This window comes from Urocitellus parryii, chromosome 1, assembly GCF_045843805.1.
Source record: "Urocitellus parryii isolate mUroPar1 chromosome 1, mUroPar1.hap1, whole genome shotgun sequence".
Taxonomy (NCBI): Eukaryota; Metazoa; Chordata; class Mammalia; order Rodentia; family Sciuridae; genus Urocitellus; species Urocitellus parryii.
Window position 1 is genome coordinate 132,779,658 of NC_135531.1, and position 72,089 is coordinate 132,851,746.

Sequence of the window (72,089 nt, forward strand, 5' to 3'; positions counted from 1 at the left end):
AAGGGGAACTTGAAATTGTGTACTAATATAGAAGGAGTACCTTTAGTAGTAAGGCCCATAGCCTTCATTGGATCTCAGGTGGTCCCATGATGCCCATAAAGGTTGATCACCCTTGGTTGCTCCTCCTTCTCTTGCTTCATGCTCTCCATGTAATCACTGACTTATATATTCTGTTTTCAGCATTGAGAAAATACCAGAAACATACAGGTAACAATGCCAGAGGGAACTGGTCACAGTACAGTCTCAAGTGGGTATAGCAGGTGTCAGATATGCAGCCCACCCAATCTGCTGATGATTAATCTGTGATGCTGCAATGCATGTTAAAGTGCAGCTTTCCCCAGGTGAACTTCAAACAGAGGTGTAGGAGGGGAGAGGGCAGGAATTGGGACATAGGATTTGAAGTTTTCAGGCAAAGAAAAGAATTGAGAATTTATGTAATTGGTGAATAGACAGGATTCCAGGCAGCAGGGGAAAGAATTGAGTTAGAGCCAGGAAATGGTGAGGGGAGAACTGAATAGTGGATTCATTTGAGATTTCACAAAGATAAGACATTTATAGGGAAGGGCAAGAATAGAATTGTGGTAATATTGGGGGCTGCACTGGAGAGGAAGAAATTGCTGGATGGGCAATGGCCAATAGGGATTCTGGTTCTGGGTCCTCACCTGTACCTACTCTGAACCAATCTACAGAGAGAGGAGTCTTCTTCCCACTAACTTATATTTCTTTGCTCAACCATACCACAGTGGAGGTGACTCTGGACCCAGATACAGCTCATCCACAGCTCTATATGTCTGATCAGAAAAACATAACATATAAGAAAGCTTTCCAAAATGTGCCCTACACAGAGAAGAGATCTAAGAGAAAGTTTCTAAGGGTTTCCATTCAGGGAAACATTATTTGGAAGTAGATGTGGAATACAATGACAATTGCTTCTTGGGAGTGTGTCAGGATAACGCACCTAGGTGGCAAAAATACTTACTTATAACTCCCAGAAGGGGATACTGGGACTTAAAAAGGAGGAAGATAATACATTTTTCATATTAAATCCCCATAAAAGAATAATCTTCCCCTGTACACCCCTTACAAGAGTTGGTATCTTCCTAGACTATGAGGGTGGAGAAAGGTAGCTGACTAGTGACAGATATGGAGCTACTTAGACTGCAGACAATAAATTTGGATACACAACAGGGTGCAGCTTCCCATAGACATACTTCTCAGGTTTATGAAGAAATAAAGCAGGGGCTGATGCAGCCACGGTAACAGTCAAAGGCAGAGTTACAGATAATTTAGGGCACTAGTGACTGGGTGGTGGGGAAAGAAAGAGAAGTTATACAGAAACTGATATATGGGAGGAAGCTGAATAATGGGGTTACAAAAAGTCTCACTAAGTAAAATACTGGGCATGTATAGAGAGACATGGGGTGAAATTCAGGAGTCACCAACTCACTGCTAGGGCTTGCCAAGCATTGAAAAGTCACAGAGGCTTCACTGTGAAGGAGGAAAGGGCAGGAGGTGTGTGCTCACGCACACAAACAGTTAAGTTTTGCTGTGCTTAGCAAAACAAGGAGTTCTGTGAGAAAGTATAAACTCTTTGAACTATGTCCTTATTGCTTAAAAATATAAGAGAAAAGAATGTTCTGCCAAGTGTGAAATTTATATATATATGTGTGTGTGTTTGCCTGGGAATAACTAACCACAAGTTAATTGATAAGAAATACGGAGCACTGTGACCATAAACAAAGTTTTCCCGTGAATGTTTATCCATGCTTGTAAGGATTAAGCTGCCGAAAGGAGTTTTTTCTTCTCCCTTGTTTTAATTAACAATGCTGTATAAAAGAAGGAGAGAAAAAAAGCAAAGACGGTGCTCATTTCTACTGGATGTGTGTGTGTGTGCGTGTGTGTCTTTCTTTAAGCATCTCTGCTGTAACGGGAATTACACATTGTCAGCGGGTTCTGACAAGGAGGGGCAATGTCCAATAAAGGGAGTCTGGCTCTGACACCTCCCCTGAACCCACCCTGACCTAATCTGCAGTGAAAGCAAGTGAGCTCTGGGACTAGCTCAGGTCACCTCCCCACTAACAGGTGTTCTTTCTATCTCTTCCCTGTATCACAGTGGAGGTGACTCTAGACCCAGACACAGCTCACCCACAGCTCTTTCAGATCACATTTCTGATCTGAAAGCTGTAGCATATAAAAAAATGTCCCAGGAAGGAGGTGCCCTTCACAGAGAAGAGATTTAGGAGGAAATGTGTGGTAGCTTCTCAGTGTTTTCAGACAGGGAAGTGCTACTGGGAAGTTGATGTAGGACACAATGAAAATTGGTTCATGGGGATGTGTCAGGATAATGAATCCAGGAAGGCAAAGGACTTAAATTTGTCTGCCCCAAATGGATACTGGATCCTTGGACAGTGTAAATATGAGCATTTTACATTAAACCCCCCACAGAATCAGTCTTTCGTATGCCCCTTACAATAGTGGGTATCTTCCTAGACTATGAGAGTGGGACCATCTCCTTTTTCAATGTAAATAATCAGTCCTTCATTTATACCATGGCAACTCAGTTTAAAGGTTTATTGAGGCCATTTATCATGCGTAAGCCATAAGAATGAAAATGTGACTCCCATAATCATTAATCCAGTTTCTCAGAGGTCAGAAGAGAAGCCTCTTTTCAAAGGATCCCCACATCCCCAAAAACAGACCAAGAACCTCCCCACAGATGACCACACTCTTCTTCCCCATGAATAATCCTCAGAGGCAATCACACCTCACACCCTCCTTTAGGCTACTAAGGTTCCTCTTTGGATTCCAGAACCTCCCAGCAGATAGCAATGATGGCTTCTTGATGATGAGAAATTGATCTGTCTTCATGGGAATCGTAGGTCATAGCTACTTTGAGGTGGGGAGGGAATAAGTCTAACATTGAATTTAGTTTGTCACAACTCCATCAAATAAAGTTTGATGAGTCACATCCTCTCTAGCTCCTTATCAAATTGTCAGTAACAGTGACCCACCTCTGTTGTCATAAGGAAGATTAAAGAGACAGTGAATGCGAATCACACTTTCATCTTTTTGATGGTACAGTATTTGCTGATGATCTTTTTTATACCAGCATACCTCATAGGTATTGTGGTTTGCTTCTAGATCACTGCAACAAAACAAATAATTTAATAAATCAAGTCACATGAAGTCTTTTTTGCAGTAAATATAAAAGTTATGCCTATACTAAACTGTAGTCTATTTACTGTGCAATAGCATTATATCTAATGTAATACTTGAAAACATCTGGGTAATACTTGAGAAATAAGTATTTGATTGCTAAGAAATTGCTAAAAATCACTTGAACCTTTAAGAAGTCATAATCTTTTTTTTTTTTTTGCTGGTGAAGCATCATGCCTTGATGTTGATGGCTGCTGACTTATCAGGGTGGTGGCAGTAGATGGCTGTAGCATCTGTAACAATTTCTTAAAATAAGTCCACAGTGAAGTTTACCACATCAATTGATTCTTTGCTGAAGATTTCTCTATAGTATGCAACCTGTTTGATAGCATTTTACCCACAGTAGAAATTCAAAATTGAAGTCAACTCTCTCAAAACCTACCAGCTCAGTTTATGTGTTATCTTTCAAGTCCTTTCACTACTTTTTTTTTTGATGCAGAGGATTGAAGGCAGGGATATTTAACCACTGAGCCACATCCACAGCCTGTTTTATATTTTTTATTTAGAGAAAGGGTCTCACTAAGTTGCTTAGAGCCTTGCCACTTTACTAAGGCTGGCTGTGAACTCCCAGTCCTCCTGCCTCACCCTCTGAGACTCTGGGATTACAGGTGACTGCCATCATGCCTGGCTCTTTCAAATGCCAAATGTTTTCTCTGATATGAGGATGCTGATTCATAATGAGTATTGGTGGGGGGAGCATAGGAAGAATGGAGGAACTTTAGATAGGGCAAAGGGGAGGGAGGAGAAGGGAGTGGGCAGGGGGTAGGAAAGACTATGGAATTAGATGGACATCATTACATGTATGAAAACACAAATGGTGTGACTCTACTTTGTGTACAACCAGAGAAATGAAAAAATTATGTTCTATATGTGTACTATGAATTGAAATGCATTCTGCTGTCACATATAACAAATTAGAATCAATCAATAAATTTTTTAAAACAGCATGGTATTGGCACCAAAATAGACATGAAGACCAATGGTATAGGATAGAAGACACAGAGACAAACCCACACAAATACAGTTATCTCATACTAGACAAAGGCACCATAAACATACATTGGAGAAAAAATAGCCTCTTCAATAAATGGTGCTGGGAAAACTGGAAATCCAAATGTAGCAAAATGAACTTAAACCCCTATTTCTCACCCTGCACAAAACACAGCTCAAAGTAGATCAAGGACCTAGATATTAGACCAGAGACTCTGCAGCTAACTGAAGAAAATGTAGGCCCAACTCTCCATCATATCAGCTTAGAAACTGACTTTCTCAATAAGAGTCTTAAAACACAAGAAGTAAAATCAAGGATCAATAAATGGGATGATATCAAACTTAAAAATTTCTTCACAGCAAAGGAAACAATCAAGAATGTGAAGAGAGAACCTCAGAATGGGAGAAAATTTTTGACACTTGTGCCTCTAATAGAGCACTAATCTCCCAGATATACAAATAAAAATACTTAACACCAAATAAATAAATAAATAACCCAATCAATAAATGGGCAAAGGAACTGAACAGAAGAAGAAATACAAATGGCCAACAAATATATAAAAATATGCTCATCATCTCTAGCAATTTGAGAAATGCAAATTAAAACTACACTGAGATTCCATTTCACTCCAGCCCAAAAATATATATCTAGAAAAATAGAATGTTAAAGAACCACCAATGTTTCAACAAAGTTATAAAAACCTTCAATAATTCCATTTCTGTTCATTCAGTCTCATTTAATTAATGGCTTTTTGTTGGTCTAGCAGTTTTATGAATGTATCAGCTTCTCCACCAGAATTTTAGAAATCCTCCTCAGTCACATGATATGATCTCAAAGTTATTTAAAGAAGGCTATCAAAAACGTATACCCTTGTATCTAGCACAGTTCTTTTTCATGGGTCTCTAAGATAGTCCTTTTTTTTAATCACCAAAGCCAAGAAGTCTGGATTTTGGATGAATGAGAATGCTTTTAGGGAGGTAATAAAACAAAAATTGTTAGAGAATAACAAAAGACTTAAAATGACTGTGGTTAAAGGTCTGATGGAAGTGACATAAATGCAATTGACAATGAAATTTGGTTGTTTCTGTGACGACAATACTTTAAATAGTAACAGGATTTATGACTGATAACATTGTTTACTAATATTAGGCAAAAGAACACCAGGGCATTTCATGGACAGCATGTGCACTGACAAATTTCTAGAAATCTTATACGACTTTTGAAATATTTGTATGAATATAATGTAGGAAAGACTATAATGTAGGCAAGGTTTAAAAGTCTTTTTATTTGACGATAAAATTTGTTATATAATGTAAGTAATTTAGCATATCAACTGATCTCAAGTTGTTTTGTTTTTGTTTTTTTCATAATTTTGGGGGTTTTGGTTGTGCTTGGGTTGAACCCAGGGGCATTTTACCACTGAGTTACTTCCTCAGCCCTTTTCACTTTTTGTTTTGTTGACCAAGCTGGGCTTGAACTTGCCATCCTCCTGCCTCACACTTCTGAACTTAAATATGCAAGTTCACTAGGTCTGGGACTTTTAAGTGATAGTAAACAGAAGTCAAAATATACTCCAGTAAAAAAAAAAAAAAAATTAATCCTTGATTAGGTCAGTGCTCCCATACGACTTGAAAGGATATATTGCTCACTTTGTTACCTTTTTAGAAATTTTGAATAATTTTTCTTAAAATGATTTTCCCTTATCAGAGCAAACAAGTGATATTTGTTCACCAAATGAACTAGGATAGAGTGTGAATGATATAATGATACATCCTGGGGAAGGAAGCACAGGTATGAATGTCCATGGGTGCGGAGCACCATCTTTAAGAAATAGCCAAGCCAGGAACTGTGGGCATACCTATAGTCTCAGCTACTTAGAAGCCATCAGAGTTCAAGGTTATTCTGGACAACAAAGTAAAACCCTGTGAAAGAAAAAAAAGAAAAGAAAATTCTCACTTTATTTTTCCTCATTGTAACCTCTCAACCTATATGTAACTCTAAATTTGGACAGGCCTCTGACAAAACATAATCAAGCTATCAAGGTGCACTGGCCCACTTTCTTCCTCCAAATGGGTAGGATTCATGTGAGCACTGTTCTCACAGGGCATGTGTTCAGCTGGTGGCTGCTTTACAATTCTCATTCTATGTGGAGCTGAAGTTACCTTAGCATGTCAAGAGAATATTAAAAGATAAAATTACAACAAATCTAGTTTTATGAATCTGGATTGGCTTTTATTTTCATTTCTAGAATTTGGCAGTCCTCCTAACCAGAATGGGTTCGGAGGAACTCTGTAGCTGCAATGTGCAATATTTATGGACAGAAAATGGAGAGTGAGATACAGAAAATGAAATGAGGTAAAGAAACTGCTCCATGGATTACAAATTGGGTCTGCTTTGTTTGAACAGTTAGCTGCATGTGGTTGATGAAAGCTTGGCTGCTGTGACTGGCTGAGACTTAACTATTTGTTACAAAAGTTTACTCCTGCTTTAGTTTACTTATGCACTAAATTAAGTTGCAGTAGGGTAAGTGAGGGCTTGTATGTAAGCTTCCTCAGGCCAATTTTAGTTTGATTTAACAAGGGAATGTTAACTTCTTCTGTACTTCAGAGGAATTCCTCTGAAGTCGGAAAGACCAATGCTGATGTTTTGGGATAGAACTCTTAAAGGGATTGTGGTTTGGATCTTAAATGTCCCCGCAAAGCCACATGTCAGAGACTTGTTCACCAGCCTGTGGTACTATTGGAGATGGTGGAATCTTTAGGAGATGGGGCATAGGGAAAGGAAGTTAGGCCACTTGGGTATCCTGGAAGGGGATATTGGAACCCCAGTTCCTTACCCCTATCTTTTTTGTTTGCAACCATCAGGTAAGCAGCTTTGCTTCACTATGTGCTCCCCACCATTATGTTCTGCCTTGCCATAGGCCAAGAAATAATTGAACCAACTAAATATTGAAACCATAAGCCAAAATAAACTTTTCCTCTTTTTAAGTTGGTTTTCTCAGGTATTTTGTTACAGAAATGGAAATCTGACTATAAAGGATGTGAACAACTTCTGTAGCCCCTTACATCCCCAGGACCCAGCTAAAGATGAGCCCTTTCCTGTAATGGTGAGAATAATCAGTGGGCTTCTCCCTTTTTCTCGTTGGACGTGTGTACTTCACTATCTCTGTGACAAAAGCACGATGGTGGGCTCCAAGCCAACTAATAGGCACAGGAATTTCAGACAAAGGTCTTTGGAGAATGAGAAATGAAGATGGCTAATGAGGATGACTCAGGGGGTCATATTCTGCAGGGAGGTTGATTAATCCACTTTTCTGCCTCTGAACAGTGCAGAACAAAACTCATCTTCCCTTCGTGACTCTCTCTTCTTTTGTATATCAACCCACATGACTGGTTAGCATCCTTTGTGAGGAGAACTCAGTACAAGTACCCATGAAAATTTGCCAAGGACCAAGGTAACTCTGTCCCTGAACTCTGGAGACAGAATTGTAGTTGAAAAGAAAATACAGTTACACAAAAACACTTGGAGCTGGTGTGGTAGCTGAAGGAGGGGGACTACAAGTTTGAGGCCAGCCTGGTGTAAGGATGGCCTTAGGCCTTAGCCTAAGCAACTCCATTTTAAAATGAAACTGCAGTCTCACCAGAAAAGCTATAGAGCTCTCCAATATGTTAATCAGGCATATCCTGATAAAAGCAAGTCACTTTTCACAACCCTGGTAAGAGTCAGGGTGAAGTCATATGTCATTTGTCATAACCTGATACTCAGAAGAGTATCAGGGAAGAAACCACCAGACCATATATCCTCTTTAAGATGTAAGTTGTCACTAAGAAACCTGGTAGTAGCTAATAGGGACCCAAAAGGCAAGCAGAAGCTTCCAAAATTTAATATAAATATTGGAGGAAATGAAAAGACATTCAAGCCACCTGATACTGATGCACACAGGCCAGAGAACCTGCTGAGGACCTGGACTGACATCCCAACTCTTATCATCTGCCTGATCCTCTGTATTATCCTCTGCACTCTCAAACTCTGCAGCAGCCTCTTAACCCTGGTGAGAATGGCAACTTCTTACAACTGTGTCCTCAGGTAGCTGTCAGCTCCACCCCAGGAGAAGCCTCTATGGCTTCCTGACCTGGTCGCTGTGGTCTGAGTGAGTGTGCATCTGCTGGACTTAAGATCCAAGACTTAAGACTTTAAGTCTAGCACTTACAATTAGCATGCAGAGGGAATGTCTGTAATAGGTCTGTCTTGATTAAGTAGTGTTTGCAGTGTTTAGAGTTGAGTTGATTATGTCTAATGCAATGCCCAGCAGTAAGGATTGTCATTCCTTGATTAAGAACCTATAGAGAGCTGGGGATGTGGCTCAAATGGTAGTGTGCTTGCCTGGTATGTGCGGGGCACTGGGTTCGATCCTCAGCACCACATAAAAAAATAAAATAAAGATGATGTGTCCACCGAAAACTAAAAAATAAATATTAAAAAATTCTCTCTCTCACTCTTTAAAAATAATCCTATAGAGTAAAATTTTATTAAGTGATTTGAGTGAATAAAACATTGAAAAGGGCAGAAGCATGTGGACATTCTTTATCTCTCCCCTCAACTGCAGATGTCGCACTTTTGCCCATCGCGACACCTGGGCAACTTAACAAGACCCTGTCTCAAAATTTAAAAATATAAAAAGGGTCGAGAATATAGCCCAGTAGTAAGGCACTTGCCTAACATGCATGAGGCCCTAGGTTCAACCCCCAATATCACAAAACAAAAAAAAATAAACAAAAAGGCACTTGCAAATGTGTCTCAGTAGACATTAATCCATGTTTTAACCCTAAGGGAAAAAACTGAGGCGTGAGAAGGCACTCAGCATATAGAGAAGCTGAGTTTACCCACAAAGACATGGGAAAAAGGAATCTTGAGCAGAATCTTGGGGGAAGAGTGGGGATTGGCAGAGAGAACAGACAGACAAGCTGACACATGCATAGGCAGGGGAATGGACCTGATAGCCTTGTGTCCTTGGCTGGTGAAGAGATTAGGAGCCAAGAATACAAAGAGAGAAGGTTGGAAAAGCAAGGATGCAGATTGAGAGGTGAAAATAGAGGTGAGACAGATGACTGGATGGAATCTGCAGATGAGGGAAAACATTTTTATAAACTCAAGAGAGGAGTCGTTTCCTCACCCCAAGCCTGCCTTTGTGTTCAGTTTTGTTTTTTCTTTTTTCTTTTCTTCCTTCCTTCCTCCTTCCTTCCTTCCTTCCTTCCTTCCTTCCTTCCTTCCTTCCTTCCTTCCTTCCTTCCTTCCTTTCTTTTTGTGTGTGTATTTTGCTGGAACCTAGAACCTCATGCATGCTAGGCAAGTGCTCTACCACTGAGCTACATCCCTAACCCTTATAGTACTTTATCTTATATATTCCCTGGAAAAGGAGAAGAATTCATAGATCTTCTTATGATTTTGGTGTTTTTGTATTCCCTCTCCTCTGGTATCCCATGCTGTGTGTGAGAGTAGCTTTTGTGTAGGGGAAGGGGATTCTCCTACATTCCCCACCCCCAGAATTTCCTCAGACAACCCCATGGTAGAGACTGGTATATACCAGGGAGAATTGACCTAAATTACCTGATGCAGAGACTGGGTAATGGGGCAGATCTCCACTGTCCAAGGACAAATAAGGACTCTTCCCACCCCTTCCTACTTACAATTCACCAGGATTCCCTTTTGCATATAGGTCTTTCTGTTTCCTGAAGCCTTGGAATGGAGGTACTTATATGCAGCTTGTAGGATGGAAAACAGTAGGGAACTGAGATCCTGCTGGACCATGCACCCTGATACGCAGGCAGTGGTAGCTGGCAGGTGACATCTCCCCCCCATGTCTTAGCAGGACTGGCTCTGGAAGCCACAGTAGAAAACTTTGCCTCTTTCTCTCTCTGCTATTTCTGCTGTGACAATCTTACCTCTCCCTAGGAAGCATGGAATAATCCAGAGGAATGGCAATAAAATTTTTTTATTAAAGTTTCTCAATAGCCCCTTCTATAAGGGTGATTCCACTTTAGGTCCTTTGAATTTCCAAGCAATTTCTGGCTGCCCATCAAACAATGTTCTACTCTGCTGTGTGGCATCTAAGGACCTCTGAAATTTGGTCCCATCTACTTTTGTTCAACCTTGCTTTTCACCTTCAAATTTCATAAAGTTGAACCAGCAAGGTTTTTCTCCCCACACACATGAACCAGCAAGGTTTTTCTCCACACACAAACACTAGTCACCTCCTTTCACTCACAATATCTTTGCCTGCCCTCCTCCTCTTTTTCCTATTGCTTTTCAGATCTTCCTCTTTATTCAATAGCCACTTAAAGTTTAATCTGTCCCTGAGCACTCTTTTGTCTTGCCAACTGGCCTCTTTTGTGCTCTGAGCACATCATTGTGTAAGTATAAGCTCCAATTTCCAGCCTTACCAGCTTGTTGGAAAACGTGTGGTACCTTCAAGTCTGCACTTCATTGCTTACTGGTTCTTGCATAAACCTACTCACGCAGATCCCTGGCCTATGCACAGGCTTATCTCCAAACACTGAGTATTTCTGGAAGCTCCTTCCTTGTTGAGCTGCCCTGTGCCCAGCTCTATCCTGTCCTTAGAGAGGATGGTGGCTACAGCTTGGTCCTCTGCTCTTCTTTCCCACTAATAACAAAGTTGCTTAGGGCAAGATGGAGTGAAGGGAGTAGTACTTACTTCTTTTTTGAGCTTTGCTTCTAGATAAATCCTAATTCAACACGCCAGTCTATTCTAAATTGTATGTGAACAGCTCTTGCAAATTTTCCTGGTTGCAAAACTTCCAGGTTATTTCTTTACTGATTTTTTCCTGGAGAGGATGGTAGGGTGGTGTCAGTACAAGTTGAACACAAGCACAAGCACCTTCCCAACCTTTTGTGAGAAGTCTCATCGCTTTCACTGTGACTGTAAGAAGAGAGAGGCTGGCCAGGGATGCACCCTTCCTGCCTGAAACCCCAGCTCAAACTGCTAGAGATCCCATGCAACCAGTTGGAAAATTCTTTCCCTGCTCTGAGCCTCTGCAACTTGCGGTCTGTTCTACAAAGCTCTCAGATACCTTTACCCTGCTTCTAAGACCCTTGGGGGCGGGAGACATTTTCCATGGGAATTTTAATTTGCGATTTTCCTCACAGAGACAGGATATGACAGAGACTTCCTCGTTTTGTTCTATCTATCTTGATTTTTATAGTCAAGAGCAGAGCCAACAGCACATGTCCTAAGGTGGGAGGTGGGTGAATAATTCTGTCACAAATGAGCTGTCCTCCTGAACTCAGCTGCCAGCCTCTATCTGAAAAGGACTAAGACACTTCACAACAATTGTCTCACTTTGCAAAGGAACGTGAGATTGCTGGGACTTAGCCATTTTGGACGCTTTGCTGCTACCTGAAAGGTATGTGGTTGACTTTCAACACCCGTCTAAACCTCCACCTTTCAGAAATGAAGAGCAGAAAACTATGGTGGAAGGTGCTGGTGCTGGGAAGAGCATACCATGGTGGGTATCCTCTTAGCTGTGCCTGTAGGCAGGATGGGAGTTTCAAGTGTGGCTAAGGGGTGCCCAATCAGGCAGCCCTCCCCCCCCCCCCCGGAGAAGGCAGGGTTTTGATATATCCCATTTCCCCCAGAAGAAAAGGATTTGAAACCTCATTGAGGCCCCCTTATTGAGGTGATCCATTTCCCTTAAAAAGGGTGGAAATCCTTTTGTGGGTCTATGGAAATCAAACCAGTGCAGGCCACTGAGCAATTACTGGTGGCTGCTGAGGGCAAAACATCCCACTGGGTGCTTGAGGGGGAAGATGGGAGAATAGACACAGCTTAGGACATGGGGATAAGAGGAAGGCAGAATGCACACCTGTAAAACAATTTGCAAAAGCAGCAAAGCAAAACATAAGTAATCTAAAGAAAGACTCAAGTGCTAAGGGACTGCAAGTCAAGAGAACACAGGACGTTGCTTAGGAATTGGAAACTCAGGAGGAAAGAATAGGCATAGGGCTGGGCTGGGGGAAAGGAAAGAGGGAGAAGGAAAAAGAGAGAAGAAAGAGAAAGGGGGAAGGAGAGAAATGGACTTCCCCTGGGTGGAGGGTGGCAGTATTTCAGTGTGCACGAGCTCCTATTACTCTTTGTGTCCTCAGAAGGAAATGACCCACAGGTTCCCAAGAGAACAGGGGAAATGGACCCCACAAGCACGGCAGAGCTCAGTCTGAGGCCCCCTTTTTGGCCATCCTTCTTCTCACTGTGTTCTTCCAGCATGTGCAGCCTCTTATTCCTTCCCCTCATCAAAACCTCTTCACCAGAACCAGAATCTGAAATTCATTTGACTGTGCCTTGTAGTATGTGTATTTCAATAAGGACCAGAGTCTTTAAACTGGAGAGTAAGGTTAGAAAGGGCAAACTTCAGGCAGCCAAATGGGGAAGAGGTCCTACTGTTTTGGACCCCTCTGAAGTCACTGACTCTTCCCTTCAGGAAATTGCCAAACATTTCCTCCAATTAAAATCTTTCAAGGTAATGTCTTTAGTATTTAATAATAGAACTGACACCTATGCCTCCTGCCTAAGCAGATGCTGTTGACACTGTTAAGGAGGCTCTGGCTTAAGCTGTTTTATTTGGCAGTGGGATTTTTAAATTTGTATTCATTGATTTTCACTTGCTTGGTTTTGTGGCTGACACCTTGTGACCCAGTCTCTTCTTTGGAACATCTGTGAGATAGCTGATCTGAGTAAAAGTTTGGGTAGTAGTTCCTTCAGCAATCATGGTCTTGGGTTGCAGGAGTGGCTGAGGGTGACCTGACAACACAACACAATTGGTAAGGAATCTATATGGACAGAAGCACAGAGTAAGGCTCTGGAACCAGACAGCTCAGGTGAAGGAAACCTTACTACACTACTCACTACCGGTGTGTGCAGGGGCAGGTCCCTTAGCCACTCAGTTCTTATCTGTAATTTAGACTTATTAGTAATAGTAGTAATAATATTCGTGGTACAGGTGAATGCTTGATAGATAATAAGTATCAGTTTTTATTACTGTGGACTCATGCACGTGTTTGTGTGCTTATATGTGTTTACAACCGCCTCTCCTGTAGTCTCAGTGATGAGAAGCACATGGGTATATGACAACAGAGAACTGCAATCCTCTAACAATGCCACAGTTCTGGAGCACACTGCCCCAATCTCTTGCCCCATTGGGAAATGGCAGCATCCCCCTGTCTAGGGTAATTAGAGCAGGTGCTCATTCTGGGAGGCCATCCTGCTCCCAGCTCTTATTACTATCACCTCCTCATGGGAGGATGGATGTTACCACCTAATACATGTCATGACTAATTTCTCAGAATCTGGCTCATACAAATGGGTCTCTAAACATAGTCTGAGCTCCTCTTCTTTTAGAAGGCGTTAGCTGGACACTGATATGCTCCTCATGGCTCTGCCCCCATGCAGCTCTGATCTATATCTAGAGCCCCAAAGAAAAGATAGAGGCACAAAAGGGAAGAAAGGAGAATAAAGAAGATGAGGAAATGCAAAGCCATTGTGGGCTCTACTTCACTCCTCGTTTCCAGGCTTGTCACAGAGACTTTCCTGCCATCTGCTACAAAAGGCAAGAGATCAGACTGTCCTGCCAGAGCTTTGACCCCGCCTAAGGCCTCAGTTTGTGCTAATTATTGTGTAAAAAATTATTCCAATAAATACTGGCTATTAAAACAGCCTGGCCCCTTCCAGAGGGGATGCTGACGTCTCCCTTTGAGGAATCTGAGGCATAAAAATGGAGCCATGCTGACTTGTCCCCCTGCTTTTTCCTACCATGTTTGAGCTCTGGGACCACCATTACCTGGCCCACTCACTTCTCAGGCCATTGCTTCTCCCTCCCATTGTATTCCTGTCAGCCTTGAATCCTTCCCAGCTCAGTGTGTGCAGGGGCAAGTCCCTTAGCTACTCGGTTCTTATCTGAAATTTAGACTTATTAGTAATAGTAGTAATAATACTCTTTGACTGCTCTTCTGTTGCATGACCCAGTGGCCTTTAAATTCCTCCATCAACACCTTGCCTGTGGTATTGCTGACAGTGTGGCTGAGGCACTAAAGCCACAGGATGCTGGAAGCACATACCATGCCAAAAGTCTGCAGAAGGAAAACCAAATAGTGAGGAATATGAAGGCAGAAGGCAGAGGAGGGAACTGAGGAGAACTGGAGAGTGAAAACTCACTGTAGACTCTCCCCCTCTGAGGGTGAAAAGAGAGAGAGGAGTGAAAAGAGAGAGAGGCAGTCTCTGGAAGAGATGGAAGTGGTTTCTCCCTTTGTTCAAGCAAAGATTGAGGTTCATCCAGTGACAACAACTGCCTAAGATCCTACAACTAAATGAAGGAGAAATATGGAGAGGCTTGTATGAATTCAAAGATGCTCATCGGTCATCAGACTCTAAGATGCTACTATAGGCCCAAGGAGACACTAGAGTTAAAGGGGTCAGCCCTTGTCTGAGCTGGGATTGGTTCTCCTGGACTATAGGTGGAAAAAGGGATGTCTAGATGGAATGACTCCATCACTGAGGCCTCAAAGATTCTACAAACACAGGAACAGTGGCCAGTTGACCCCCTAGAAGCACCACCTGAGATCTCAGGCCTGGACAGACATTTCCCAGAATGTTACTAGAGTTGGCAGGCAGCCACCAGGAGCATACTCCATTTTGAAAAAAAAAAAAAAAGAGTAGAACTATGTTTTTTCCTCTGTTTTGTGGACCTGATGTTCCAGGACAAATAGAAGTGAAAACAAGCTTTGTCTTGTGGTGGTGAGGAAAGGAGAATAAAAAAATCAGATTCTTCAGAGATTTCCCTTTGTTTGGGGAACTCCACTAACTCCGGAGGAGGGTGGTGCTGAGCCCCCACACAATGTATGGCTCTATTCCTGGCTCTGAACAATATTAGCTCAGGAGCTGCTTCCTCTGGGATGCTCAGGCCTGTCCTCTTGAAGCTGTGTAAGGTAGAGCAAGGCCAATGATGCTGTTAACAATGTTGCTTGGTAAAAATAGAAGCAGATCTCACATCCGGTCCTGGTTTTAAAAAAGCCAGGTACTGGCACATTTGTAAGAAACTCAAGAACTATATTTGACAACAAAAATAATAATAATAATAATAATAATTATTATTATTATTATTATTATTAAGGCAACAACAGATCACAGGCCTTATGGGCCAAGTCAAGCTGCCATGTGTCACCCCTTTGTCTCTCTCCAGGTGGCCCTTACTGCTAATGGAGGATTTCCCAGTATCCTTGGATTTTTTGAAGCAAGTACCTCTGCCCAGCAATCTCTTCTTCCTCACCTACCTTCTCCTTTTCCTTCAACATGAGGAGGCAAATTCAGGTAATGCTTCTGACCTGCACCACTCTGTAGCTCATCCAACCAGGACATGAGCACCTTAGCTCTGCCTACCTCTTGTGCCAAGTACTTCCAGGGCTGAGATCTTATAAAACAGGACCAGTCATTGCCACTTGCTAAAATACAAAGAGATTCCTATCCCAGTTTTTAAAGAGCCACTTCCCCTGGGCACCATTCAGCCACTTCATGCCTCTCCACCATTTTGCCAGCCCCTAGGACCCCTCTTACACTTCCTAGGACCCTGAAGTTGGGCATGCAAAAAACAAGGCAGGAAGGTGCTAGGAAACTCTTCTTGATCTGTGTTTATGCTTAACCAGTTAGTAAATATTTTTAACTCCATCACTTGCAGAGCTTTTGAAGAACAGGGAAAATTTCTCCCAATTCTACCATTCACAAAAGAAGCAATCAGCCAGGTGCAGTGGTACACACTTGAATCCCAGTGGCTCAGGAGGCAGGAGAATCAAAAGTTCAAAGCCAGTTTCAGAAACTTAGTGAGGTCCTGTCTCATAATAAAACATTAAAAAAAGGGCTCAAGGTGTGGCTCGGTGGTTAAGCATCCTGGGTTTGATCTCTGGTGAAGAGGAAGGAGAAGGAGAAGAAGAAAGAAAGTGCAAATTAATTATGCAAATGAAATTTCCTAATATCTTTGTCTGGGAACCAGGGATATCAGAGTGACTGAGGCACAGGTCAGATCCTTAAGCAGCTCATGATCAATGGAGCAGAATGTATGTGACATAAACAACTGCAAGAAAACCATGTCCAAAGACTTTGGGGTGGCAGCTAAGCACAACTAAGAGCAATTCTCTTTCCCCAAGAAGCAAGGAGAGGCACAGAGAGGAGGTACTGTTTGTGCAGTGCCACTCAGGGTGTACATTCTCCAGGAAAATGAAGATGGAGGGTAAACTGAGGCAGGGAAGAGAACCAAACATTGAATGTTTGGTGAGATATTTGGGAGACCCTGGAGAAGAAAGCTGCCAGGTTGATGTTGGCGATTCACTCAGTAGGCAACAATAATCTCAAATTACACAAAGAAAGATGTGTCCATAATCTATGGACAAAGTGAAGGATGGAAAGGAATCCAGGGTGATTGGACTTTGGACAGAGGTTTTAACTGAACTTGGAAAGAAGGAAATATATGAGTTTGGGGGAACAGAGTGACCACATGAAGACACCATGGAGGAAGAGAATGATCAAACGAAAGATCATGATATATTAAGTTTCAACAGCAAAATTTGGATGATCTCCCCCCTGGACCTTCTTCTTCCCTCTATTCCTGAAGGTTCTGGCCTTCCCAAATTGCTTTAGATCTTCTATTCCTCTTGGGTTGAAACAGGCCAAGTGTTCTCCCAGTTTGGTGGGGGGGCTGTATTTTTTCTAATGACATCCCTATTTCCTACCTATTCCTCCCCATCCCATGCTGCCAACTTCTAACCACAATAGTGACTCTGTGATTGTCTATTTAGTTCTGTGTATAAATGGAATATTGTGGAGATGATCCCTCCCGGGGCCACCTGGTTCCCCTCCCTAATCTCTTGGTATGACCATTCATGGAAGCAGGACCAGTAAGGGATCTTCGATTAAAAAAAACAAAAGGCAACAATAGAAAGGCTTATTAATGCGCGGGGAAAAAAACACACAAAACACATGCCCCTTGACAGTAATTCCTGAGAGACTTACAAAAGGAAAACTTGAGACTTTTGATAAATATTCACTGACGACTTCTGAGAAAGTTTGTGAAATACTTAACATCAGTACAAAAAAATAACAAATTGTATCTTAAAGAGACATTAAAAAGACAAAGGAGGAAGAATTATGGCAATTGCAATTATCCCTTGTACTTCTGTGATGAGGGTCAATATTGAAATGATGAAAAAAGGAAAAAGAACTAATTATTGAAAGGTAAGTACATACTAAAATTTTGGAAAACTGCTATAATAGATTTGCGAGAGTCTATGTGGAGGACCCAAGCATGAACTTAGGGCCTATGTATGTCATTGGCCTATGTATGTTACTACCTAAAATAAATGCCATATACCAGAGAAACACTGTTAAGACAGACAACAAAACATGAGTTCAGTAATAAATATGCCGAGCTTCTGATAATACCACAACATTACAGTTCTTTAGAATTTTAGATTCATTACATTATCTGCTTATCTATGTTTGTAGATATATTTAATAATTCTAGTTAATATGATAGAAACAAATTACAATTTAAAAGTGTATGTTTTATTTCTGAAGTTGGAATTATTTGGTGGTAATAGACACATTCTTTTGAATAGGGAAGTATATATTTAAATTATTGTATTATGAAAAATTTTATGTATGATAGATTAAGTGGCATTTGTCGTTGGAGGGATACAATTTCTGAGAAGAAAAAGAGAACTATTAAAGAAGGATTCTTCAGCAGCCAGTTCATGGGGAAATTTTCTGCCAAACAATGACTAAAGAACTCATTTTAAAGGTCTTCTATTCATTATCAATTGTTTTAATGTGTTTTTCCTAAAACCAATTGCCTTGCTTTGTTAGATTCTGTCAAATTATGAGTTTTCCTATACTGTAGACTTTCTAGAGTTTGTCAATGACAGTAATAGGAAAAGACATTTTCAAAATTATTAATGAGTTACATGGAGAAATATTCATAAGTAACAGAAAATATTTGTTCCTCTTCCCCAGAGTTAATTCTGAATCCAATACTACATAGGGAATGTAGCCTTGGGATAAAGAGTCTTCTGCGACCAAAAAATTGTGTATTCATATATTTTCATATTCTATTACTCAAAAAGTTAATTTTCCATGTATTCAAGCTATATGACTCATGGCAACTATATCTCCATATGCATGTATTTAATAAACTCATATGTAAGACTTATTCTGAAAATAAAATGGGTAGTCTTTATGAAAATCCATGGATCAGGAAGCCCTCATAGGTTTTTTAAATATTTTTGTTTTTAGAAGAGCTATATGTGCATGGTATATTTTTTAATTGTAAAAGCTGACAAATGGAAATAAGTAAATAGTCCTATTATGCAGAAATTACCACCACAACAATTTGGTGTCTCTCCTTTTCAATCTTTTTTTCTGAACAGTTATGTAAATATTAATTTTTTACCCAAGATCGTAGAATAGTTTTCATATTGGTTTTGAAACTTTCTTTTTCTTAGCCTAGCATTGCATTTCACCTAATTCCCTGGCCAGATTTACATATTCCCCCAGATAACATCTATACCTGGTTGGTTCAAACCTATAAACAGTCCAGCACCACACATTGTCTCTGGTTGTCATGTTCCTTATGTGATTTAGCCTGTGCACTCATTTTTTTTCATATCAGTTACTTGTTCAATAAACCGGGTGGATTTTCTTCACAGAGGGTCTCATCTTTATCTTTTGAATAGTCTATTACAGATTTCTAAACTGCAAAGTGATATAATTATATTTGATTTGGGTCATTACTCTGGCTTGTCATCCTAGAGGAGGTCAAGGTGATAGGCCCTGGGGAATCCATACTGGCCATTGTCGGGGAAGAGGTGGATTTCCCGTGCCAATTGTCACCGCTCCTGAACGCTGAAGACATGGAGATCCACTGGTTCCAGAGCCAGCCCTCTGATGTAGTGCACCTGTACAAGGGGCGGCAGGAGCTCTTCGACCGACAGATGGCGCAGTTCCAAAACAGGACCAAACTCGTCACGACGGAGATCAGCTCTGGCAAAGTCGTCTTGCTGCTCCGCAGCGTGGTTCCATCAGACGAGGGCCTGTATGGATGCAGCTTTCTCTCCAACAACTTCTCTGGTGAAGCCATCTGGGAGCTGGAGATAGCAGGTTCGTGCTGTGGCCAAGCACCAGCAGGGACAGAGGAGAAAATGATCAATTTAGATAGGGCGGCTTTGCTCAAGTAAATATACTATCAGTGAAAATTCCTAATTTGTTGGGGGGGTTATTTAAAAAAAAAAAAAAAACAAAGGATAGGTCTATTTGCAAATGGACAAGAGAAGCAAACACTCTCTCTCTCTCTCTCTCTCTCTCTCTTGTACACACACACACATACACATACACACACAACAGTGATCCTTAACACATGAAAAGGTTATCATTTTTACTTAAAATGAGAGAAAGGCAAGTTAAAGTTATATAAAGATGTAATCTTTTAATCTTACAAGGTGACAAAAATTCAAAAGTTTGACCCCACATTCTTGGTGGAGCTTTTGGGGGGCAGGGCTTCTGCTGTTTTGTTAGTGGAATTCAAAGTCCAGGAGCTTAAGGACAGAGGAATTTGGCAATAAATAACAGGACTTCCTGTATATCTGTTCTTAGACACTGCAATCCCACCTCCAGGAGTTTAACCTAAAGATATATCACCAACACTTTCAATATGAAAAAGGCATTCATTTATGCTAATCTTTGTAGTAATTTTTATAATTGCAAAATAGTGGAAACTGCCTAAATTTCCACACATAGAAGATGAGCATGGTTCACACACAATGTAGTGATACATTCTCTGCTGCTAGAAAAAAATGAGGATCTCTATAAATGACTGTGGAGGAATTTCTTGAATGTATTAAGAGAAAAAAATCAAAATGATGAGAAAGTTGGATAATGTGTGTTTTTGTGTATAGGAAAAGAAGAAGGAGGAACATTGCAAAAGGAAACAAAGAAAGAGGTTAGGGATACAGCTCAGGAGTAGAACACTTGCCAAGCATGTGCAAGGCCCTGGGTTCAATGCTAACACTACAAGATGAGTGATGGCAGGGTGGTGTGGGGTGGTGTGATGGTGGTTCTGTTTCTACAAGAATAGGGATATATATATATATATATTGCCGCAGTCCAGCTGCAGCAAACTAACCGGGGGGTGACGAATAACTTCTGTAGATTGATGCAGCAGGAATAGGAGCCATTTATTGTAGGGCAACAGAGCTATTTATACATTTTGCACAGCTTATCTTAATTAGCATAAACTAGATACATCAATCAACCAATAAGGAATCTCCACACTTAATGGCTCACTTTTGTTACTTCTCAAACCACTCCCTCTGACATTTTGCCAGGCACCATCCAGACTTGTTTACGAACTCTAACATTTTTCTGGCAAAATACCAGGTGTTATTTTTGACTTATTTACAGACCTTAAAAATATATAATCTACAATAATAGCACATATAACACAAGCATTTGCGCTTTAGAGAATCAAGACAGAGGACAACCTATTGGAATTTGGGGTAGAAAAATTCTTTATTCTAGAAGGACTGTCCCTTGAATAACACAACTAAGGCTTTCTCCATTCCAAATGTCCTTCAAGGTATTACTGTCCCCACATGCCACTGCCAATCTAGACTATCATTTGCAATCCATGGAGGGTAGGATGATTGCTACAAAAGCCCACACACATTAAGAACAGTCTCTGCTCCTGGTGCCTTATGGAGATTGCAACAGTTGCATGAATGTCCCACACAACTACTGGGAAGGTGCCTGATCATTCTCACTCTTTCTGCCTCTCCCAGGGCTGGGCTCAGATCCACATATCTACATTGAAGGCTTTAAGGAAGGAGGCATTCAGATGAGATGCACCTCCAATGGCTGGTACCTCAAACCCAAAGTTCAGTGGAAAGATCACCAGGGACAGTGCCTGCCACTGGAGTCTGAAGTCATTACCCAAGATGTCAAGGGCTTGTTCAATCTGGAAACATCTGTGGTTGTCCAAGGTGAAGCCCATCGCAACATGTCTTGCTCCATCCAGAGCCCTCTGCTGATCCAGAAGAAAGAATTTGTGGTCCAGATAGCAGGTCAGTAGGTGCTGGCTCATCCTTCTCTTCCTAATCATCATGTTCTCTATGTCAGTTGACCCACAGGACACATTGGTACTGAGAACACAATGGTACTGAGGCCTGGCTGAGAATGCACTAGCATGTCTGTGTTCAATCCCCAGCACCAGGGTGGTGGATAGATTTTTTGTTTTATATTTTATCACAGTTTTTTTAAGATAAAGATGTTTTCAAAAAGACCTGTGAGATAAAAGCATCCTTTTTAAATAAATTCAATAGACACAAATTATTAAATTGCCATAAGAGTTTCTAAAGGATTGCTCTTCACTTTTGCACTCATCTCTTTTTTTAAGTGTTTTAAAATTTTTTTTATTGTACATGATTATAATACATTTTTAAGTACTACCAAAGCAAGTAGTTTAAAATAGGTCTTTCTTGTATCATGAATGCCAAGAAAGCAGTTTCCCCTAAGAGGTTACAAATATATTATAATCTTTTTAAAAAATTTATTTATGTAAGTATGTATATGTGTATAATGTATATTTTCCTGTTAATAATTTTGCCATCCTAGATAATACAGCATTAAAATGTTTAATTACAATTTACAGTATTTCTAGTAACAATTGTGTGCGTACACTTAATAGTAATCAATATTTGCGTTAAAGTGTCATCATTGATTCATTCATTGACTTTTTAAAAATATCTTTTTTATTTATTTTTATGTGGTGCTGAGGATCATTCATTGACTTTTTGATGAAAGTTGAATCATCTCTTGATCATCTGGCCATGGTTATATAAGTTATTAGTTATATAAGTGACATCTACAGTCACTGTGACTCTTGGCCACATCCTTCATGGGGGCAGATCTTCCTGGGGAGCCTGGGGAGCTGACAGTCAGCAAGTTACCAACTTTTTTAGCAGTTCTTCCAAAGGTATGATGACAACAGATATAAGAGGCAATTGTTTGCAACTAGGCAGAGAGACTATTTGTGAATTTGACAGAGAACCAGTTTTCAGATATAAGCATAAAACACCTTGAATTCTCAATTCCTCCAGATGAAGGGCAAGAGTAAGAAGTGGTGGAAGGTCACAGCTGTGGTCATAAAAGTTCTAAGCAGGAGCAGAAGGGACAGGTATACCAGTGCATCACTCTCAATGGCTCTCATCTCTTTTTTTTTTTTTCTTTTTTTGTACTGGGGATTGAACCCAGGGGTACTTAAACACTAAATCATATCCCCAGACTTTTTATTTTTTATTTTGTGACAGGGTCTCACTAAGTTGCTTAGGGCCTGGCTAAATTGCTGAGGCTGGTTTAAACTTGGAACCTCCTGCCTCAGCCTCCCTAGCCAGGATTACAGGACTCCACCACCATGCCCGCCCAGTGCGTCTATTTTCACTTCAATATGCAGCACTTTCTCATTCAGGTGGACAAGTTCAAGTCCAACTCCTTTCCACCTGATCCTACCGAGAGATGCCAGGGTAGCTCCTATCACACCTATTTTACACTTGACTCTAGGGTGGCCAGAATGTGTAACCGGTCAACTGAAGACCACTGTGAAGATTTTCCCGCCCACGAGGTCCTAACTACTTGTCTCTCTCAGTAGTAGCCTAAATCAAGACAATCCCTGCGGGGTGTTTTCCAGATGTATTTCTTCCCGGAACTTCCCCTTGGAAGAGTGCTTTCTTAGGAACCCTGGTGGCACTGCCGCTACTCCTGGCCCTCCTCGCGATGCTGGCGTTGTACTTCTTGCACAAGCAACAGCAGTCTCAAGGTATGAGGCAGGCCAGAGAATCACCCTCCTACAGCTGGCTTGGCCTAGGAGGAAAGTGGTGGCAGCAGCGTCCAAGGACCCACGGGCAGGAAGGGGACCCAGGGTGGCTTACAGAGGCACCATCCTATTCAGGCAGAAACAGGACCTGGAAACAGGCAGAGGAGGGCACATATTAAGTCTTCCCTTCAGAAAAGCTAAAGAAACAGACAAAGAAGGAACAAGGTAAGCTGCCCCAGAGGCGCTCTGTGTCCAACATCCCTGACCAACAGAGGGCGCTGGGTCAAAAGGCAAGGACCCCAGATAAGGGCGGGGCGGAGGGTGGAGTTAGGAGCAGGGCTGAGTTAGGTTAAGTGGGAAGGAGGTTTGTTTTTACCCTTACCTACCCCAGAGCCTGATTGCTTCTGGCCCAGAGTCCCCTCCTCGATGCGGGGGGGGGGGGGGGGGGCAAGTCTGTGCACTCTGTGGAGAATGAAGCCTCACCATTCATAGATCTGTCTTATGGAACTCATTCCTCAACTTGAAAATTTTCCCTCCTTTCGTTTCTTCTGCAGGAAAACTGACTGCACAGCTGAGTAAGTTCAGGTTGCTTCACCGACAGTGCTGGCTGCCAGGGGACATCTAGAATGGAAGGAGGAGTTCAGTGCTTTTCATCTGCCTTTGGGGAGAGATAGATGGCACCAATCTTATTCTAAATCCTTTCTTCTGCACCTCTTCTCTTCCAAACGAGCTGGAAGGACAGGTTGCCTGTGGGTGCTAAGCTGCCACTAAAGTAAATAGGATGAGGCATCAGAATCTGCAGATGGGTGGCCTTTTATAGGGCAATGCAGAGGCAAGGGTGGGGTTAAGGTTGGCAGTAGTTTAAGACTAAGGAACCTCTTCCCAGTGACATGTTTTGGGAAGGTGGTTCCATTCATCTGAAAATTGATATTTTCTGTGTTCTGCTTTCAGAGAAGCTTCAAACCGAGCTTGGTAAGTGATACCTATTGAAATTATTCCTTGCTGTCCACATTTTTGTAAGTGGTGATTGTCTCATCTCCCAACCAGAGGTATGATGCCTAGACTGGAACCCTGCTGGCTGTGTGGGTGGCAGGAGAAAGAGGAAAAAGGCAGGGAGAGGGAAAGTTGTGTACAAACTCTAATGTGAGCAGGGAAGCTGTGGTGTTCTGATATTCTAATTCCATTTCCCTCTGCTGTTTTAGACTGGAGAAGGACTGAAGGTCAGGCTGGTAAGTGAAGATCATTTCTCTCCCACAGTTTTCAATGTGTTCTCCAATTTATATCCCAATTAAACCCATCATAAGTTGAAAATACTGCAAGTAAAAAATGCACTTAATATGCTTAACCTGTCTAACTCATAGCTTAGCAACACAGCATACTGTAAAGTACCAGTAATGGCTATAGCTATCCAGCATCTGAGGAGAGTATGGTAACAGGTATTGTCACTAGCCCAGGAAAAGGTCAAAATTAAAAATTTGAAGTATGGTTTCTACTAAATGTGTATGACTTTTGCTTCATTGTAAAGTCCAAAAATTATAAGTCAAGCCACCATAAATCAGGGACTTACATCATAAGTCTACATCTCAGCATCTTGATCACTCACTCTGATTAACTTACGATGATTCATTCTGTTTTCATTCCATAATCTCATGTCACTTGTTAGAAGTTATACTCAAATTTTACTTTCATATTTATTTTTATATTGTTATAGGACCTTAATATATTGGAAACCATTGGTTCCAACCCTAGTAGCTTATGACATTACCTACACTCCTGGTGCCCACCTGTAAAGACTGCCTTGTGGGTCTAGAGTGGGCATGTTGCCATGTATTTATTTCTCTCCATACCTCCCAATTCCACCCCCCCATTAGTCAAACAGTATGTCTTTATTTTATATGTAATCTTACAAATGTTTCTTATTTATTTGTTCTAATTTATTATACATGATAGCAGAATGTATTACAGTTCATAGTACACAAATGGAGCACAATTTCTTATTTCTCTGGTTGTACACAAAGTAGAGTCACACCATTTGTGTCTTCATACATGTACCTAGGGTAATGATGTCTGTCTCATTCCACCATCTTTCCTATCCCCATGCCCCCTCCCTTCCCCCTCCCTCCCCTTTGCCCTATCCAAAGTTACAAATGTTTCTATTTTGCCATATGCATTTTAGTTATATAAGTGGCATCTATAGACTTATTCAGAAGAACTCCAAATAGCCACCCCCCTTTAAAGGTTCCATCACCTCTCAGTAGTTCCAAGCTGAGGACCAAGCCTTTAACACATGGGTTTTGGGAAACATTTCAAATCCATACTATAGTAATATGTGTTATATGTAGGTTTTTAATCCTAGAATCCACCATTTTCTGGGTGTTAGGTGAGAATACAGTGATTCTTCTGTATTTACAGTTTTTCCAATGCCATCTAGTACACTATCCATAATTTCCCCACTGATGTGAGGTATCATCTTTAGTGCATATTCCACTGACATGTCTAGATGGGACTGTATATTGGGCCACTTATCACATCATTCTTTTTATTGCTATGGCTTTCTTTATACTAGGGATTTGGCCCCAGGGCCTTAAACATGCTAGACAAGCACTTTACCACTGAGCTACATCCACAGCCCTTTTTAAAAAAATTTATCAGAATCTCACTAAATTGCTCAGGCTTACCTCGAGCTTCTGATTCTTCCTACCTCAGTTTCCTGACTAGCTGGGATTACAGGTACCACTGTGCCAGGCTACTGCTATGGCTATTACAGCAACTAAAAGTACAATTTCTCCTTTCCCCTTTTTACTTTCTTTTTAACTTAAAAAAAAATTTATTAGAGCTCTATAGTAGTTGGGTTCATCCTGTCAAACTCATACATGCATAGAATTTGAGTTCAGTTTTCTACTTCCTGTTTTAAGTTAATGGGCCTTTAAAAATATAAATTATAGATAAATTTATGAAGTTCCTAAAAATATCCAAAAATTTATTTGCTTGGGATTGCTTTGAACAATATTTTATAGACTTGAGTAATTCTACCCAACAGGTTTGTGTTTTTAAAGTTCTACTAGTTATACAAAACCAGATATAATGTTTGGAACACTGAAAATGTTGTCTATTGATTTTAGTCAAATCTTTGTTGCAAAACAGAAATCTACTTAGTATGGCTCACATTAAGAAAGGAGGTCTAAGTGGTTTACACTTGTAACCCCAGCAATTCAGGAGGCTAAAGCAAGAGGATAGTGAGTTCAAAGTAAGCCTCAGCAACTTAGCGGGACTCTAAGCAACTTAGTGAGACCCTGTGTCAAAATTTTAAAAATAAAAATAAAGGGGCTTGGGATGTAGCTCAGTAGTAAATCCCCAGTACCAAAAAAAAAAAAAAAAAGAAAAGAAAAGAAAAGAAAAAGAAAAAAAAAGGTCTACTGAGGAAAGACAGGTGTTTAGAGAATGTTTTAGGACAGGAACCATGCTGAACTTTTCCAGTCAGAATTTAAAGATTCATCCATTGCTGAAGACATCCAGACTGCTTGTACTGGGTCTTTTTCCAGCACAACTTCAGCTGCACACAGCTTTGGTATAACCACAGCCCCAAACCCAACCCCAAATTCCAAGGAAAATATCATGGTGGACCCAGACATGTCTGGAGCCAAACCAGCTGTGGGGGTGAGGTTATTTGATTCATGGGCACCCCTCATGCATTTTGAGCCTCCCTCAAGATTCCCCGGTTATTAACTCAGCTCTTTCCCTTCTGTTTGGTTTCAGAGTGGAGGGCAGCACAACAATATGCAGGTGAGCTGAAAAACTGACTTGGTTTGGCTAGATATTAAATAGAAAAGATGAAAGATCTGAGATTAGAGGAAGGGTCTTTTCAGGAGCCAAATACAGAGCCAGAACACAGAAACATACAGGCACATTTGTACACATATAATGTGACACACTGGCACTATGCATGCACAAACATGCTCCCCCACACGCATAGCTTTCTAGGTTTTACTAGGTTCATTTCCTAATGGGTTGTAGGCTGTTTCTTGGAACTATTGGCAGAAGAACACACAAGAGTATTAAAGGAATCTCTCAGATCATCTCAAAAAAGATATTTGGGTTCCCATGCATCCAATAGGTAAGTTTTGGGGGGGTGGATGTTGGAGGGCAGGTCACTGGACTAGACTATATCTCAGAAGTTCCCTTCAGTTCTAAAATTCTGGAATTCTAAAACTAAAGCCTGGAGCTCACATGATGATCTCAAGGTCACAAAGGTTGGTGCACCAGCTGGGAACAGTACTAGACAATAGCTCCTTCCTCTTTACCAGGACTTGGCTCCATCCTCATGAACCTACCTCATTTGCTGTCACTTCTCTCCACAGCACGAATTATAGAATTTAGGAAGCTTACAGTTCAGGGAGGGAGGGAGGGAGGGAGGAAGGAAGGAAGGAAGGAAGGAAGGAAGGAAGGAAGGAAGGAAGGAAGGAAGGAAGGAAGGCTGCAATACTCAGGACTAATTTGCAATGCCACTTTGGGAGCCAGGCAAAGAGTTGGGGGGGGGGGGGTGCCAGCATGGGACGGGGTGATGATTCCACTTATTGTTCTACCAGGAGAAACTAGATTTGCCTATGGGGGAGGGAACAGAAGGGTCCAAGAACCATCCTCAGCTGGCACTAACCCTGTGCTTTTGAGCAGTGGACGTGACCTTGGATGCAACCACAGCGCACCCCAGCCTGGAGGTTTCTAAGGATGCCAAAAGCGTTTCTTCTCGCCCAGTGGTACCGATTCTTGCAGATGGTTGTCCACAAAGGTTCACTGAGCAAACGTGCGTCCTGAGCCGGGAGCGCTTCTCCACAGGCCGCCACTACTGGGAAGTGCACGTGGGCCGAAGGAGCCGCTGGTTCCTGGGCGCCTGTCTGGCAACTGTGCAACGCTCAGGACCCGCGCGCCTGAGCCCGGCTGGTGGCTACTGGGTGATGGGGCTGTGGAACAGCTGCGAGTACTTCGTCCTGGACCCACACCGTGTAGCGCTCACTCTGCGCGTCCCTCCGCGGCGCGTGGGCATCTTCCTGGACTGTGAGGCGGGAAAGCTGTCCTTCTTTAACGTGTCCGATGGCTCCCATATCTTCACCTTCACAGACACCTTCTCAGGGGCTCTCTGCGCATATTTCAGGCCCAGGGCCCACGATGGTGGAGAACACTCTAATCCACTAACCATCTGCTCTTGGCCGGCTAGAGGGACGTGCGTCCCAGAAGAGAACGACTTGGACTGCCTGTTACAGCCTTATGATCCCTTGGATACCGACTTAGGTCTGTGGTGAGGCTCTCGCCCGGTTGCAAGACCAGGCCTGGGAAGCTTCCTGGGAATGAAGGTTACTCCTTTGCTCTCTGGCTTCCTCTATAGCCAACAAATTGGCACCGACTAAAATGTGAGCAAAGCCTAAAGGCTCAGAGCAGCGGAGGGGGAACAAGAGGTAGGAGTACATTTGCCTATGCAGATGTGTGTATATAGTTTTCTTTAAGAGGCACTTTCAAAGATTATTTGCATATAAGATTCAGCTAATGAGTAAAAATATAATCGATAACACATGGGAACCAGAGTACTCAATGCGGGAGATGGGAAAGGAATTGTAATGGGGGAACTGGGATGAGGTATTGTGGGACTAGATTCGAAGTATTGATTATTTCATATAATTGGCACATACTTTTTGTATAAATTTGCTAGCTCTACAAAAATTTATCAGTAATGACACCTCATAAGTAATAAGTTCACCTATGGCTCAGATCCTAGCTTTAAATACTATTTACGACTAAAATAAATTTGGAGAAATGGCTGATTCCAAGGGTGGGTAGAGGAAGTACAAAAGCCTGTACCATCTTGGTGTACAAAGTAAAAAAAAAAAAAAAAAAAAAAAAAAAACCGTGCTCAGAAACTGTTGGGCAGGAAGAACAAGTTCAAGAGTTCTATTGTACAAAATAATGACTATGGTTATTAGCAGTGTATTGTATGCTTAAAAATCACTGAGTAAATTTTAAATGTTTTCAATTACAACAAAAAATGTGAGGTAATTAATTAGCTTGATTTATCCATTCCACAATGATTATGTGTGTGTGTGTAGCTTGCCATTCCACAGCCCCTCTGTGAAGCACACAGAACTCTATATAGATATGTATGTGTGTACATATACATATAAAACACCATAAATATATAATTTTTACTTGTCAATTAAATAAATATTGAAAAATAAAGAAAAGCCTGTGCATAAAGCAAAAGTACATAGGTGCCAGCTTGGAGGGGCTTCCCTGACCAATTATAGAACAATTTGAACATCAAAATAAATAACAGTGTATTATAGTGCATTGAATGAAACCATGTAGACACTTAATTTCTTTTTGTTTTTTAAGAAAAAGGATTTTTTTTTTTTTTTTTTTTTTTTTTTTTTTTTTTTTGGTATCCGGGATTGAACTCAGGGGCACTCAACCACTGAGCCATATCCCCAGCCCTATTTTGTTTTTTACTTAGAGACAGGATCTCACTGATTTGCTAGGCACCTTGTGCCTTAGCCTCTCAAGCCACTGGGATTATAGGCATTCACCACTGCACACCAGTAGGAAGTTTTTTTTGTTGTTGTTGTTTTTTTTTTTTTTTTTAAGAGTTGGAATTTAGCTGAAAGAGGGAAAAGGAGGGAGAGGACCCTAAACAGTTCACAACACCATGGAAATAATTAAGGTAGATAAAAATCACCAGTGAATCCTAAAACTGTGGGGTATAAGCCTTTTGGAGAACAGTGTATTTTCTGTCTTAAAATAGTAAATTTGCACGACTTTTATAAATTTAAAGGGAATGGTTACCTTTGTGATGGTAATCTGACAGACTAAGCAAGTGGTTAAATTTAGCATAAAAGGGCATTAATTTGACAACTAAGGAAAATGAAATAACAACTTTATTCACTAAGTGAATATTAATTTTCTGAGTGAGACATTTGTGCTATGGTTATTCAGAAGACTTCTTGTTTTTATCAAATATGCTGAAGCTTTTAAAGATAAATCACAATAACTGCAACTGACTCAAGTGACAAAGTGGGAAAATACACACAGACACACACACGCAGATATAAAGAAAGAGATAAAATAAATATGACAAAATAACACTTAGTCAATCTAGGCAAATAGTGTACAGATGTTCATTGCACTACTCATGCAGCTTTGCTGTAGGTTGAAATTTTTCAGATTAAAACAGTTGGTAGTGGCAGGGTGGAGAGAAGGAAGGATAAACCTAAAAGTTAAGTGATTTTCTTTGGATAAGAAAATGGTGATTGTTAGGTTTATTTTTTTAAATTTCTCCTCTATTTTTAAAATATATATGAATTTAGTTCTTATAATTGATTAAAGATTTAAGCATAAGACCTGAAACTGTAATATTTCTAGAATAAAACAGAGGAATTGCTCCATGACATTGGTTTGAGCAAAGACTACTTATATATAGGCCCAAAACACAGGAAACAATAATAAATATAAACAAAGGCATTGCATCAAAGAAGCTTCAGCACAGCAAAATAAACAACAGGATGAAGAAACAATACATGGATTGAGCAAAAATATTTGCGAACTATGTGTTAGGGGATGAATATTCAAAATATATAATAGACTTCAACAACTTAATAGCAACAAAATAAATAACAATCCAAAAATGGCCAAAGAACTGGGAATGTAGATCCATGGTAGATACTTGCCTAGCATATGTGAGTAATGAAGCCCTATGTTCAATTCCCAGTAACACTTCCAGCAAAAAAACAACGAAATTAAAGACATTTCTTCAAACAAGACATGCAAACATAAATGGCCAACAGACACATTAAAAAAATGTTCATCATCACTAATCACCAGGGCAATGCAATTAAGAGCACAATAAGATGTTTCACACTGTTAAAATGTCTATTATCAAAAAAAATGGAAGATAATTGGGGCATGAAGGTATGCTTGTAACCCCATTGAGTTGGGAGGCTGAGGCAGAAGGATTGCAAATTCGAAGGCAGAATCAGCAACTCAGCGAGACCCTGTCTCAAAAATAAGGAAATAACACCGGGGTTGGGTATGTGGTTCAGTGGTGTTCCTAAATTCAATCCCTAGTATGGAAAAATAAGTAAATAATACATAAACGCAGGGTGGATTCTGTTATTTGTGATAATACAGATAAACAGTGTGTGTGTGTGTGTGTGTGTGTGTGTGTGTGTGTGTGTGTAAAATATGGAAAACAGTATGCTAAGTGAAATAAGCCAGGCACAGAGGGACAAATACCATATAATCTCACCAATATATACAATCTAAAAAAGTTGAACTCATAGGAGACAGTTGGATGATGGATGATGAAGCCAGGGTGGCATTGGCTGGGGAAAGGGGAAATATTGACCAAAGAGTATAAAATTTTAGGTAGATCAGGGTGAATAAGTTCACTGATTTATCATACAGAATGGTAATTATAAAAAATAATAATGCAGTGTATATTTCAAAAATAATGTTTCCTGACCATATGTAAACATTACTCCTTTAGGATCATTTTCTCATTTTAATAGGAAAAGCAAACACATAGTGGATACAAAAGACAATATTGAATTGTTTTTTAAATAACCAATAGTATCATTAGTCTATTTTCAATAATAGGGAAGCCCAACTTTCAAGCTGGAAGCTACACATTTTGTGAACTTCGAAGACCATGCTGGAGGCCACCAAGGCCTAAGTAAAAACCCAAGTCTCTTCAGCAAATGCCCCATAACTCTTAGATAAATTTCTAAAAACAGGACATGGTGCATTTAGTTCTCCCAACTGCTCCCATTTCCCATGCAGATATTCCTCAAAATTAGAAAAGGGTGAACACAGAAATTGTGTATGAATCTCCATCCAGTCTACAAAATACAGGCACTTCTCTGTGTCTGCAGATCCCATATCTGCAGATTCAACCAAACAGATCAAAAAATCTGATAAAAGCATCTGTACTTAACATGTAAATTTATTTCCTTGTTATTATTCCTTAAGCACTATAGTGTAACTATTTACATAGAATTTCCATCATTAGGTATTTTAAATAATTGAGACTGGGCAGGGGTTGTAGCTCAGTGGTAAAGTACTTGCCTCACACACGTGAAGCCCTGGGTTCGATCCTCAGCCCCACATAAAAATAAATAAATACAGGAGCTGGGGTTGTGGCCCAGTGGTAGAGTGCTCGTCTGCCATGTGTGAGGCACTGGGTTCAATCCTCAGCACCATATAAATAAATAAATGAAGATATTGTGTCCATCTACAACTAAAAAATATTATAAAATAAATAAATAAGAGACAACTTAAAGTATGTTGAAGGGCATGAGTAGGTTGTATGCAAATTTTATGCTATAATACATAAGAGTCTTTCTTGAACTTGGGCAGATTCTGGTACCCTTGGGAAGGTGAAGAGAATTCTGGCAACAAAACCCCTGCAGATACTGAGAGATGACTGTATATACCTGTGATGTATCTGGCTGCAAGGCTTCCATTGCTTGACTCTGGACACCCAACTCAATGACTAGCAAAACTAAAATCTCCACCGTGAAGCAATGTCCTGTTATTATTGGCACCACAGGGAAATTGTTACTAGAAAAACAAAGATTCCCCATGTATCACTCCCACACATTTTTATTGGCTTATAAACTGATGCAAATTGAGGTCAATTTTGGTAATGTCTACAAGTGTCTTTTTTATTTTTTTATTTTTTTATTGGTATAAGTATGCATAATATTGGGATTTGTTATGTACAAATGCAAACATCCTTGAATCCAAATAATTCCACTTCTAAGAACCTGTTCTACAGAAATATTTGTATCAGTACCTAAGGATATGTGGATGTTCACTGCAGCCATATAAAGAGCAGAGGTTGGAACCACATACTTGCTATCAGGAGAACAGATAAACAAACCATGCTTTATTCATATTATGGGACTATAAATTTATTTGGTGCACATAAATTTCTACCAAGAACATTATTGCATTTAAAACAGTAAAGCACATGCTTCCTTTTAATCTGCTTCATGCCAGTGGAAACCATCATAAGAAAGACTTTTTAAAGTATAAAGTTGAAAACACTTGATGGGGTAGTCTTTTTTTTAACCAAATATTTTCTTTTTTATTTATTTCTTACATACATGACAATGCATTATATTCATAATTATCCATTCACAGCACAATTTTTTGTACCTCTGTATATAAAGTATGTTCACGCCAAATCATGCCATTATACATGAGCTCTTTTTTTTGCATTACAATTCTTAATACACCTTTATACACAATTTATCATATCTCTGTTTGTATGTAAGATATGTTGACACCAAATTCACATCTTCATACATTTATAGAGAAGCTCCTTTTGGTCACTTTGATGGCCTTTCTGTGAAATCCCATTTATGGTAATAATATCCACTTAATGTTTATGTGTATTTTCTAAATTTTCAATGATGAACATATATGTTTTAGCAACAGAATTAAATGAAGTTATTTTTATAATGCAAAAAAAAATTCATGAGTAAATTGTCATGAGATGATTGCTGCAGTTTGCTGGCACACCACCAGCCTACACTTCTGGATCACCATTGCTGTCAGAATAATATCAGACTTCCTTAGTACAACTGTCTAGCCTCTTGTGGTAGTCTCCAACTTGTCTCTGTCTCCATTTTCTACTCTCTTTTAACTCACCTACCCTTTTCTCTGCTTTACCTTTAGCACATCCTTTGTTTTACTGTTTTTTTTTTAATTTTTATTGTTGGTTGTTCAAAACATTACATAGTTCTTGACATATCATATTTCACACTTTGATTCAAGTGGGTTATGAACTCCCATTTTTACCCCGAATACAGATTGCAGCATCACATCGGTTACACATCCACTGTTTTACATATTGCTATACTAGTGTCTGTTGTATTCTGCTGCCTTTCCTATCCTCTACTATGATGGGGTAGTCTTAATACTATGAAATAAGGACATGTTTTTAATCCTTTCTATTTTCAAATCACTGCCTTTGATGAGCTCTGTCTCCTTCTTCTTTGTCTCTCAGCAGCAAGTTGGGCAGAGCCCATAGTATTCATATGACTCTTAATTACTAAGTGATCCACCCAGTTTGCAAACTCTGATCTTATATGCAATTCTAACTCCATGGCATGAGGGTCTGCTGTGGAGAGGAGGCCCTCTTCCCCCTCTGATAGGCTTCTACTGCTCCTTTAACAGAGACAAGAAGGAAAGATGTAGAACATGATATAGTCACAACCTCCCCTGAGTTCTCCCCATTCCTCAGTTCCCCAGCTTTGGCTGAACTTGTAACTCCCCTGCTCCATTCTGCTCCTGCCAGGACACTCTCACACTCCTCTCATCTGGCAGACAGCATGCTTAAGAACACAGCCAAATGGCTTTCTATGGGAAACTCGTGTGTGGTGAATGGAGGGTGGGCAGTCTCTGTCTAGTGTCCCCCACCAGCGTGGGCAGACAACTAAGGGTCGCTTAAGTGGATTTCCTAAGGTACCAAAATAAAACACAGATACAATTTACTTTTAATTCAAGCCCCAGGACGGCTTCTCTGCCCTCGCCTCAAGCTCCCCAAATGGGAGAGCGAGGGATGTCACGAGAGGCTGGAGAGAGAGAGAGAGAGAGAGAGAGAGAGAGAGAGAGAGAAGAGAGAGAGAGAGAGAGAGAGAGAGAGAGAGAGAGAGAGAAGCACATGTCATGCGAGCATGAACTAGCACAGGACTCTCATTCTTTAGAAATTTCCATCCAATAAAGATCAAGAGGGGAGGGGTTACAGGACAGGTAAGGTAACTCGACCACTGGGACTGTAGGAAGGCAGGCCTATGCATGAAGACACCCTTGCTACATTTTTATGACTTCCAAGATTGGGCGCCATCTAGGGCCACTTGATGTGGCCAGATGGAAATAACCGACAGAGCCTCACCAATCAGGGAAGGAAAATGCTGGTCACATGGCGTGGCCGCTTCCCACATCTGTCCAAAGGTCACATCCCCCAGTTTTCTCTTCTCTGGAAGAATCATTGAGCCTAGCCAACCAGATGCTAGGCTCCACTTCTTGTGATTCTTTGAAGGAAGGCTTAGAGGAGTGGCAAGTACTCCGTTCTCCTGGCCATGGAGGGCAGGAAACTGCCTCTCGCCATGAACATTCTACTGCCAAGGCTAGGAGCTCCCCTCTCTAGCCTGTTACCATTCCCAACTCCCTTCCAAAGGAAATGAGCTCTTCTTTTAGCTTCTTTTTTATTTTACACAGTTCTTTTTTTATTTATAATTTATGGTCAATGCAAACAGTTCCATCAAATAAAAAAAGTTATGAAAAGCCAAAGCAAATTATGCAAATTAAAAGTAGGCATCACACAAAAAAGATGCAAGCATAAATGTGGGTCTCTGCAAATATGGCAGCATGTGTTTCACAGATGGTGTTTCAAAAGATGACAAACACTTGCCTTTCCTCGTGAGACCACGATCACATCAGATACTAAGACATCTCAGCTTATCAGTGTATTGACATGAGCCAAAACTCATATCTAATACTATTTCTTTTTCACATTGAAACTACTATAAATGAGACACTTCCCAGAGTTAAACTTCCTCTTAGGATTAATACCAGCTTCTAATATCTAAAAAAATGATGGATATGGAAAGTGTTCCAAATGTAACTATTCCAATTTTTAAAGGTTAAAATAAAGCATTTAAAAAAATAATTTAAAAGAATCATTACAAACTTAAATTCTGGCACTCTCCTAGTTTTCACTCTAGGAGGGGAGTCTTTGGTTCTGGTTCTGCAGTGTTGGGCCAGGCCTGGCCATCTGCTTCCTTCCCAAGGCTCTTTCTCTGGCAGCTCCATCCTGGCTCCAGACAGTGTTGTGTCTGGTGATCTCCAGTGCTTCTAACACTGTGGCTCCAGAGTTTGATTCCACCAGGGCCAGGGCTCAGGAGGTCCCCCACACTGGTGAGATTTTGGAGGCTCCTCCTCCAGCCAGTGGACCCCTGTGTACTGGCTGCCACAATCTGCATCAGGTTGAGGAACGCTCACCTTCTTCTTTAGCAACAACACAAAGATTTTGTAGATGAAGGTCCAAAACCCTGCCATTGCTGAGGTTCTGTGTCTCCACCAAGATGGCTGCCTCCTTGGGACATTTTCCAACACTCTTCTGGAAGGTGACATTGGAGAAGGTGACCAACTGGTCAGAGATGGACTTGGTAGAACCCTAGAAATGAGAAAGAGAAACAGGGCAGAGAGAATGATCTGGGCACCATGGGGTTGCTGGCTGGAGTCTTTATTGGGCCTGAGAAGGGGACACACCCCCCACACAAGGTAGTGCCCTACTCTAGGCCCTGGTGGGTTCAATCCCAGCACCAAAAAAAAAAAAAAAAAGAAGACTGGGACCTAATCATAGGAGTATAGAATGACCCTGCTCTCCAACACTTCACCACAATGAAAACAGGACTCCTGTATGCTAAAAGGATGACAGTTGAAAGAACTTAAATATAGTCTGAGCTATATTTAAGAACATTTGGGGTGGGTGATAAAAATAATGACTCTAGAAGAAATTAAAACCTCGAATACCTATAGCTGAGGCAAGAAGATAGATCTCCCAAAGGCAGCCAGGATAAGGGCCTTAGAGAAAGAAAGAAGGGAAGGGGGATATCACACTAACCTGAAAAGAGATATAAGTCTAAGGAACATCCTGTGACTTGCTGCTCCCTGCCAGCATTAACCACAAAGCCATGTTCTGACTAGGATACCTGTCTATGTTCTTCACAGCTGCAGCCACATCAGCCTTTCTTCAGCTACCCCTGCCCTTACCCCTAGCAACAGCAGACCACAAGCAGACCCCTACCCAAAATGCTTCCTCTTTATAATAAATGTGTCAAAAAACACTAGGTGAGACCTGTCCTCTTAATTATGTAAATAAGAGATTGAAATCATGGACTTCTGATTGGCTTATTAAGCTTGGAGCTTGAAGAGCTTGATTGGTCCATGCTGGCATCCCTCATCCCACCCATCAGATATGTCTTTAAAACCCCTAGGCAACAGTCACTGTTAAACTTCTCTTGGCGGCCCCTCCCTTTAGGGAGCTCTCCTTTCTTTCTGTTACTTTAATAAATCCTGTTACTTTGCTGTCACCCTTGTGTCCCTGGATTTCATTCCTCAAATTCACAAGACGTTCATTGTCTAACTGCCTAACTCCATGTTACACAGCTACAGCAGGTGAACGTACATTTAGTGCCAGACATCCCATGAGAGCCACCTAACCTTGGTTCCTATTACCTAATACATCATATGTCTGTTTTCAACAAATATTTATAAGGCAGGCCAAAGGCAAGAAAAAAAACAAAGAGAAAAGAAAACAATATAACCAGACTCAGATATGGTAACAATTTTGGAGTTATCATACTATGAAGTTAAAATAATATTAATACATTAAGAACTCTTATGGGAAAAATGTATTGCAACTCTAAGGCAAAGCAAAAGGCATGCTGAAAATTTTTTTTAAAAAACTAGAAGATATTAAGATATTTTTGATAATCTCATTAGATAACTGGATATGGCTGAAGAAAGTATGTGAGTTTGAGGATATGTCAGTAGAAACTTCCAAAACTGAAATACAAAAGGAAAAAGAAAGAAAAAATACCTCACAGAATATCCAAAAATGTAAGATATCTACAAAAGGTATAAAATGAATAGGTATAATAGGAATACAGAGGAGAGGCATTTTTGAAATAATGAAGTTGGGAATTTTCCAAATTTAATTACAGATAGCAAACTACAAATCCAGTAACTTAGAGAACACTAAGCACAATATAAATTTAAAATTTTTACCTAGTAACATCAAAAAAATTAAAGAAAAATAAAACACCTTACCTATAAAGTAACGAGGAGAGAAATATATTGGAATTTGTGTCATATAAAAAGCAAGCATTAGTGAGTGGAATAAAATATTCAGTGTTCAAAGAAAGACCCACCAACCTAGAATCCTGTATTCAGTGAATTTTTCCTTCAAAAGTGAAGAAGAAATAAAGAATTTCTCAGACAAACAAAAACAGAGGGAATTTGTTGCCAGTAGACCTTCCTTTCAAGAAATGTTAAAAGATATTCTTTTGAGAGGAGCTGGGCAGCGGAGGAAGAGGGCCGAAGGAGATCGCTGAGGGGTTGGGGGCGGGAGGGGGGTGGGGGATTCTGAGGCGCCAGTGGCCTGGAGTCTGGAAGGCCCTGAGCGGCGCCAGGCGACCGGCCTCGCCACAACTTGCCCAGACGAGACACGCTTCATCTTGCACCCTGGAAGAAGGAGTCCGCCCGCCTGCTCCTCGACCTCCACGAGCCCCGCCTGAGCCAGCAGAGCCCCTGGGATCTGGGTCCCCTGAGACTCTCCGTCAGCCTGCAGCGCCCGGTACCCGCCCAGGAGCGCGCAGCTGGGGTGTTGGGGATACATCAGTGAGCAAGAGAGACCACAGCCCTTGTTCCCGCTGATCCTGCAGCCCAGTGGATGGAGCCCTCAGTCCACAGACCTGCCAGGGCGTTGGGCGCACGCTGACCGCGCGCTGGCCGGAGGGCCCTTTGCTCTGGGTCGGTTGGGCGCTGCCATAGCAACGTCCTGGACGCCCAGACCTTGGCCGCCGCCGCCGCGGCCGCCGGGGATCTGGTCTTCTCCGGCTTCCCAGGGGTGTGGCGGCGGCGGCCCGGAAGCGGCTTGGGGCTGGTAGGCGAAGCCCAATCGCTCCTCTGATTAAAGCCTAGGCTGCGGACTGGCTCGCAAGCATGCCCTTCCGCTACCCTCTGGCCAGCGGCCTCGAGGGGCCCAACGCCTCTGCCTCTGCAGCAGCAGGCGCGGCCTCCATGGCCTGTGTGCCCCCCAGTGCGGCATCAGGCCCCCTGCCCTTCTTCCAGTTCCGGCCGCGACTGTTGAGTGTGGATTGGCGCCGGCTGAGCGCCATCGACGTGGACAAGGTGGCAGGGGCCGTGGACGTGTTAACGCTGCAGGAGAACATCATGAACATAACCTTCTGCAAACTGGAGGACGAGAAATGCCCACACTGCCAGTCGGGGGTGGACCCGGTGCTGCTGAAGCTCATACGCCTGGCGCAGCTCACCATTGAGTACCTGATGCACTCGCAGGAGTTCCTCACCTCGCAGTTGCACAGCCTGGAGGAAAGGCTGCACCAGAGCCTGGGTGACTGTGAGCACAGCAAGCAGCTGCTCACCAAGCAGGCAGGGGAGATCAAGCTTCTCAAGGAAGAGTGTAAACGCAGGAAGAAGATGATCTCTACTCAGCAGCTGATGATCGAGGCCAAAGCCAGCTATTACCAGTGCCATTTCTGTGAGAAGGCCTTTATGAACCAAGTTTATCTACAAAGCCACATTCAACGCGGCCACCCTGATGATTCTCACCTTGAGTATAAAACAAAGGCTCAGACGGACAAGCTCCAGAAGGAGGTGGACATGTTGAAGGAGCAGCTGCAGCTTACCAAGTCTCAGTTAGAGACTGCTCAGCACGCTCATGCAATCAGATTCTCTAAGGAATATGAAATGCAAAAAACAAAAGAGGAAGACTTTCTGAAGTTATTTGATAGATGGAAAGCAGAAGAAAAAGAGAAACTAGTTGATGAAATGGAAAAAGTCAAGGAGATGTTTATGAAGGAGTTTAAAGAACTAACTTCTAAGAATTCAGCATTAGAATATCAATTGTCAGAAATCCAGAAGTCCAATATGCAGATTAAGTCCAACATAGGCACATTAAAAGATGCACATGAGTTTAAAGAAGACCGTTCTCCACATCCCCAGGATTTCCAAAATGTGATGCAGCTTCTCGATAACCAGGAAAGCAAGTGGACAGCTCTAGTTCAAGCTCTCCATCAGGAACACAAGAAAGAGAAGAGCCGGCTTCTGTCACGTATAGAGAAACTTCAAACCTCCATGATAGATGAGCTAAATACAAGCAATGTTTTCTACCAGAAAAGAATAGAAGAACTAGGCCAGAGACTCCAGGAGCAAAACGAACTGATTATCACTCAGAGGCAGCAGATTAAAGAGTTTACCAATAAACCATTAAGCAGTGTCAGTGAACCCAAAGGGAATTCTTTAGCTTGGCAAACTTTTGAATCCAAGCCAGTTGCCCCAGCTGTACCTATGAATGCCTCCGTCTCTCAGACTTTAGAAGCTAAATCAAGTCTAACAATGGCACATGAACAGGCATTCTCGTCACACGTTCTGAAGAACTTTCAGAAGAAGAAAAAGGAAGGGAAAATGAACAGAAATTAAATAACAAGACACATTTAAAGAAAGCTTTGAAGACCAACCCCTCCCTCACGAAGGAGATAAGAACAGTTTTGGAGCAGAGCTTGATGGAGAAACTGGAAACCCTGGGAATTAATGCCGATATCCGCGGTATTCCTAGTGAGCACTTGAATAGAGTGCTGAAAACCGTGCATTCAGCAAGACATGAGAGAGAAAGACAAATGCCCAACATTCAGGAAATTCGAGAATTCCTTGAACATCAGGTCAGCTGTAAAATTGAGGAGAGAGGATTACTCTTTACAGATAAGCCCAGTATTTCTCAAATGGAAACCCTTTCAACTGGAGAAGTACCCAAAGCAGTCCAGCTTCCTCCCAAAAACAGAATATTGGTTAGACAAAGACCTGTTTATACTGATAGAACTGCTCCTGTTCCAAAAATTAAGAAAAATGTCATAGAAGATCCTGTTCCCAGAAAGTCATTGTCTGTTACGACACCTCCCTTCAGTTCAGAGGAAGAGCTGGATGAGGATGACCTCATCCAGGCATACATGTCCCCAGACTTACTTCCCGTGCAGTCCTCTAAAAGCAACAAGACTAGCTATGGAAAGAGCAGCATCAAAAGTGACACTGACTGGACTGAGGGAAGCGAAATGGAGGACTCTGACATTTCTCCCAAGCCCACAGTAACCGCCATTAAAACACTGACTGAAAAAGTTGAAAAGATGGTTTCACAGCAAAAAAATGTGAATAAGCCAGTTGGTGGGATTAATGTGGCTGAGGCATTTATTGCAAAAGAAGGATTACAAGAAGAACTAAAGTGCGCAGATGTGGACGACGATGACTGGGACATATCATCCTTAGAAGAAGAAAATTCCTTGGGGAAGAAAACTGTGAAAGAATGGAAGGAACCTCCACCATTGAAGAATGAATCGAGTTCTACTCAAGTGCCAAGTGCCTGGGTTGCTTCTAAACCTAGGGGATCCAAAACAGAAGTTCGTCAGGAAAACGAATTGAGCACACTGAAAAGCAGCTTCATAACTATGGCTGACTGGGGTGACCCTTCACGAATGGAGCACATTAAAAAGCAGCTGAGTAACTGTGACTGACTGGAGTGACCCTGCAGATAATTAACTACAGAAGCCAACAGTTCAGCAATGGCTACGTGATTCTCAAGCTCTTGCCTTACAGCGTTTCCCACGATAACTAGGAAGCCAGTTCAGAGGATGAGGTTCTCTTTAATGGCACTTGGTACAGTATTAAGAAACAAATTGTCCACAGTATTTGGAAGCATATAAAGGTGTTTGACTTCTTAAGAATAATATGTCACTGAAGTCATAAAGTGTTTTCTTTAGAATGGTACTCTAGTGTTAAGTGTATTTTTTTCAACTAATTTTTAAGAGAAAATTTTTCAGCTTCTCACGGGTTTTGGTTTGAATTATTACCGCGTTTTAATATATTTTAGGTTTATTGTCACATTGAAAGTATTTATATTATAAACTTCTCTTAGTATCTTTAAAATTGAATTAGTAGAATCTACAAAATATTGAGTTAGATGGGTTATTTTTCATATAGAAGTTTAGAAAAATATAGCTAGGCCCATGTTAAATACATTTTCCTAAATTACTTGGATCATATTCTGCCTTGAGCCACTGTAAGCATGTTGCTACCAGTTATTTTCTGCAGATAATCTTTATCTTGGATATTTTACAAATGAAATGTAGCTATTTTAAACACCAGTTAATTTATCAGAATATGGAAAGATTTTGTCATAGCTGAATCATAGTTGTATGTAGTTTTTTTGTTTGCCTTTTTAGTTTTTTTTTTTAATAGCCAACCCATATTATAAAATACCTCAAAACTGATTGTTATATTCTTGAACAATGACATTGTCAAAGTTCAGACTCTTTTGCATTTTTTTATGCTCATGGTACTGTCTGTACTTTGTTTACCCCCAAAAGTAACATTTTAACTGAAAAAAAAAAAAGATATTCTTTTGACAGAGACAGAAAATGATATAGGTCAGAAATTTGGGTCTATATAAAGCATGGAAGAGTAATTAGAGAAGGAATAAGCGAAGGCAAAAGAAAACCTTAAATCTTTCTATTAATTACTTGAGTAGATAACTGCTAATGTGATAATATTAACAACATATTAGATGATTTGAACATATGGATGAGTGAAATGAATGTCACAATGTTATAAGGAACTGAAGGGAGGGACTATGAATACTCATTTAAATAGTATCTGTGTGACCCATGAAGTGGTACAATATAGTTGAAAACCAATTTAAGCATGGCATGGTGGTACATCCCTGAAATCCCACCTACATGGGAGACTGAGGTGGGAAAATTGAAAGTTTGAGACCAGCCTGGGAAACTTAGTGAGATCCCATCTCAAAATTAAAAAGGACTCAGTGATAGAATGCTTGCCTAGCATATGCAAGGTCCTGGGTTCAATCCCCAGCACCTCACCAAAATAACAAAAACAGACTTAGGTCAGTTGTAAATATACCCTGAAATCATAGGAAAACCACTAAATATTTTTAAAAGAAATATAATTTATTCACTGAGAGAAGAGAAAATAGAACCACTAAAAATGTGCAATTACAATTAGGGCAGTAAGAGACAAAGGTTTAAAAAATGCTATAAATATATAATCATTATATATGATATTAATCTATCATTATCAATAAAATTACTTTAAATATCAAAGTTCTGCCTGGCATGGTGGCATATGCCCATAATGCTAGGTACTCAGGAGGCTGAGTCAGGAAGATGACAAGTTCAAGACCCTATCTCAAAATAAAAACTAAAAAGAAAAAGATCAAGATAAAAAGGGTTGGGGATATAACTCAGAAGTAGAATACCCTAAGTTCAATTCCCAGTACAAAAAAAAAAAAAAAATCAATGGTCTAAAGTTACCTGTCAAAAAAGACTGACAAAGTACATAATAAGATCCAAGAATCTGTTACAATAAAAGCACTTTAAATATAGAGACACCTGGGCTGAAAATAGCTCAGTGGTAGAACATTTGCCTAGCATCTATATTCATATGTGGTTGATCCCCAGCACCAAAAAAACAAAAAAAGCAGTATCAGTGGGCAAGAGAAAAATATACTATGCTAACACAAATCAAGGGAAAGCTATAGCTCTTTTAAATAAAGCAGACTGTAGAACAAGTAAAGTTATCAGGGATATATATGAAATAATGAAGTGGTTAATCCTCCAGGAAAACTTAACAATCCTTAGTATGTCTGTGCCTAACAAGAGTGTCAAACAACATGAGGCAAAATTGATAGAACTGCAAGGTGTCTTCAAAAGTCTGTCAGCAACTGACAGATCCAGGAGGCAGAAAATCAGTAAGGATACAGTTGAAGTAAACAGCACCATCAGTCAACAGGATCTAAATGACATTTATGGGCTATTCATCCAACAATACTAGAATAGACATTTTTCTTCAAATTCACATAGAGCAGAAAAATATATTTGTATGTTCTCTAACATACAAACTAAGCTCTTAAACCACAATAGAATTAAACCAGAAATAAATAACAGATAGTTTAAGTCCACAAATATTGGAGATTAAATATGACATTTATAAATAACAAATGGTTAAGAAAACTTCAGTGAAATTAAGATTTTTTGAGCTGAAAATATAACTTACTAAAATTTATGGCAGTCAGTGAAAACAGTGTTCAGAGGAAAATTTACAGCAGCGAATGCTATATTAGAAAGGAAAAAAATATCTAAAATAATCTTTCAAGTTTCTGTTGGAGAAATATTGAAAGAAAATATTCAACCTAAAAGAGTACAGAAGAATATAACAAAAATAGAAAAGAAAATGATGAAGTTGAAAAACAGGAAAATAATAATGAAAAATCAGTTAAATAAAATGCTCATTCTTTGAAATAAGTAAAATTGATAAACCTGTAGCTAGACTAACCAAAGGTGGGGGGATTAAGAGAAGATAAAAATTACTAACAGTAGAAATGAAAGGAGATATAACTACTGATCCCATGGACATTAAAAGTAAGATATTGGGGCTGGGAATATAGCTCAGCTGGTAGAGTGCTTGCCTCACATGCGCAAGGCCCTGGGTTCAATTCCTAGCACCACCAAAAAAAAAAAAAAAAAAAAAAGGAAGATACAGGACATATTGAACAATTTTCTCCCCATAAGTTTGATAACTTAGATGAAATGAACCAATTCATAAACAGGCACAATCTACCAAAACACACAAAGAGAAATAGACACTCTGAAGAGTCCTATATATATTAATGAAGTCAGATAAATAATCAACAACCTTTCTAAACAGAAAGCACCAGATGGCCCAGATGGTTTCACTGGTTAACATTATCAAAACTGGGGAAATAAATGTTACTGATTTTCTACACTCTCTTCCAGGAAACAGAAGCAGAGGTAACACACCCTAACTCATTGTATGAAGTAAACATTACCCTAATACCAAAACCAGATACAGACATTACAAGAAAGGAAAACTACAGATTATTTCTCAAAATAACCCTTAACAAGACATTTGTAAATTGAATCCAATAGTGTATAAAAAATCATTAGTCCAGAAATTAAAGCTGGGTCACATTTGAAAATCAATATAATCATTCCCATTGATAAGCAAAAGACATAAAATAATCACATAAATGAACAGAGAAAGGCATATGATAAAGTCCAACATTCAAACTAAAAACGGAAGGGTTAGGGGGACTGAGGATTGAACCCAGGAGTGCTCTACCACTAAGAATTATCCACAGCCCTTTAAAAACAATAAAAAATAACAGTCTCTCTAAATTGCCCAGGCTGGCCTTGAACTTGCAATTCTCCTGCCTCCTCCTGAGTCACTGGGACTACAGGTGTGTATCCTCCAATCATCCTGCCCCCTACAGTTGCAGGTAGTGGTAAGTCATTTTATTCTTCTCAATGCTCAAGGCACACATAGCCTTGATGTCATACTTCAACTCTTTGTCCCATTCCTATACAGATTGTCAATGAATTCTGTAAGCCTTACCTTCCAAATAAATCCAAAAGCAGAGGTATTTTTTTCTTTTTCTTTCTTTTTTTTTTTTTTTTTTTGTGCTACTGGGAATTAAATGTTTACTTCATACATGCACTAGGTGAGCTTTCTACAACTGAGCTACATTCTGACTTTTTAATTTTGAAACAAGGTCTCACTAATTTACCCAGGCTGGCCTCAAACTTTCTGCCTTTCTTCCTCAGCCTCCTGAATAGCTGGGATTATAGATGTGTTCTACCCTGTACCTCCTGGAAACAGAGACTTCTTATCATCTGGTCTGAGACATAACCATTCACACCTGGATTGGAGCTTTAGTTCTCACTGCTGCTCTCTCAACTCTCCTCAGGTTAAATCTCAAGCTATCTTGAGAGTATGAGGTGTTTCTTAGTACTCTGGCCTGCAGCCAACTCCCCCCGCCCCCCTCTTACACACACACACACACACACACACACACACACACACACACACTTCAGGTGCAATAAAAGTAGGATTTCCATCACTTCATTCTACAAGCAATCAGAATGTTCTCTGGTCAACACAACCCAGATTTACACTAGGAAATTTGATCTTTTGTTTGGCAACAATAAAGGGCAAATGCATGTCACTTGGCTCAAGTAGAGCTTTTAGAGCAGGCCCCATGGAACCACAGGTTTTGCCACTACAGATTCAACCCCCAGATTAAAAATATTAGAGGGGGAGGCTTAGTGGCTCATGCCTATAGTCCCGGCAACTTGGGAGGTTGAGGCAGGAGGATTGCAATTTGAGGCTAGTTTCAGCAATTTAGCAAAATCTTGTCTCAAATAAAAAAGGAATGGAGATGTAGCTCAGTGGTAGAGCACCCTGGGTTAAATGCCCAGTACCTTATTAAAAAAAATATGAGATTATGTATAAATACTATGTCATTTTATATAAGAGACTTGAGCATCTGCAAATTTTGGTATCTATGGGAGTCCTGGATCAAATCTGCTGTGGATACAAAGAGACAACTGTATTCAAACCTTACTCTGGCCACAGTTTCTCTATCTTCTTGCTTCCTGGAGATGCTGAAGAGGTTTTAAAGCCATGTGCACCTTGGATTGAATTCTATCATATTCATTTCCTATTTGAACCACTTTTGAAATTGTTTATTGTCGGGGTTTTTAGCCACCCCCCATTCCCTCCTGACCTGGGGGAGAGATGGGGAAAGCACGCCCTGACCAGAACAAGCCAAGAAAGGCAAAGGTCGACTGGACGCTCGCACCCAGCCCTCCCTCTCCGGAGGACAATCAGATGTGCCAGGGAGACAAGTCAAAGCAGGATCTTGTTTATTGAGGAAGTACAGCTAATATAAGTGCAGGCGCCAATCAGGATAAAGGTCATAGGGGTGGAGCTAGTTCACATGTACACCCATCCCATGGTCTGTAAGGGAAGGTACGAGCTGTCCATGGTGGAAGAGTCCTGGACCTATCCTGGAGGTGGTCTGTTTTTTTCCGTCACCACCCACAGTAACGCCTCCTGGCTGATCGCCAGGTGCCATCCCAGCCACATGTGCGGCCCCAAGACCGGGAAGCGGGCAGCAAGTCATGCCCTACAGTTTATGCTTTCCAAAGGGGTCCTGCCCTATCCCAGTGGCACTTACGTGCTTTATTTGCAGGCTTAGCATCTCCTCCACGCTATAGAACTGAATGGAGCCACTGGAGACCCCATTCCAGAGGGACCCTGAGCCACTCTGGGAATCAACCAGTCACAAAAACAGATGCTTATGTTTCTCCTCCAGCCCACTGTCCCCACCTCTTACACATACCTCCAGGGAAAACTCTCAGGCATTTGCAATCAGGAACATTGGTTCAGAGCCCACTAAGTCAAAGCCCTGGGAACCAAAGAGGAATGAGGCCTTGGAGTTCACAATCACAGATAAACAGCTGGAAACAATGGTACAGGTAAGGAACCAGGACAAGTGAAATGAGGGAACATCTAGGGCTATAGCAAACTGGTCTAGGGTAGTATGGGACTCCCCACAGTGAAAGGTGCTCAAGCCTGGTCTTCACACTTCAGGAAACATCCAAATCACCCAGGACCTTACCATAAATTCAGATCATGAATCCCACCTACAACCCTTCAGGTGGTCTGAGGTAGAGCTTTGGAAGTCAAAGGGTCTAGTGATTGTGACTTAGCAGGGACCTGTATCAGAAGCCTGAGAATCAGCTTGCTGCCATGGAGGGGGCCTTGGGTGGACAGTATTCCACTGCTGCCTGGGGAGGTTTAGAGCCCTGGTATTTTTCCTAGCAGTTCTGTGGGTCTAAAGACAGGGTTTGTGATGGGGAAGTATAGAATAAAAATGGAGAAAGATAAAGAAGGCCAAGGGAGAGCCATGCTTAACAAAAGTCACAAAATGGGATTACTATCCTAGATACTCTCTGGGACTGAGGATCCTGCTTACCTTCTACATGGAGGCTCAATGAGTGACACCAGATCTGCCGGTCACTTCTCTGGAGCAGATTAATTCTTCCTTCACACCTTCTTCTTGGAACCTAACAGACTAAGGGACCATTTCTCTCCTGCTCTCTATTTGTACTAGCTTCCAGTCTGTGACACAACTTAAGCCTCACTGGCTTCCAAATTCAGTCCTGCCCCTTCAAGTTGGCTTTACCCTTCGGCCAGCACTTCCCATGAGGCCCCACCAGCTGTTACTCTTTGAACAACAAGGACTCACACAGGTGACAGTCCTTAGGATTTAGAATTTATTTTTTTAACTGCATAGAATTTTCTAAGCAATGATCAGAAAATCTCTGAGGAATCCCCAGGACCAGATAATAGGCGGAGGTCAAAAAAAAAAGGGTTGGGTGTCAAACTCCATCCTTCCACTGACCATTTTTCTTCCTGCAAAAAAAAAGTGTGATGGGGAAGATCCCACTGCTCCTGCCAGTCCACTGGGATAAGAAGCCTCTGTAGTCAGTAAGTAGGTGATATCAAACCAGGGAAACTGAGGTCACTGATAATGTGAACTAGGAATGCAGCATGAGGCCTGTGCTATGGAAGAAAGACAGGGGCCAATTATGTGGAGGGTAGAGAGGAACAACACAGGACCTCAGAGAAGAAGCCGGGATGGAGGTCACTGAGAGGTTTTAAGGAGAGAGGAAGGGTTGGAGGCCAAGGAAAAGAAGCTGGTAAGCCAGGGATATATCACAGGAGTGAAGAATTTAATTTTGTGCTTTCCTTAGCTCTTAAATAAAAGTAATGGGTGATTAATAGGGCTTTCAAAGGTAGTACTTTTCCTCTATGTAGGTGCTCCCATTCCCACGCACACCCCCACTGCAGCAGAAAGCTGCTGGGAGACAACTTATGTCAACATAACCATAGAAACTCAGGCTTTGGGGTATGTGACAAAGTGAGGCACTATGTAAGTGGTATAGCCTTACAGAGGAAAGGAATCTGAGCCAAGCCAGGGAGAATGGGGAAAAGCCTCTCCAGGCTACAGACAGAGCCCAAGCCAACAGTTCTCTAGGTAAGTCACCTGTACTGCTTTTCTCCCTAACACCTATTTGGGAAAGAGTCACCCTGAACACATTGCCTGATGTATTGAAAAAGAACCTCTGGAGGTAGATCCCCAAATTTGTTCCACCAAGTGACCTGGGTGACTTTGAGGCATGGTTAAATTGAAGAGGCCCACTGATGAAGGCCCAGGAAGCCCATCTGGCCCTTTCTAGAGTTGGATGGCAGGGTACTGGGGAAAGAGGGCTTCAGAGAACTTGGTTCCTTCTATGGTTGAACTAGTAGGTAATCTCAACTTATTCTCCATGCCCCAGGATTTGAAAGAGAGGGGGTAATTATAAGCAGTGGCTCCAAATTTTCAAACTTTGGCTGCATATTAGAATCACATGGGCATTTTAAAAGTTGCCTTGGCCCTATACCAGACCAATATTAAAAGCCTTCAAGCCAGACATAATGGTACATACCTGTATTTCTAGCTACCTGGGAAGATTGTAAGTTCAAGGCCAGCCTCTGCAATTCAGTGAGACTCTGCTTCAAAAAATAAAAAGGGCTGGGATGTAGCTCTCTGGTAAAGCACCCCTGGGTTCAACCCCAGTACCACAGGGAAAAAAAAGAAAAAAAAACACTAAAGACTAAATCCTATCCAGAATTAGGGCAGACCCAAGCCAGGACAAAAGATAAGCTGTAACTGGTGAGGAAAGGTATTCACTCACATTAACCAGGAAAGATGTTTGGTATTTTTGTGGTTTGCAGTTTCCTTAATTCATTCCAATGAGAATAGATTTGTCTGGTGTTGGTGTTCTGTTAAATTATTCCCATTTGTTTTTCTTCCTTTTTTTCCTCCAGTGCTGGGAATTAAGCCCAGGGTCTCATGTATACTCAACAAGTACTCTACTACTGAATTTGTGGGTTTAAGCAAGCCTTCTGAGTTGCTGGAATTACAGGCATGCACCACCCCACCTGGCTTGAACAGGATTTGTTTTCATACTAGTTATATCAAATTGAACCAGCTTCCCAATAACAGGCAATCCCAAGCCATATCCTACTTCCTTCAATGTTCCTTAAAATCACTAATAAGAGTTCCAATCCTATAATATATCAATTTTTAACACCCTCTTACTAAGATGCCCCATGGTTCCCTGTAGGATAAATTCTTCCTCATCCAACAAAAAATATACCCAAATTGTTGAATTACAGATGTATTACTGTGGGTCTTTGGCAGGATTCCAACAATACTTTCTTATACTAAAACCTGCATATTCTTGATTTTACTTCCAGTTTTTCAAAATATTTTTCAGTTATTTATTCTCACACGAGCATTATACTGCCACCATCATGGGGTTCGAGGAGGTCTTTCCCAAGACAAAGGAGACCTTGGGCCTTTCTCACTCTTGACCTACCACAGAAAATAATTTAAGGATGCATCAGATTTTAGCAAAGATAGAGATCTTCCTTAGAAAGTAAAATGTGACCTGGGTGTTGTAGCCCTATGTAAGACCAGTGATTTAGGAGGCTGAGGCTCTAAGAAATTTAGTGAGACAATGTGTAAGAATAAAAAGTAAAAAGGGCAGGGGATGGGGATTAGTGGTAAGGCTCCTCTGGTGGGGGAGGGAGTAAAAGGTAAAGATACCCATTCTCAGAGCAGAAGGCAGGCTATGTGGAGAGTGAAAAGCCTTTTGGGATCTTAGGCTCTTCTTTTAAAGGAAATTCTGTGAGCTAGTTGCAGTGGTGCATGCCTGTAATCATAGTGGTTCAGGAGGCTGAGGCAGAAGGATTGTTCAAAGCCAGTCTCAGTAATTTAGTGAGGCCCTAAGCAGTTCAGCAAGACCCTGTCTCTAAATAAATATTACAAAGTCCTGGGATAGGAAAGATAGCAGAATACAACAGTCACTAGTATGGCAATATGTAAAAACATGGATGTGTAACCGATGTGATTCTGCAATCTGTATACGGGGTAAAAATGGGAGTTCATAACCCACTTGAATCAATGCATGAAATATGTCAACAGCTTTGTAATGTTTTGAACAACCAATAAAAAAAAAGTTCAGTGGCTAAGTGCCACTAGCTTCAATCCCTGATAACAAAAATTTAAAAAGTCTGTGAAGGGTGGGCATGTGAAGGTTTGAAGAGATAACATCACAAGATAGTTAGTTTATGATGGTCTGGAACTATAGGATCACTATGCTCCCCAAGTTTGGGTCTTCTTGGTTCCAAGGTTCTATTACCGGTTGGGGTTAGGTTTAGGGTTAGAGTTAGGATTCTGGTAATGTTTAGCTAATGCTAAACCTAACCCTAATTGGGTTAGGTTTAAATTTGATCAGATTACTTTGATACAGGGCAGTATTCATTATTTACCTAGCCTTACTAGATTCCCCAAGTTTGGGTCTTCTGAGTTCAAAAGTTCAATGGCAGGAACAGTTTGAATTTTCAGGTTTCACTTCATTTTACCTAATAGGGGTGAATGGAAATCAAGCTGGAAATTAAACAGTTTGTGCAAGCTGCTTGAAACTTCACACACTCAATCCGTACTCAGTGCGCACTCTCTGGTTTGTTTTGTGTTGAAGTAGGCCTAAGCTGAAGCTGGCAGGTACCACTTATGTGGAAGCACTTTAGGAGAAAACAGGGAAATGCCCAAGGACTGAAATAGTGCCAAACTTTCTTTGGTCCAATTTCTTTGATACTGGGCAGGATGTATCTTTTACATCATCTTCATTACCAGATCAATAAATAACACTTGAAATGTACCTATATTATAGTTTTCTTAAAATATTATATCTCCCTTTGCTTAATATACTCTAAAAGCACAGGGAAATTTTCATAACTGAGTGAATTTCTAGTGACTTTAAGATTGTGAGTGATTTGTAGATTTCCCAGAAATTTGGGAGTGACCAGCCTGGGAGAAAAGCTGGCTTGGGGAGTATCAAACCTGGGAAGAAAAGCTGTCAGAAACGTTAGCACAAGGTTTATATTAAAGTTATAGCCTCCTTTTTCTTCCTTTCTTTTTTTTTAAATCTTTGTACCTATCTTTATTATTTCTTCTATCCTGCCTTAGCACTTGGTTCAACATCTATTCAATGTTCAACTTTCCTCTATCAGGTACTGGGCCCAGTAGCTTGGAATTTGACTATGTGAAAATGGCAACAAATATCCTTCCCTAATTACAAAAAAAGTCCTTCAGGATTGTGACATGTAAAAAGTAAACAGATGAGGGCATTTGAGGTCCATTTTTTTAAACTTGTCAAAAAATATAAATAACCCTCTTTTGGGGTAATTTTTTTCTTTTTCTTTTTTCCATGCCAAGGATCAAACCCAGGGCCTTGGATGTGCTAGGCAAGCACTCTGCCACTGAGCTAAATCCTCAACCCCTAAAGAACCATCTTGTACTGTGCCCCTCAACACACACGCTGTGCCCACAAAACCTTCTAAAGCCCCAGCCTAGAAGAAGGTAAAGTCTATCTGAGGCTCTGTCGCAGGACCTTGTTCATCCCACCCTTGGGCCCTCCTGAGGTTCATGCCTTGATACTGATTTCCTGCCATAATTAGAGAGAACAGAATGGACTTCCAGTTTCTAACCTGGCATATATAAGGATCACCTAACAACAAATTGGAAAGTCAACAACTCCTCTAGGAGCTGTGATAATGAAGTCACGTGACAAACTACTGCTGCCAGAACTGGAGGGACAGACATGCAGACACAAATAATCATAACTTACCAGAGCAGAACCCACAAACAGAAGCCAGCTTGGGAACCAGTCTCAGGGTAGGAAAATGTGAACTATAATTAATATATTGCTGGAGACTCGGTGTGGATAAATCTTAGTGTTAAAAATTCCAGGAGGAAAAGATTTGTGTCTAACTATAATTTAAAAAATAAATATTAAAAAAATTCCAGGAGGAGCTGGGCACAGTGGCTTGGAAGGCTGAGGCAGGAGAATCAGGAGTTCAAAGCCAGCCTCAGCAAAAGTGAGGAGCTAAGCAACTCAGTGAGACCCTGTCGCTAAATAAAATACAAAGTAGGACTGGGGATGTAGCTCAGTGGTCGAGTGCTCCTGAGTTCAATCCCTGGTACAAAAAAAAAAAAAAAAATCAGTAGGCTTTAGGAATAAGAGAGTCCCCTCCAGGATCTTGATGAGATTCTTACAGTGAAGATCAAAGAAAAATCCCCTCCTAATTACAGTATAATAGGTACAGAGGGGAAGTAGCCATTTCAAAATAGACCCACTCTCCTCTCCCCCACCTTCTTTTGGTACTGGGTATTGAACCCAGGGGTGCTCTATCACTGAGCTATATCCCCAGCCCTTTTTATTTATTTATTTTTTATTTTGAGACAGAGTATCACTAATTTGCTGAGGGTCTCACTAAGTTGTTGATGTTGGCCTTGAACTTTCGATCCTCCTGCCTCAGTCTCCTGAGTTACTGGGATTACTGTTGTGCACCACAAGACACAGTACCTACTGTTCATAAGGCCTTTCCTTTAGAGAAATTATTTTATCAGAACCTAAATGTCCTAGAGAAAGAGAAATACCCACCCAGCCTCCTCAAGCCATCAGATCTTACTTAAGTGGAAAGAAACTGAAAAGCCTTTATAAAGTTGATAGCCTAAAGGCACAGGCTTACTAAACAACTGAGACTTAATCATAGGACTATAGGATGCTTCTCACACACACACACACACACACACTTTAATCCCATACCACTAAGGACCTATTCACCTGAGTTCCTCTTCCTCATTGTATCATGTATGACAACAAATACAAAGCATACTAAAAGGCAAAAGGCAGTTGGAAAAAATACATTAATCATCAAAACCAGACTCAGATGTGGCAAGGATATTACAATTATTCAGCTGGAAATGGTGATTCATGAATCCTAGAGACTCAGGAGGCAGAGGTAAGATGAGTGCCAGTTCAAGGCCAGGTGGGGCAACTTAGTGAGATCCTGTCTCAAAATAAAAAAGGACTCAGGATGTAACTCAGTGAATGCCCTATGAATTTAATTTCAAGTACCCTCCCCCACCACACACACAAATTCAACCATGAATCTTAAAAAAAAAACTATGAATGTTACTAGCTATAAGGAAAATGTAGACAGCATACAAGAACAGATGGATAGTGTAAGAAAAGAGTTGGAAATTCTAAGAAAAAACAGGAAATGCTAGAGTTCAAAACACTAATGAAGAATGCTTTTGGTTTCATTAGTAAACTGTTCACAGGTGAAGAAGGAATCTCTGAGTTTGAAGATATGCCAATAGAAACTTCTAAAACTGAGAAGCAAAGCATGACTTGAGCTTCCTTGCCCCCCAGTATTGGAGGTTGACCCCAGGTGTGCTCTATCACTGAAATGCACCCCAGCCCTTTTTTATTTTATTTTGTGACAGGATCTACTAAATTCCTCAAACTGGCATTGAAATTGCCATCTTTCTGCTTCAAAGCCCCAAGTCGCTGGAATTACAGGCCTATAACAGTGCTCCACTTTATGCTTTGAATATAACCCTTGATGCTTTGCCACTGCAACTTGTTTTTAAAATGGACATGTTTCTTTCTCTTTCTCTCTCCCTGCTCCTCCCTGGTCTCTCCTCTTCCTGAATCTCTGGGGAAACAGGATTACAATTTCTTCCCCAACCTAGGCAGTTATGTGTCCCAGAGCACATACCCACCATAGGAAGGAAGTCATCCAGACTTTGGGGATGGCACCAGAAGATCTCAGAAATTACTGTCTCCCAAATTGACAAGTGAATTATAACTCCAAAAGAGAACACATGGAATGTAGCCTTTGAGTCACCTCTTTAAAAGTCCCAGGTTCCTGATGATGGGCAGAATCACAGCCTTTGAGACAGGAGTCCCCTGTGTTTCTCCTTTGTTAGCAAAGCAATAAACCTATTTTTTTCTTCCTCAAATCCATGTCTTCATTATTGGATTAGCATCGGGGACAAGGACCAAGCTTTCGGTAATACCAACTTTGTGTGTGTGTGTGTGTGTGTGTGTGTGATGCTGGGGATTGAACCCAGGGCATTGAACCCAGGGCCTTGTGCATTAGAGGCAAGCACTTTACCAACTGAGCCCAGTCCCTCTTAGGTGCAGAGCCCAGGCTGAACTAAGTTGTCTGCAGGGCAGGCTGAACAAATGTGAGCTGCAGGATAACCCACGCACTCAAACCCCCTCCTGTCTGGTCCTTCATCACCTGTTTGCATCAAGTCTGAACACTCAACCCCACTCATGGCTGAACACTTGACCCCCACCCATCTGGTGCAATGGAAACCCACATCTAGTCCCTGCCCTGTCTGCCTGAAGGCAGAAGATGACTCTACTGAATGATCTAATCACTGTATGCCAACAAAGCAGCCTGCAGATCCAGAGACCCCAATTATATGCTATAAAAAACTCCCTCCTATCGGGCCCCTCTTTCTTGCTCTTGCTCTCTCTGTCTCCCTCTCTTGCTTTTGCTCTCTCTTACTCTCTCTTTTCTCTTTCTCTCTCTCTCTCTCTCTCTCTCTCTCTCTCTCTCTTTCTTTCTCTCTCTCTTTTTCTCCTCTTTTGCACTGCTGCAATAAAGATCTCTTGGTGGCTCCAAGTATTGTGGTCACTTTCCTTTCAGTCCCAACACCAACTTTTAATTAATAAATAAAATAAAACTGAAAATTGGCTGGTGGCGTAGCCCAGTGGTAGAGTGCTTGCCTAAGAAGAAAGAGGAGGAGAAGAAACAAATAGGAGAGGGAAGGAGAGAAAAAGAACAGAAAGAAAAAAAGACAAAAAAGAGGTATAGAATATCCAAGAAATGTGAGCCAACTTTAAAAGGTGTAAAATTCATTTAATGTGAATCCCAGAAGGAGAAAAAGGAACAGAAAAAATAGATGAAGCAATATAATGATTAATCAGAATAATGATAGATATCAAACCAGCGTTAAAGGAAGCTCAGAAAACATTAAGCAGATAATGCCCACCCCATCCCAACAAAAACAAAACTGTATATATCATATGTATGATCACATATTAAAATTTCATAAAATCAGAAATAAAGAGTGAATGGGCTTCAGTCTACCAGTTGGAAAACAAGTGGGAAAGGAAAAGGAGAAAGCAAGCAGAGAACCTGAATCCTTACCACTCCCGCTATCCTGAATCAAAGTGTTCTCTTCCACCAAGACCGGAGATATCAGACTAAGAATACTAGCAGTGTCCCATGGTACTTGGAGCCTAAAGCCACTGGATATTTGAATCACCATATACTCTCAATAAATAAAAAAACAAACCTCCCAGATGGCCATATCCCTACATCGGTGCCCAAGGTACCCTCCACCCGCTCCTGCTTGCAGCCTCCCGGAGGCCCTACAGCACTGAAAGAGATCAGGGTGGGGCTCAGGTACTGGGGATAGTCTGCACAGCTTTCACCACCACCCAGGCCCCTCTTCACATTCCCCCAGTTGGTGATCTGAGTCCTGGTTGGGCCTGGAGGGAAGGGGTATTACTGCCCACAGCCTCCTTACCTGGATAGGATCACAGAAGGTTCCTGAAATAAGGCTGGGCAACATATGTTGCTCTATAATATACCTACTTTGAAAACCTCCTAGAAGCCAGGCACTGTGGCGCATGCCTATAATCCCAACATTGGGAGGCTAAGGCAGGATGATCACAAATTCCAAGCCAACGTCTGTAAGCTAAGGGAGGCTCTGTCTCAAAATGAATTTTTTTTAAAGGGGGATGTAAGGCTGGTGCTATAGCTACGTGGTAGAGAACTCCTGGCTTCCATTCCTAGTAAACAAAACAAAACAAAACAAAACAAAAAACAGTAGAAATTATAGAAAACAACCTGAAGTTTTGCTTCCTTAAACAACATTCAATTGTCTATCACAATTTTATTTTTTTACTTATTATTATTTACTTAGCAATACTGAGGATTGAATCCAGAGGTGCTTGACCAATGAGTGACATCCCCAGTCCTTTTTATTTTGAGACAGGATCTGGCTAAATTGCCAAATATGACCTCCAATTGTGATTCTTCTGCTTCAACCTCCAGAATAACTAGTGTTACAAAAGTGTGCACCATCACACCCTTCTATTGTTTTTCAATTATAAAGGCTGCCCAGCTCAACAGAGATTTTTTTAAATTAATTTATTTTACAGTAAGAAATGCATTGATTACTGACACATTTGTACATTTTAATGAAAAAAGCTCAGTGCCAAGCAGGTTAAGTGCAGTTTCTCATTTTATTACTCTTAAAATCTTGTGAACTTACCGGTAATATTGGCTCCATGGTATTGACCAAGAGTAAAATCAATTTAGTTGAGAATGAAGAAAATTATACTTATTGGTGTCTAATTAGGATTGTGATCCAGGAAAACAGATTCAAACAGTCTTGAAAACATTCTCAGAAAAAATAAAAAAGAAAAAGAGAATGTTCTATGAAGTTTTATAAAATAGCAGAGACATTTATAGCTTTAAATCTAGGGTTTGGAAAGTACATTACATGTTATTCAGGAATTATGATCAGGGCAGGCAAACATTTCTAAGCAAGGGATTGGCTGTAGACTGTCTCTGGGTAGTCTGAGGGAAGGGAGACCCAATGCACAGGCGGTCAACAAAGATTTGTTTATTGATTTATTTGGTACTGAAGTTTGAACCCAGAGGGGCTTAACCAACTGAGCCACATCCCCAGTCCTTTTTGTTTGTTTTATTTTATTTTATCTTACTAAGTTGTTTAGGGCCTCACTAAATTTCTGAGGCTGGCCTGGAACTTGAATCCTCCTGTCCAGCCTCCCAAGTTGCTGGGATTACAGGGGTGCTCCACTGTCCTGGCCCAACAGAGATTTTTCTTTAAATTAATTTATTTTATAGTAGAATGCATTTTAACATATTGTACACAAGTGGAGCACAACTTCTCCTTCCTCTGGCTGTACATGGTGCCGAGTCACTCCAGTAGTGTGATCCATAATGGTGAGGTAGAGGATATGAAACATGGAGGAACTGTGATTAGACAAAGGGGAAGGAAGGGAGGGGAGGGGGCATGGGGTCAGGAATGATGGTGGAATGAGATGGACATCATTACCCCTATGTACATGTATGACTGTACATATGGTGTAACACATTGTGTATAACCAGAGAAATGAAAACTTGTGCTGCAATTGTGTACAATGAATCAAAATGCATTCTGCTATCATATATAACTAATTAGAATATATAAATAAATAATTTTTTTTAAAAAAAGTAAAGATCTTCAGGAGAATTTGGAATGCATATAGGCTGCTCTGCAGAACTAGTGACCCTTGAAATCACAGTCCCAATATACACTAATGGGAGCATACTCAAATATCCATTTCTTTAGGAGCTTAGTAAAAAATGGATTGGGTCACAAAAGTAACCTGCAGAGAGTATAAAGGTTATATCAGCTCATAATTGGTAAGAAATGCTACCTTATCAGATAATCACTGATTCTGCTCTTATGATTCTCTGCCATTGTTGTAATCACCACAAGGATATTAAGGAATAATTATATAAACCTTTCTTCTACAAATTGTTAGCTGGTTTACTATAGATTAAACACTGCCACAGGCTTATAGTGTCTGGCAACTCACAGTGTGGAAAATGTCACTGGGACTTGATACCTTACTAGCTATGCTCCAAAGAGCAGAAAATTAAGCTTGACATGTTTGGGGAAGGAGTTTTCTGGTTTGTAAGAATTTGTAAAAATAGTCCCACTTATATATTCCAGGATCACATTTGTAAGTTCTTAACAGCTCTGAGATAAATAATTTCATTTTATTACACATACTAAAAGCTTAGATCATTGTGACACAAAATCTGGCTAATGTTTCCTTGGATAAATAGATTTCTGTTTCTAATTAAAAAGATACATACATAGTACAATAAAATATTTCTGAATCTATGGCATTTGAAAATAAAATCAGTATATACAAAAAAAACATTATAGAGAGTAATCATGTTTCTCTCATTCCCATAGCCCCACCCCTCCCTTCACTCCCCTCTACACAAACCAAAATTCTCTCATTCTTCCCTATCTCCCTGCCCCATTATGGATCAGCATTGGCTTGTCAGAGAAAACATTCAGCTTTTGTTTTTTGAGGATTGGCTTACTTCCCTTAGCATGATATTCTCTAGTTTCATCCATTTACCTGCAAATGCCATAATTTCATTCTTCTTTAAGGATGAGAAATATTCCATTCTGTATATGTACCACATTTTCTTTATCTATTCTTCTGTTGAGGGGCATCTAAATTGGTTCAATAATTTAGCTATTGTGACTTGAGATGCTATAAACATTATGCCTGTGTCACAGTAGTATGCTGATTTTAAGTCCTTTGGGTATAAACTGACGAGTGGAATCACTGGGTCAAATGGTGGATCCATTACAAGTTTTCTGAGGCATCTTCATACTGCTTTCCATAGGGGTTGTACCAATTTTCAGTCCCACAAGCAATGTATGAGTGTATCTTTTCCCCCACATCCTCGCCAACACTTATTATTGCTTGTATTCTTGATATTGCCATTCTTATTGGAGTGAGATGAAATCTTAGAGTAGTTTTGATTTGTATTTCTCTAATTTCTAGAGATGATGAACACTCTTATATGTTTGTTAATTGATTGTATTTTTTTCTTCTGTGAAGTGTCTGTTCAGTTCCTTAGCCCCTTTATTGATTGAATTATTTGGGTTTTTTTGATGTTAAGTTTTTTGAGTTCTTTATATATCCTAAAAATTAGTGTTCTATCTGAGGTGCACGTGGTAAAGATTTTTCCCCACTCTGTAGGCTCTCTCATCACGTTATTGTTTCCTTTGCTGATAAGAAGCTTTTTAGTTTGAATCCATTTGTTGATTCTTAATTTTACTTCTTGCACTTTAAGAGTCTTGTTCAGGAAGTCAAGTCTTAAGTCAACATTATGAAGATTTGGGCCTACTTTTTCTTCTTTTAGGCTTAGGGTCTCTGTTCTAGTGCCTAAGTTTTTGATCTACTTTGAGTTGAGTTTTGTGCAGGGTGAGAGTTAGAGGTTTAATTTCATTTTGCTACAAATGAATTTCCAGTTTTGCCAGCACCATTTTTTTATTAGTTGCTCAAAACATTACAAAGTTCTTGACATATAATATTTCATACATTTGATTCAAGCGGATTATGAACTCCCATTTTTACCCTATATACATATTGCAGATTCACATCCGTTACACATCCACTTTTTTACCTACTGCCATACTAGTGTATGTTGTATTCTGCTGCCTTTCCTATCCTCTACTATCCCCCCTCCCCTCCCCTTCCCTTCCCTCCCTTCCCTTCCTCTCTCCCTACCCCATCTACTGTAATTCATTTCTCTCTCTTGTTTATTTTTCCCCTTTCCCCTCACTTCCTCTTATATGTAATTTTGTATAACAATTTCCATGCAATTTCCCTTTTCTCTCTCTTTCCCTCCCCCTTCTCGTCCCTGTTTAGTGGTGATCTTCTTCTCATGCTCTTCCTCTCTATTCTGTTCTTAGTTGCTCTCCTTATATCAATGAAGACATTTGGCATTTATTTTTAAGGGATTGGCTAGCTTCACTTAGCATAATCTGCCAGCACTATTTTTTTGAATGGGATATCTTTTCTCCAATGTGTGTTTGTTATGCCTTTGTCTAGTATGAGATAACTGTATTTATATGGGTTTGTCTCTGTGTCTTCTATTTTGTATCATTGGTCTGCATGTCTATTTTGGTACCAATACCATGTCGTTTTTGTTATTATATCTCTAGTATAGTTTAAGTTCTGGTATTGTGATGACTCCTGCTTCATTCTTCTTACTGAGGATTGCTTTGGATATTCTGGGCCTCTTATATTTTCATGATTTTTTCTATTTCTATAAAGAATAACATTGGGATATTAATTGGAATCGCCTTGAATCTGTATAGCACTTTGGGTAGTATGGTCATTTTGACAATATTAATTTTGCCTATCTAAGAGCATGGGAGTTCTTCCCATCTTCTACGATCTTCTTCCATTTATTTCTGTAGTGTCCTCTAGTTTTCATTGTAGAGGTCTTTCACCTCTTTTGTTAGACTGATTCCAGATCCTTTTTTTTTTTTTTTTTGAGGCTACTGTGAATGGGATGGTTTTTCTAATTTCTTTTGCAATAGATTCATTGCTTATGTATAGAAATGCATTTATGGGTATTGATTTCATGTACTTCTACTTTGCTGAATTCATGTATTAATTCTAGAAATTTTCTGGTGGAATTTTTTGAATCTTCTAAATATAGAATCATGTCATTAGCAAATAGTGATAGTTTGAGTTCTTCATTTCCTATGTGTATTCCTTTAATTTTTTTCATCTGATTGTTCTAGCTAAAGTTTCAAGAACTATGTTGAATAGAAGTTGTGAAAGAGGGCATCCCTATCTTGTTTCAGTTTTTAGAGGGAATGTTTTCAATTTTTTTCTATTTAGATTGATGTTGGCCTGGGGCTTAGCATAGATAGCTTTTGCAATGTTGAGGTATGTTCCTACTCTCCCTAGTTTTTCTGGTGTTTTGAACATGAAGAGGTGCTGTATCTTGTCAAATGCTTTCTCAGCATCTATTGAGATTATAATATAATTCTTGTCTTTAAGTCTATCGATATGATGTATTACATTTATTGATTTCTGTATATTGAATCAACTTGCATCCCTGCGATGAACCCCACTTATCATGGAGCACTCTTTTTTTAATGTTTTGCGATTGGCTAGGATTTTATTGAAAATTTTTGCATCTGTGTCCATCAGAGATATTGATCTGAAGTTTTCTTTCCATGATGTATCTTTGTCTGGTTTTGGTATTAGGGTGATACTAGCCTCATAGAATGAATTTGGAAGAGTTACCCCTCCTTTTCTATTTAATAGAATTCTTCTCTGAAGGTCTTGTAGAACTTGAGAATCCATCTGGTCCCAGGCTTTTCTTGGTTGGTAAACTTTTGATGGTGCCTTGTATTTTCTTGCTTGAAAATGATCTTCAACGGAGATTTTTAACAATGTTTCAAAGGTCCATTTGCATCAAGGGTGAGACAGTCTGCAGCCTAGTTCAAAGTTTCAGATGCAGATATGTCTGGGATCTGATTAACAATAGCCCCCCAATTCCATATTAAATGCCTTGAACCAGTACTGGTCCATTTTTATTTTTTCTTCTTGACAATGTTAAGGTAGAAAATCCTGTTGGTGCCTGTGGGTGTGTGAGGCCCTGGATCCATCTCCAACACAACCAGAAAAAAAAAAGTCCTGTTTATTTGAACTTCAACATATATCCAGAACCTGTCCACTTCTAGACACTTTCTTTATTTCCACCCAGGTCCAAGTGCCATTGTTGGGAGTGGGGTCAACTAAATAAAGTCTCTACCTTCACTTGCCTTAGTTGACTTGCAAATCACTAATTTTGGAAATCATACAGATGGGCAATGCAATATTTCCCACTAGCTTTGCTGTTGGTACCACCTTTTGAGATAGGAAAGGATAGGCAGTCAAGAGTAGGGAAGGGACTTTTTTACTGGATGGCAGATGGGCTTCTCCATGGCAGCTACTGTCCCAGGAGCTGGGTATCACACTTTGCAGAGAGCAGAGATCGTGGCCAAGTTCTTCTTATCCTGTGTCAATGTGGCATATATCCCTCTGAAACTTTCACTGGAGCGCAGAAGTGTGGACTCAGCTTGCTGGTAACTACCAACCTTGAGCTCATAAAATACCTAAGTAGTGTGGTAGAACAGCTGAAAGACTGGCTGTACAAGGGCTCAGTTCAGAAGCTGGTGGTGGTCATGTTGAACATTGAAAGCAAGGAGGTCCTCAAAAGGTGGCTATTTGATATTGAGTATGACATGACTGTGAAAGACAACAGATGTTGCAGTTTTCCTAACTTGATGTGGTTGGCAGATTTTCTAGTCAACTCATACTAAATGACCTGAATCTAAGACCAGCACTAAATAAAAATTGGATATATAAACAAAATCATCACAAGATGTATCTTGCCCACTAGGTTGTAGGTCCTAAAGGGACCTTTGTTCACTTTTTAAAAAATCTTTTGATTAATTACTTATTTGATTTTTGGAAGCATTTTTATCAAGTAAATAATCTTTCTTGTGAATGTTTTAAATCACTTGTTAAACCTAAAATGAATTGATTGATTCAGTGTCTTTGATAGTGCTCCCAGACAGAAGTCTCAGAAAACCATCCAGGGTGAAATCTGCTCAGTGATCTGAAAGATCATAGTGACAGTGATGTTTCTACCAGTGTTGGAAGTTTCTTGTACATGTTACACACCTTCACACTGAGTTTTGCTTCCTGGGGGAACAACTAAACTACTGCTTGCAGAATCAACCCTTTAGTAACTTTTAATGGTTAGTAACATGTAATGTAAGTAGGGAAGCATCATGAGGCGGCAGTTCTGTATGTGCATGTGTGTGTATGTATTCTGGAACACTGAGAAATGCTCAAAAGGAGAGAAACTATTGCACAGCGCCCCCTCTTGAACATTGCAGTGATTCCTCCCATGGCTTTTTTGTCTGCACATTGCAGTGTGCAGTGCGTGTCTTGCTTTTCAATCCTCATTGCTCCATTCGTCAGATGGTTGACAGCTGCCTCCTCCATGCCAGGCACTGTTCTGGGCACTGGAGCGCTGCAGTGACACCAGGATATTAGCTCTCCTGTGGCTTATGTTCAAAAGTTCTCATGTGATTATGTGCATGTTGTATGTTCAATGGTTTTCCTGCAAAATTTAAAAGCCCTAAATTTTTCATAAGGTAAAATAGAAGAGTATAATCTGTGCTGAAATCAGTTTCCACTGAGGGAAATAAATTAGTGATTAGAGGCCAGGCCAACCCATCCTCTAACAATGGGTAGTTCAGAACGTGGCCCTGTAAGAGAAAGAGAGAGGGTATTTTTACTTTGGAAAAATAGTGTATTTTAATGATCTTATCCCCAGTTTAGGTTCATTTGATCTACTGATTTATACAGACAAAGATTTGGTTGTACCTGAAAAATGGGAAGAGTTACTACAGGTAACTAGTTACTACAGGTCATTACCAGTACAGAGGAAGTCCATCTTGGCTCATTTACTACCAGGATCCACAAAATAAACAGCATGGTGACCTACAAACTTCCTGTCAACGACTGAAGGTGAGATGAGGAAGATACTGTATTATAATTCTCAAATGTGGTTTTCCTGAAACCAAGTCAACTGCAGTTGATGTGTTGTATTTCATTGGTTAGTTTTAGCAGGGGAGCAAAACCGTCCCGGATGAACTGTGCCTAACTGTTCCATGTTTGTACCTGTGTGACCTGCCACACAGTTAATGGAGCAAATACACTGCCTGTTGTTCCAGAGAAGCCACCAGATTTTGTCAGCATTGCAACATGAATTCCTTTGAACATGATAATGTAGATAGAAAGTCTTTTGCTATAAAGCTAATTACTTTTCTAAATTGTTTTGGTCATATAACCTGACTCAATATAGATAGATATTTGAATATAAAATACTACACCTAAAGAGCTCTGAACATTCAGAATATTTGTTTAGATCCTGAAAGTAATGAAAAACTGCTTTATTGGGTCCTTTGACATTTACTATATTGTGTAGTTCCCACATAGAAAAAAATGCTTAACTTGAACCCATGAAGCAATGGGTAATTGTACTGTTTATAAATCAAGCTTTAAATGGTAATGTGGATAAAGTTAAATCTGAATGCTTAAAAAAAAGAGTAGGGAAGGGACAGTAATTGATAAGAGGGTTAGCACAAGAACAGCCATTTTAACATGCCCCTGCCCCTACATGTTAAAAAACAGTTCTTGTTTTTCAAAGAGCATCAGTTTCCATCTCCTAGAGAATGACTGCACAATCTGGCCTGTGCCCTCACACAAAACAATTGAAATATCAAGGACCCATCAAGAAGAGCTCATCAACTTCTACTTATGTGCCTTTAAAAGAAGGAATGCTGTAAGATTTAAACAGCAGTCTTACCCCTCCCAGGAGCCTGTGCTGGAAATTGCTGGGAATTCTCACTTTTTTTCACCTTTTTTTTTTTTTGGTAGGGGAGATTGAACTCAGAGGTACTTTATAATATGATCCCAATTCCCCAGCCTTTTTTTAAATTTTTTTTTTAATTTTGAGATAGAGTCTCACTAATTTGTTTAGGGCCTCACTAAATTGCTGAGGCTGTCCTTAAACTTGCAATCCTCCTGCCTCAGCCTCCCAAGCTGCTGAGATTTCAGGTATGCACCACCACACCCAGCTCACCTTCCTTTTAAATAAAATTCCTGTTTACTTGCTTACCTCTGCATTCTTGGTGTTCATTCTTCTATGTGGTGGGACACAAACTCAATTCTGACTCCTGCTAGTAACACTCTAACATGTGGATTTCTCTACAGGGATTTGAAGGCCACTTTTGCTGAAAACATTGACTCTTCATTTGGGCCTACAGACATTTGACAGGTGACTGAAATGAGATGAAAAGGCTTGTCCCCTCTGTCTTCATATTGTGTCTGTCTCCTTTGTTGCCTTAACATTTGGATCATATTCCACTTAACTCTGTACATAGACATGTTGTTCATTTGAGAGAAGTTTTGTCTGAAACTATAATATAGAGTTTTCTTGAACTAGACCTGCCTAGTCTGTCTTTTTTGCTAGAAACAGACTTGTTGAGAGATAGCAATCAGTATTGGAGAGGAGAAGAACTCCAAACTTCATTTTATGCCAGTGGACCCAGAAGACAACGAACTCCAAATTCTGAAGTGTGATCCACAGTTTGTCACATTTATAAGTTATTTGGTATCGTCTTAGTCCCATCCCATCATTGGGGATTTTTCCCTATTTTAAAAAAAACTGTGATCTACATGGCTGACAGCCTTGCTCGGGGGTCTCTAACATAACATGCTTACAGAAACAAATAAGAAAAAAAAAAAGGCTCTTTTCATAGGCATCTGTTAAATCTCTAGCCTTGAAAAGCCTAGCATAGTGGTGTTCACCTTTAATGAGGGAGTGGTCAGACTCCTAGTGCAGATATTTACAACACAAAAGGACCCAGGGTCAAATAGGCTTCTGAAGAAAGCCTGAGAGATGGGAGGGAACCCTTTTCCCAGGCATTGGTTTCTTACAATAATTTTTTTGTAATTCATTTTACAACCAGGTCTGGTTTTGCCATCACAGTCCCTCCTCACTTCAAGGCTAAAGACATCTACCAGCTGGTTGTGACTCAGTGGTAGAGTGCCCCTGTGTTCAATTCCCAGTACCACAAAAAAATAAAGTAAATTACATCTACCAGCCACCATAACTGGAAACATCAGACCATGAATGAGGTGGCATTCATATTCCCAGATCTCCATCTATTTCCAGAAAAGACATAAATATTCTTTCCCTTTATCAATCTCTTCCTCTCCCATATTGTTTCTACCCTATATCTGTAACCCCTTGATTCCCTGGAGTTAAGAAGCTGGTTTGTAAGGGAAATGCCCCTCTTGTCCATTCTTCAGTCACTGAATAAAGTCCTTTCTCCCCAACACTTGTCTCTCAGACATTGATTTTCCATGGGATGAGCATCTGAACACTATCATCTCTCACCAGAATTGCCAGAGAAACCTCCCCCATGGGCCCTACACAATAGCCTAAGTGGTTCTATTAAACTTAGGGCAGGAGGCTGGGGTTGTAGCTCAGGGATAGAGCACTCACCTAGCATGTGTGAGGCACTGGGTTTGATTCTCAGTACCACATATAAATAAATTAATTTAATTAATTAAATAAAGATCCACCAACAACTAAAAAAAAAAATTAAACAGAAAACCTCTGGGCAGATCATATCTCTCCACTGCTCAAAACTCTAATTCCTCATACTAATTTACCAGGCTCTACATGATGTGGGTCTCAATCCCTCTGATCAGCTCTACTTCACACTCTCTGAGTTTGTACACTCTAGAATTCACACTCAGCCTCTGCTCAACTGGCCCCATTGTCTGGAACATTTTGATTCCTAGAACTGACCACATGGCATCTGATATCTCACAGGCTCTCAGAAAAATTAATGTGGGTCTCTTAGATAGAGTGATAGAGTGATTGGACATTTTTGGTGTACTGTGTTTAAGGAAATCTTTGTAGATGGCATGGATCAAAAGATCATTTCCAGGGGCTAAGATTTAGCTCAGTGGTAGAGCATTTTGCCTCGCTGGTTTCCATTACTAGCACCTCAATAAATAACAAAACAAAAAGATTATTTCCCAAGGCCCTCCAGAGTCCCTGTCAAGGAAACTTCAATAGAAACCAATTTCTGCTATGCTCTCCTCACACCTCATTCTTGTTCCATGTCTGGCATCAATGATAAAGAGGTAATGGGGGTAGGGGGTATAAATCAATGGTAGAGTCAGTGCTTAACCTGCACAAAGGCCTGGGTTTAATCCCCAGCCCTCAAAGAAGAAGGAGGAGAAGAAGGTGGAGGAGGAAGAGGAGGAGGAGGAGGAGGAGGAAGAGGAGGAGGAGATCATTTAGCTCCTAAACTTCCCAGATTAAATGGAGTAAGGCATTATAACTATTAACATCAGGTCAATATTAGCATCAGATTTGCCAGTTTAGATTGGGAGCCATTTTATCTAGAGGCTCCAAAGTCAAGATTCTGAGGCAATGTTGCATCACTTCCCATAAGAACATGTGCCTGCTAAATGATCAACCCCACCCTAGCTTATGACACAACTCCTTATGAATTTCTTATGAAATTCCTCTTGATGGCTATAAAGCTCCTCTGTGAGTGCCTAAGCGCTGCTTCTTTCCTTGAAGGTACAGCCTTGTCGGTTTGCTTCGTGCTGCCAACAAAAAGTCTCTTGTGTGAGATTCTGGTGTGTGGTGTGGCCTTTGGACTTTGTGTGGACTCTGTGAATGTCCTATCAATAACCTCTATACCTACCATGGCCTAAACTCTAGCTATTTGAACCTACTGTGGTAACATTTCACAAAATATATACTTATTACAATGTTTATTTGTCAATTATACCTCTAGAAAGCTGAAAATAAATAACATTCTGGCTGTTTTGAATTTATATACCTTTGTAATAGGGGTTCACTTGATGCTTTGACTATATCCCTGGTGGCTTTGATCCTTTTGTTTCAAAGCTTTCAAACTTCCAACCTTCTCCTTCCTGATCTTCTCCTCTTTGATCTTCTTTTCCCTGATTTTCTCTGATCTCCTTTTCTCTAGCTTTCTCCTCCCTGATCTTCTTTTCCCTGATCTTCTCCTTCCTGATCTTTCCTCCCTAATCTCATTTTCTCTGAATCACCTCTTTAAAAGCCCTCTGTTCCTGCTGATCTGCAGAATCACAGCCTTTAGGACAGGAGTCCCCTGTGTTTCTCCTTTACTAGCAAAGGGCTAAAACTTTTTCCTTTTTCTCAAACCATGTCCTCATTATTGGATTGGCACTGGGGACAAGGCCCAAGCTTTTGGCAACACTTTGATTCTTGTATTTAAAGTAAAAAGCTGGGTTTGGTGGCACAAGCCTATAGTCCCAACTATTTTAGAGGCTCAGGAACAAAGACTGCTTGAGCCCAGGAGTTTAAGGCCAGCCTGGGTAGCATAAGGCCCATCTCCTAAAAGAATTAAGTACAGTTGTGAGCAGGCACAAAACTCTTTTTAAATTTCTAAATAATATGAAACACACAGAAATGGAAATTTTCATTAAAAAAATAATTAGCAACTAATGAGAGCCACTAAATATTGGATTTAATTTTACCAGTAGCTATGATGGTACAGATGAATAAAGTGAAGTCTAGAAAGACAATTAATCTTACAAAGATCCTCTTAAATGTCATACTCAAATTCTGTGTGCCATATTACAGTGTGGAAATGGGTTCTGAATTGGTTCCCACTCTTGGTTCCTTTTTTTTTTTTGTGTGTGTGTGTGTGTGTGTATGTGTGTGTTGCTGGGGATCAAACATAGGGCCTTGTGATCAAACTCGGGGCATTATACATACTAAGTACATGCACTGCCAATGAGCTGCATCCCCTTCCCATCTAGGTTCACTTCATTGTTATTATTATTGGCATACATTAATTGAACAAATCTATGAGTTTCATTGCAATGTTTCCATACAAACATATAAAGTGCTTTGATTGCACCACCCTCCCAAGTACCCTCTCTTACACCCTTCCCTTCCTCTTCCTTAATAGGCCTCCTTCTACTTTCATATATTTTTACAATTCTTTTTACATTCCACATATAGGATAAAACATTGCAATAATTGTCTTTCCAAGACTAGCTTGTTTTACTTAACATGACAATCTCCATTTCCATCCATTTTCCTGCAAATGGCATGATTTTATCCTTTATGGCTAAAAATGCTCTGTTGTATATTATCTTTTTTTTTTTTAAAGAGAAAGTGAGAGAGGAGAGAGAGAGAGACAGAGAGAGAGAGAGAGAGAATTTTTTTAATATTTATTTTTTAGTTCTCGGCGGACACAACATCTTTGTTGGTATGTGGTGCTGAGGATCGAACCCGGGCCGCACGCTTGCCAGGCAAGCGCACTACCGCTTGAGCCACATCCCCAACCCCTGTATATTATCTTTTTATCTGTTGATGGGCTACCTAGGTTAATTCCATAACTTGGCTATTATGTATAGTGTCACCATAAACATGTGTGTATGTAAGTATCTCTTTTGTATGCTGACTTTGATCCATCAGATGCATACCCAGGAGTGGCATAGCTGGAATATGTAGATCATGTTTAATGTTTTGAGGAACCTCCATGTAGTGGAACCCCCTTTCTTCACACACAAAAAAATCTTAACTGGGCTTCTCCAGGGCTTTTCCAGAAATCTTCACCATGGCTGATTTTAGGACTGTCAGCACAAGAGTCTCTACAAAAGAGTTCAATGTGGATACGTTTCCATTTCCATATTGCCCTGTTTTTTGGCCATAAGCCTAGAAGAAATCAGCACTCCAGGTGCTGGGCACCCCCTTACTAGTTTTTCACAAACATATCCAGTTTAGTAGTTTGTAGAAATGTGTAAACAAGGCCTCTGGCCTTGAGCTGAAGCTTCACAGAGATGTCTACATTTCTATGAGAAGTTACCAATTGGGCACATGGTAACAGCTGGCAAGGGGAGGAAAGAAAGGGGAGAAGAAGCTCTCCCTTTTTCAGGTGCTGTCCATTAAGGGTTAACTTGCCCAGAACAGTGAAAGAAAAAGCTGCTTTTATGTGAACTTCTGCAAACTGCGGACTTCTGAGCCCCTCCCCTTACATGCTGGGTATAAAATTCTGAAACTCCCTGAACTCAGGATTCAGGGGATTGATTGATTACAGCAAAAGCTGTGTCGTCTGAACCTGGATGCAGCCAAATAAAAACTGTTTCCTGCTATCTTTGGTGCCTTGCCTCATCTATCCCTACAACATCCATACCATTTTTCCCTAGTAACTGTACTAATTTACTTTCTTGCCAACAATAAATGGTGCTAGGAAACAGGACTTCCACCTGTAGAAGATTGAAAATAGGTCCCTCTTATCCTGTACAAAAAGAGAAAAAAATTTTAAAACTCTAAGTGGTTCAATGACCTTAATTAATGTAAGATTTGAAACTACTAAAGGAAAACATAGGGGAAAACTTTAAGATACTGGTTCAGTAATACCTTCCTTAACCCAATATTTCAATAAATAATAACAAGAATTGACAAGTGGGATTACAGCAAATTTTAGAATTTATGTACAGCAAAGAAAATAATTGAGTGAAAAGACAGTCTACAGAATGGCAGAAAATCTCAGACAGCCATTCATCTGACAGAGAATTAATATCCAGAATATATAAACAATTTAAAAGAAAATAACATCAAAAGAACAAATAACTCAATAAATAAATGAACAAATGAACTGAATGGATATTTCTGAAAAGAAGTTTAAATCCTTATGATGCAGGAGATTGAGGCAGGAGGATCCTAAATTTCAGGCCAATCTGAGCAATTTACCCAGACCCTATCTCAAAATAAACAATAAAAAGGGACTGGGGATATAGTTCAGTAGTAGGACATCCCTGGGTTCAATCCCTTTACTGTACACACAAGACAAACAAAAATCCTAGTGCTGTTACTGAAAGCTTGGTCCTTGTCCCCAATGCCAATCCAATAGGAAGACAAAGCTTTAAGAAAGAAAGGAAAAGAAGTTTTATTTCTTTGCTAGCAAAGAAGAAGTAACTGGGATTCTTGGTGCTGAGACTGTGAATCTTCCAGTCAGGGGGAGCAGAGACCTTTTAAAGAGATGATTCAAAGGCTATATTCTAAGCACCTCATCAAGGGTTTTAATTCACTGGTGGCTGTGAGAGAGATGCATTTCTTAGATCTGGTGAAAGGACAGTCCCAGGCTGAATTACTTTCTCTCTCTCTGGCCTGGGTTCACAAGGACAGATAACCTGGCCTAGGATGGGAATTAGGGTGATCTTGTTTTCCCCAAGGTTTTCCCCAAGGGGGAGAGGTAGAAGAGAAAATATCAGTTTTAAAATAAGCGGCAATAGCAGAACAGTTAAGAGTTACGTTCAAAGCATAAAGTGAACTCTTATTACAGTGGGGGGGGGGAAGAAGGGAGGAACTCATACACTGTTGGTTCTTTTGTGTGTGTGTGTGTGTGTGTGTGTGTGTGTGTGTGTGTGGCTATAGGAATCAAAACCAGACCTCATGATTGCTGGGCAACACTCTATCACTGAGCTATATACCACCCCTTTATTTTATTTTGAGTGAGCATCTCATTCATTTACCCAGGCTGGCCTTAAACTTGCATCTACTTCAACCTCTTCTATAGGTGGCATTGCAAGCATTCACCACCACTGCTGACTGTTGGTTTATTTTTAAAATATAATTCAGAAGAAAGGCTGACCTGCCAATCCTACTGGCAATGTAAACAATGTATCTGTTGGTCTTTAATTGGTGGATATTATGGTGCTGGGGTGGGGTGGGGGGATTCATTGTGAAACAAATTAAGTACCATCTGTTACCCCATCACTTTCCTTCCAAGCATCCTAAATGTTAGCAGATTACTTAGTTCATAGCCTTGCCCCAACTTGTCCGAGTCAGTGCAGGCAGAGAGGAAGAATGGGGGTGGCAGAGAAGGGACACACCAAGAAGGGAAGCCCAAGAGGGAGGGGCAAGTGCCTACACTCTCCACCTTCCCAGCATCTTCCTCAGTGCCCTGGTAACCTCCCTATTCCTCAGGCTGTAGATGAGTGGGTTGAGCATTGGGGTAAGAATGGTGTAGAAGATAGAGGTGGCCCTGT

General features: G+C 40.5%; 2 protein-coding genes and 3 pseudogenes across 3 annotated transcripts in view; 4 read left to right on the forward strand and 1 right to left on the reverse strand.

Moving 5' to 3' along the window:
• The first annotated feature begins 628 nt into the window (after positions 1–628).
• On the forward strand, positions 629–2,720 carry LOC144254935 (butyrophilin-like protein 8 pseudogene; annotated as a pseudogene).
• Positions 2,721–11,433: 8,713 nt separating this feature from the next.
• On the forward strand, positions 11,434–29,462 carry LOC144256437 (butyrophilin-like protein 9). 2 transcript variants are annotated; one of them, XM_077801492.1, is made up of 11 exons: positions 11,434–11,628; positions 15,454–15,581; positions 19,068–19,415; positions 21,092–21,373; positions 22,996–23,124; positions 23,314–23,346; positions 23,676–23,696; positions 24,073–24,093; positions 24,324–24,350; positions 26,878–26,904; positions 27,793–29,462. In XM_077801492.1, exons 2-11 carry the CDS (start codon positions 15,470–15,472, stop codon positions 28,416–28,418), a joined length of 1,626 nt encoding a protein of 541 aa, XP_077657618.1. In that variant the 5' UTR covers positions 11,434–11,628; positions 15,454–15,469; the 3' UTR covers positions 28,419–29,462. The 2 variants fall into 2 exon arrangements, with proteins under 2 accessions (XP_077657618.1, XP_077657620.1); XM_077801494.1 differs by lacking the exon at positions 11,434–11,628 and having other exon boundaries at positions 15,470–15,581; positions 19,070–19,415.
• Positions 29,463–38,871: 9,409 nt separating this feature from the next.
• LOC144254238 (cilium assembly protein DZIP1 pseudogene) lies at positions 38,872–41,580 on the forward strand (annotated as a pseudogene).
• Positions 41,581–62,378: 20,798 nt separating this feature from the next.
• LOC144254239 (mitotic spindle assembly checkpoint protein MAD2A-like) lies at positions 62,379–63,975 on the forward strand (annotated as a pseudogene).
• Positions 63,976–71,654: 7,679 nt separating this feature from the next.
• Positions 71,655–72,089, reverse strand: part of LOC113178253 (olfactory receptor 2M3-like) — a 1,252-nt gene continuing 817 nt past the window's right edge. Inside the window, exon 1 of the mRNA XM_026382664.1 lies at positions 71,655–72,089. This exon is cut by the window's right edge and continues 817 nt beyond it. Within this exon, the coding sequence (XP_026238449.1) occupies positions 71,968–72,089 (122 nt within the window). The 3' untranslated portion in view covers positions 71,655–71,967.

What these genes read in the sequence shown, in the direction of transcription:
- LOC144256437 (XM_077801492.1), top strand. Translation starts at nt 15,470, where the DNA reads ATGGAGGATTTCCCAGTATCCTTGGATTTTTTGAAGCAAGTACCTCTG. An exon ending in ATTTGTGGTCCAGATAGCAG is followed by an intron (nt 21,374 to 22,995) that starts GTCAGTAGGTGC and finishes GGTGTTTTCCAG; the next exon opens with ATGTATTTCTTCCCGGAACT. An exon ending in GGCAGCACAACAATATGCAG is followed by an intron (nt 26,905 to 27,792) that starts GTGAGCTGAAAA and finishes GCTTTTGAGCAG; the next exon opens with TGGACGTGACCTTGGATGCA.